We start from the raw sequence: 72,089 nt of genomic DNA on the forward strand, positions 1-72,089 counted from the left end.
TAAAGAGGAGTTTCAGAACCTATCCACTGTACCAGTCTGGGTACGGTTATGAGATGTGCCATCCTTGTATTGGAACCCCAAGGGTCTGGCTCGAATAACTAGTTTGTTGAGAAGACCTATCATGTTAAACCAACCTACTGAGATGAGGTCTCGAATGGCATATGCCAGAATTTGAGTTATGGTGGGTAAGAACTGTAAGTACCCAAGCACTCTCTTTTTGGTAATTGATGAGGTGAGGATTAATGTTGTGAAAGTTGAGTATGCTTGGAAAACTACCTTATGTATTGGATGTAATGAGTTTGGACACTTCTCTGGGCATTGCCCTTATGATCCCAAGAGTGAGGATGTTCAAAAGCAGCCTAGAAGGCAAGAAAACCAGCAGAGAAAGAACAGAGGGCCACATGTTCGACAGAATGCTTCAGAGAACCATCCCAACTCTGTTAGCTCTAGCTCAAAGGGTGGGGTTCAAGGAAAAGGAAAGGAGGGCACTCCTCCTGGTTTGGTGCAGGGCTCATTGGTTATTCAGAAGCCTAACATTGTGCCAAAAGGACCAAACAAACAGGGGGTGTTGGGAGCCAAGGCTCAAGATTTGGTCCTTTGGATAAAGTGAATGTTGAGCATAGGCTGGGTAGTCCCAGTGCTTTGGGATGCATGAGCAGCACTATCGTAGTCAAGATGAGTGGTTCCAATTCTATGGATGAGGAGGGTTGGACTCTAGTTTTGAAAAGGAAGAATAAACATGGGAGTGAGGGAGCTAAAGCTATTGTGGTTACTTAGGACCTTGGTAGGCAAGCACCTAAGAGGGTCTGCCTTTCTAAGGGGAACCAATTAAAGGGTGTCGGAGCTCAGTCTATAGCGGGGATTGAGAACTCAGGTTTGAAGGCTTTTGTCTCCAAGGAGAGCTTACATAAGGCCGATGTGATTATTGGTGTTGGTGCTGAGCACAGTGACAGTATGGCCAAGGTTATTGCCTTGTTTGCTAATAGAGAGAAGGACTCAGGTAAAGTAGTTGAGGATTCCAAAGTGGTGTCTGTAGCTAGGAAGCTTCACACCTCTTTTAATGGTTAACTTAGGTTGTTGGAATGCTACTCAGGCGTGCGCACGAGAACGGCAGCACGGGACGCACTCACACGCTCGGGTTTTGCTTGTGTTTGCCAGATTTCTCTTGGCTGAACTTGTGTTTCTCTCGACCGGAATTTTATATGGTTTCTGGCCACTCTTTTGGTCGGAAATCATAGGGTTTTCACTCCCCATTTCATTGGCTAGCTTCGTATGTTGTTTAATTTGATTTTGGTGAAAATTTCTAGAGAGAGAAAGCTAGGGTTTGGCTTTAATGGAGGTTGTGTTCTAAATGGAGAAGATGACTCTGTTGTTATGGGGAGATCTAATTTTTACTTGGGGACACCCATTATGCACTGTTAAGGTGAAATCCAGAATTTTGCTAAGGGGAGATCGGTTGCACCTAGTTACTTAAATTTTCCGAGATCTTTGCCTCGAACCACATCGAAAAAGGGGGATTATCTCATCATTTTCTTGTCATTTCTTATTCAATCACCTTATTTGTCTAACTTTTGTATCCGGATACTTTTGAAACATGATTTGAATGCGATAAATAACTTATGATTTGTTTATATGTGAGTTTAATTGACTTCGTCTAGTTTTATAAATTAATAGCCTTGATCTTAATCGTCTATTGATACAAAGTTTGATAATGCGTACTTAGTTTGATGATCGATCATACTTAGTTTGACGTATTATACTTATTAGTGTCATACTTGTTCATTTTCAATTCATTAGATAGTGTGTGTAAGTTTGATAGTCGACGCTTAGTGACGTTTGATCGATTTTCTTAGTTAGACACATGATGCTTAGGATTGTCAATGTGGGTGAAGTTAATTACATTTTCATGCGAGTAGATACTTAGTGTTTGTTACTTTCAATCATATGGATTGAAGTATCCCTCTCGATCGATGTTTGCCCGAATCGAATCTTACCGTCTCCCGACTCTTGTTCCTCCGACACTTCTCTCGCATCTCTCTCGCCCGGTTTACTTATATTGTTTAGTTTCGTTTACTTGTTTGCTTTATTTGTCACTTATTTCATCAAACCCCCATTTCTCTTTGTTTTGTTTCCTTTTTAGTCTTAGTTAGCCTTTAATATCTAGACCCTTGGATAAGACCCCTCGAAATCCAAACTACCTTCCTATCCTTGGATCGATCCCGGCTTTGCCGGATTACTACTTGATACCTCCGCTTGGGTGTGCAACCTTTTCGGGTGCATCAAGTTTTCTGCGCCGCTGCCGGGGATAGGTTTAGTAGTTTGGACATCGTTTGTTTATTTTGTTCATTAGTTTAGTGTTGTTTGCTTACTTAGATGTTGTACTTTCTTTTATTTTCGTAGTTTCTTACTTATCTTATTTTTGTAGGTACTTTTGTTTTTTCGAAAATAGCCAAAAAGAGACATAAACGCGAAGGAAAGGAAGGAATCGATGAGCTAAGCGGAAAGACTAACGAAACGAGAGGAACACTCGATAGTAGCGCGTTCAATCTCTTCCTTTTTTTTACTTGTGTGTGATTGTTAAGTTTATAAGTGTTAGTTCCCATTTTGGGATTGTGTGTCTGCATCCTTGAATATTGTGATATCATGGCAAGTTGGTCATTTGATGATGATGAGGATGACGTCATTTTAACGATTTCCCACACTAGTGGACCACCTAGAAGTCATCAGGACTACTCAAACTTATATAGGAATGGTCCAACTAGTGAGAGGAATAGGCGAGTTGAGCTGACCGACCTAGGATGACCATGGTTGAATATCGACAAATGTATGGAGTCGGTCAGACTAGTGATGAATATGGTGTTAGGGATTATGAGCATGTGGGTAACCAACCCCGTAGGAGTCTTCGAAACTATCGACAAGAATTTGGGATGACCACACCTTGATGTATGAATTTGTCATTTGATGATAATTGTAGTTCTATTAGTATTGATCGACCACGTCGAAGTCTTCATGACTATCGACAAACATATATAGACGGTTTATTTAGTGATGACAATTCCGGACTCGATGATTCCACTCAAAGAGTCGAGTTTATGTACCTAAATGAAGGTAGTGAAGAAATGACCATGGAGACCATTAATCCGGTTTGTGCTATTTGTGCGAGCTTAGACCATTTGACCGAATATTGTCCCATGACCCGTGTTCCGCAACAGTCTTTATCTAGTTATACTCATGTACCTCATTTTGAGGATACGATAGTCTCCGAGCATTTTTGGAGTATCAGACTAGATTTAATCGAGATGTAACGGAGATCACGGAACAGATTGTCAAAATTGTTGATAGACTTGAGTCAGAGCCTATCGTCGACGAGGAAGGGGTTTGCGCACCCCAAACTCAAGAAGAGACTGTGAATGATGGTGAGGGTAATACACCTATCTCTAGTCTTAAGTTAAATGTCAAAGAAGCTCTTGATAGACCCTTTGAGGAAGCCCTGGAACAGTATCTATCAGCTGACCAATAGGGAGGGTGTGGTGCTTTCTGAGAAAGAAGACATTGTGGATGAGTGTGTTAGGCACTATGAAGCTTTCTTTCGGCTTCAGGAGGATGGCAATGGTGAGGACGATGTCTTTGACTCTTTTGTGTTTGCTAACTCTCTTCCTAGTGCTGATATGTAGGTGCATATTGCTCCAGTCACTAGAGATGAGGTGGTGTTTCCTTTATCTACCATTGGATCTGACAAAGCCCTTGGACTTGATGGCAGTTCCTCTTATTTTTTCAAAAGGTGTCGGAAGGTGGTGGGGTATGACTTTACTAAGGCTATTCTTAGCTTCTTTAGGTCAGGGAAACTGCTAGGGGAAGTTAATGCCACCTTATTAACTCTTGTGCCGAAGGTTCCCAATGTGAATGTAATGGGTGATTTCAGACCTATTACTTGTTGTAATGTGGTGTATAAAATCATTACCAAGATCCTAACGATTAGGGCTTAAGAAGGTAGTGAAGGCCTTGTGGGAGAGAGCCAATCTGCTTTTATCTCTGAGAAATTAATTCAAGATAATATCATGCTTGCTCATGAGCTTGTTAGAGGGTATGGGAGGAAGGATGGGCCTCCTAGGTGCACAGTGAAAATTAACCTAAAAAGGGCTTATGATTCTGTCAGGTAATCCTCTTTGCTCAAAATCTTGAAGAAATTCAACTTGCCTGAACAGTTTATTAGGTGGATTGGAGCCTGTGTTACCACTCCAAAGTTCTCTGTGGTGGTACATGGTGCAGTTAATGGCTACTTTGAGGGTAAGAGGGGCCTGAGACAGAATTGTCTCATTTTACTCTATCTTTTTGTGATGGTTATGGAAGTCTTTGTTGCTCTCATCAAAAATGAGAAAGATGCTGGAGACTTTCAGTTGCATCCTAGGTTTAAAGACCCTGTTATCACTCATTTTTGTTTTGCAGATGATCATATGGCTTTATGAAGGGTGATAATCTTTCTACTTTAGCTTTGAGAAGGGTGCTAGATAATTTGTTTACTTGCAGCAGTTTGGAAGCTAATTACAGCAAGAGTTCCATCTTTACTGTTGGTTTAGAGGGGGATAACAAAGAGGAACTTATTCAGTTGCTGGGGTTCCAGGAAGGGGTTCTTACGTATGAGATACTTGGGGTTGCCTTTGTTGTCAACTAGACTCTCTTACACTAACTGTCTGCCTCTAATTCAGAGAATTCAAGGGAGGGTGCAGTCTTGGAAGGCAAGGTTCTTATCTTTTGCTGGGAGGGTGCTCCTCATTAATGTTGTGCTTAATAGTATGTTGATTTTCTGGATGTCTATTTTTGTCTTGCCTAAGAGAGTTTACAAGGAGATCAATAGTGTCTTTAATAGGTTTCTTTGGTCTAGTATAGACTTGGGATCTAAAAGAGTTACTTTCAATTGGAGAACTGTGTGTCTCCCTAAACATGAGGGTGGTCTGGGCATCAGGAATATTGAGCGTTTGAACTTGGCTGCCAATATAAGACATGTGTGGCAGGTGGCCACTAACGAAGACACATTATGGGTCAGATGGGTGCAGCAACATTTGATCAAATCTCAGACTTTTTGGCTGATGCAACCCCTAAAAGATTGCTTCTGGTGTTGGAGAAAGATTATCATGTGTGGGGAAGGAGCTAAAGAAACTCATTTTGCATATTATTAGGGATGGTGAAAACACTTTGTTCTGGGTGGATCCCTGACATCCTATGGGAGTGCTTCATGAGTTGTTCGTATAGCTCTTACTAGAACCTTCAGACCAAGGTAGCTTCCTTTCTAAGGGAAGGAGCTTGGAATGTCCCTAGTCATTTGGATTTTGAGCTGCCTGAGGTCTTTGATAGGCTTTCTGAGGTGTTGGTTCTTGAAGGTAATATTGACAGAATGGTGTGGAAAGTGAACATTAAGGGGGAGTATACCTTAAAGGACACCTATGAAGCTATCAGGCCTAGGACAGAGATGGTTCATTGGCATAAGCTAGTCTGGTTCCCTAATTGTATCCCCAAGTACTGCTTCATCACTTGGCTTGTCTTGAATAAGGGGATGAAGACTAGAGATAGGTTGAGGCATTAGGGTATAAACATTGTAGGAGGCTGTGGTATTTGTTCTTATGGTGTTGAAACTCAATTTCATATGTTATTTGAATGTGGCTTCTCTAAGGAGTTGTGGCAGAGGTTGTTGCATTAGCTAGGCTACCATAGGCCTTGTTTCGCTTCAATGTAAGCAGAATAATGGTGCAGTGATCATTTCAGGGGCAATTGTGTTCTCTCCAGACTAGATTGCCTTGTTCTAAATGCTTTCATCTGCCATGTTTGGAAAGAAAGAAACTCGAGGGTGTTCATGAATAAAGTTGATTATGTTGATAGGTTGTTCAACATTATTATTGATGAAATTGAGCTAAAAGTTGCTGCTTGGAGGGGGAAAATTGAAGCCAATATAGCAGACTTTAGTGTGGTTGATAGATGGAACCTGAGTGTCAACCTCACTAGGACTAGGGTCAAAGGGTATAGTGGGAGCCACCTCCTGAGGGTTTTATCCAAATTAGCACTGATGGGTCTCTTGCAGTGCTTCCGTTGGGTTTGGTGCTCTTCTCATAGATGATCATGGTGTTGTCATTGCCCTTGGTGCAGGCTCAGCTAGCATGTAATTTGTCCTAGCTCACGAACTGCAGGGAGTTGAGTTTGGGCTGAAGCTTGCTAGGAAATGCCATGGTGATAGGGTCATGGTTTCTACTGACTCCATGGTGGCATTTTCCTTGCTTTCTGACTTCAGTAACCTTCCCCCACGGAGTGTATGGAAGATATGGGTAAAAATCAATAGGCTCTGGGGTGAATTTTTGGATTGTAGGGTGCATCATGTTGTTAGAGGGCTCAACCAAGCTGCTGATTTCTTAGCCAAGATGCGGCCAGATGGGATCATAGAGCTGGATCTTGGGTGCTTACCTGTGGACCTTACTCAAGTCATCAAAGGGGATAAAAATGGTAGACTGTGATTAAGGAAATGTGTGTTGTACTACTCTGAGAGCTTGTATTTTGTTTTTTGTTTTTGTTGTTGCTTCTTAGCTTGTTGTTCTTTTTGGGTAAGGCCCTTTAAACCTATCTCATCAATGCGAAAAAAAAACTATAAATTTTGGAAATAACTATTGAGGATAAATTTTGAACATAAGTTTTCTCTCTTAAAATTTATGGAAAAAACATATTTATTAACTCAACCACAAGATAATAATGAGAAAATAAATAGCGTGAAGCATGGGCCCACAAAAAGTTATACTTTTGATCTTATTTTTCATTTCATGTTTAATTTTGATCTTATAGTGTTTATTGATTTAGGAGTGAATATGTGACTAATTACCTCCCCTTTTATTTGTGGACCTTACACTCAAAAGTTATATTTCTTACTATTTGTTTTTCGTTTTGGACTCCTATCTCATAAACAAAAATTGCAACAGCTCGTAGTTGATGACAGTGCCGGCCCAGGCCCAAAGCCACCAAAGCGGTGGCTTTGGGCCCCGAATTCTCAAGGGTACATTAAGGGCCCCCAAAAGAGTAGACATACAAATAAAGTAGTATAAAAATTTACTTGTGCTCAAAAGTGTTCCAGATCTGTTGGCAGTCTATGAGTCTTATTTAAGACCTCATATAAGAGGTCATGCGTTCAATCCTCTTTGCAAACAAATTTTGGTCTCTTTAATTCGATTTTTTAAATAAGATTTGACATTAATATAAAGACTCTTAGAACTCAATTAGTTCACTATAAGTCTTATTTATTTCTTGCAACAAAAGAAAGTCTTATTTATTTATTTCAGAAAACAATTTTGATCAATCAAGAACATCATAATAAGTTTTTATTGTTCGAGTGATTATATTTTGTTTGTACATATAATTTGCATTGGACTAGGCCTTTATTCGTCATGTGTAATTATGTGATTTTTTTTTTTATGATCATAACATTGAAAATCATCGACGTGCAATTTAAAGTTGTAAATGTAGCAGAAGCATAATGTGAAAAAGACTATTGTATGGCACTAATGTTTCGATCGCCAAAACTATATACACACGAGTAGAAAGTTGCTAACTTGCATCTAACTTGACCAAAAATTGTTATAACGGCGGAATTTCATTAAATTGCTTTTGTTTATTATGAACCTATTTCCTTTTTTAAATTAGGAATGAAAACAGTTAAAACACTATAGTTCTCGAGAGCTTTTAAATTTAGTATGCAACTAAAATTTTTAGATGATAAAAAATTGACAATTGTTTTATAAACAGAAAAATTATTTCAAAGTTAGGTGAATTTAATTTAAGATCAATTGTTCCTTTATACTTATAGTTACTATCGGCCAATTTCATATTAAAAGAACGATTTAACAATAAAAATGCATAACTAATCAATAACTATACTCGCGCAAATTGAGGTGACATAGTTATTAAGTTAATGAAGGGGCCTCTATTTATACGTTTGCTGTAGGCCCACCGCAACCTTAGGCCGGCCCTGGTTGATGATCAGGAATTAAACAATGTGGGGTTAAATATTCTAATCACCAAAGTCAGTGTCTGTTAAGAACTTGTACGTATCTACAAGTTTTATTTGTTGGAAAGTCACATCCTAATTTAACCAACAATTAATTCAAAACGTATTGTATAGTTGATAGTTGGATGTTACTAACCTCCATTTAATGACTCATTAGTGACCGAAAGTTGTTTTCCATTTTTGTATGGACTAGTTTGCTGCATCGTTTCACCTAAACTTAAGACATGTTTGTGCTCTTGATTAATTACTCCCTCCGTCTCATTGAGTTAGTAGTTTTGGGGAATTTAATTTATTAAGGAATGGTACTTATTGTTTGTAAATATGAAGACTTTCCCTCATCTACCCTCATTTAATATAGAGTATTTCATTAAATACAACATTGGTAGAAGCGTAGAACTAATTAGAACCTTTGAATGGTATTCAAACTAAAGGGTAGTCTTGGAAGTTTCGTCATTTTAATAATTAAATGAATGTTATAAAAGGAAAGTGACCAAACATTTTGGGACATACATAAAAGGAATAACAACCAAACAAAATGGGACAGTGGGAGTACTTCACAGTTATTTTTCTATTTTTTCGACCACTAAATTCTTTTTTTTTTTTTTTTTGAGAAACACCAAATTCAAGTAGTGAGTTTAATTTTTATATGTTATCTTCTTTCGACATTAGAAACCAAAAATTACTTTCTCTATTTATAACTTTGCTAAATTAAGGTTTCGTTTCATTTATGTGAAAATATTTGGATGTGAAACAATTTTTCTGATGGGAAAAAAAAATCAAACTTTTCACATGTCAAATTATGTTTAAAGTTGCTAGATAAAGAGTAACAAACTAAGGGGTGCCTTCAGAAAGTAATAAATAAATTGTACTTCTAAGGGGTGCTTTTATCTAAGTAATACATAAATTGGACTTTTGAGGGGTGGTTTGAGAATTTCTTCTTGATGTCTTCTCAACTTTCTTCTTTCCCCATCTTAAAATCAAATTTGAAATTGGTGTTTTATGGTGATGGAGATTCCTGAATAAGAAGAAGATACACAAACTTAAAGAAAATCATGGCGAAATTAGGGTTTAATTAAGGAAGATAGAGATGTCAAGCTCGGCATACATGCTGGCTAAGCTTGGGATGACATCAGCTCGACCTGGACAACAACTCTTGGCCAAGTTGTTGTGTCCTTGGTCTAGTTGAACCAAGGACGACCCTCATCTTCTTACTTGGCATTTTTCCCTCTCTTTCTCTCTGGAAATCTCTAAACCCAAACAAGACGATAAAGAAGATTATAATCCCAACTGCAAGGCCTTGGGCTTCTTTAATGGGGTTGCCTTCAAAGTGTTATTGTCTTATATTTTTTTTTCTTCCTTTATCTTTGTCATGGGCTTAGGCTAAGGTTTTCCTCTGAAAACCTTGGGGGTGCCTTCGTTTAATGTCTCTACATTCTCTAATTTATCAAAGGGACGAAGATTCCCTTTGGCTTATTTTCTTCTCTTATCTTCTCATTTTCTTATCTAAACTTCTCCAAAGATAGTAGTGCTTTTAAGGCTGATTCGACTTTTGATCTCTTTTAGGTGCAAAATTATCAAAATCCCCTTGGTGTTATTTTCTTCTGATTTTTCCCACAGGATTCTATTTTTTCCGTTTACTCTCATTTGATTCCATAATGTCTTGAACCTGATCTTGTTTTACTTCCGGTTGTTGATCTTCATATTAACGTAACAGGAAAAGGTGATGTTTTACTCTGTTTTACTCTAAACTAATCATGCTTAGCTTCATGTATGTCACATATTATGTAAACATACAAACATACGTAAGCTATTAAAAACATAAAATCTCACTAAATTAAGTGATAGAAATGTGACATTTTCACACCACATCACTAGACGAGGGAAAATTTAAGGTTCCGTTAATAAAGTCATAAGAAAGGGTGGGCAATATACGTTGTGATTGTTTTCTATATCTTCACTTCTATATATCCTCTCTTACTCTCTTTTTGCATCGTTTGACTAATTTCTCTCTAGACTTGGTTTTATGTTCTTTTATGTTCGTCATTTCCTAGCAAACCTTCGTATGTAAAACATGGAGGACGGAAAAAGAAAGAAGGATTTGATTTTCAAGACATGGAAAGACGTCGATCACTGGTTGTAGCAAAAAGGATCGCCTTTTGGCATTCCATTTCAGAAAAAAGACCAAATCATGGTCTAGAATGCCACTAAGGAAGAGCAAATCTTGGTCTTTGTCCACTTGATCATTTATCGTCATCAAGTAGAAGTAGTAAATATGGAGTAGCACTAAATGGTCGTGTTAATGTCTATGTTGGTGAATAAATACAAAGATTTGTGATAAAAAAAATGAATATGCAAATCATCAATTGCTCAAGAATTTACTCGAACAAGCAGAAATGGATATGAGAATAAAGGAGTTTAGACAGAAAAAGTGTGAGACTGAAGGAGAGAGAATACTATGTTGAGAGGGTGAGAAATCTATTTGCCCACCTTTATAATGAGAAAAATTATCCAACTTTTTTCGCACTTTTGTTTTATCATGAAAAATCCAATTCCCCACGTTTCTTGTTCGACCAAACAGTGGAGGATCGATTTTTCCATGAAAATCATATTTCTAAAACGATTTTCCCACATTACAAACATACCCCAAATATAAAGTGAGAGATTAAACCTAAAAAAAGTAATTAATTCAATTATAGTAGCATAGGTTAATGCTATTTAAGACTATAAAATCAAGTTTGACCACTGAATAGAATGCGATTACCACAAATCACGTCCCACAATGGCCTTTGGTTTACATGAATTAATAAGGAATCTCATTCCCAGGGAATATGTTATTTCTCCTTCAGCGATAATCCTATATCCGGTGGAGTGGTGTGTCTGTGACTTTTGGTTTACATGAATGCATAAGGAACCTCATTAACCATATGGTCTAAACTTTTACTCAGGTTAGGCATAAGCCGAATATAGGTACTTGGGCTGAAGAAATTAGATGGTGTATCGATACTTTTCGAGGAAACTCGTTATTAAGGCGTATGGGTAGCCTTACTTTTACAACCTATCTTTACAACGTATGGATCGAACGAAACAATCGAGTTTCCAGAGGTGAGTCACGGTCAAGACAGGTGGTTATAAGGGAGGCAGTAAATGAGATTAGGATCAAGGTTATGGCTTGGCAGTGGAGAACTATTGCAACGAGTGAAGGTAGACAATTACTTGACCGGTGGAATATTGTAGTCCCACCAACTATAAAGCAACCGAAGATTGGTAAATGACTAAAACCAAATGCAGGCTACACCCTTGTCGACACTGATGGGTCCTTTGATGCATTAACAGTGGGTTATTGAGCGATCTTACAGGACTATAATGGTTTATTCTTCTGGCGCTAGCAGCCTCAACAACAAGCATATTGGTGTTGATGCATGAAATGCAAGGAGTCGTTGCCTTTAACTACATTGGATGGTTTAGTCTGAAATCATTGTCTTTTATTTAATCATTTGGAACTACATTTGTTATTCGTTTTCTCGTTGTACATACAAAACCTAACCCTATTATATTTATTGTCTTTGTGTATTATTCCTTACTCCAAAGCGTGCGACAAAGGAACAATAAGCTCGTTCATAGTGTAGGTCGAGGTCTTTGGTTATGGAAGCATTTAGTTAGGGCTATAAATCCTTCTTTCCACCATAGTTTTATAGATAAAGAAGGATGTTAGTTATAATAGTTATATACGTCATTAGTACAGGAGTTTTAGGTATCATGTGAAATTGATTTTAAATGATGAATTAAAACATGCTAAAATTGGTTTATTGGGATATGAGAAAGACATTTGAACTTTTTTACTATGATTTTGAACTACTTATGATTTTCTTGTATGTACTCGACTTGGACTGTACCAACCCAACATGCTTTAGCCATTGAGGTTAGGATGGCATAGTGACATGGGTGTAATCTATGTGAGATTAACGAGGCGGTTATGATGATCCTAATGAACATGATCCCAAAGAGAGGCTTCTATGAAATCAATTACAAGATTTGAGGCTTGAAAGTTGTGACACAGAATCATCCAAAGACGAAGGCTTAATACGAAGGCTCAGTTGGAGGAAATTCGATCGAAGATGATGAAAGAACTAGAGCAGAGGCTCCAGAAACAAACAACGACTGCAATGATGGTGGAGGTAGGAAAAAAAGAGAACTGAAAGACTAGGACAAACTTAATATTATAAAATTATGCGATTAACCTTGGTAGGTGGACGACCATAAGTTTTTCTACTCGTTATCTTATATTCTTTCTATTAACGAGTGGGAGAACTCCTGTTGAGGCAGTTAAGAGTGGGAGAACTCCATATGAGCCAATTATTGATAAGTTTCGACCAAGTTAAGAAGTCAACAACTGGACCAAAGTCACACACGCCATTGCATAGGGCCTAACAAACAGGTCTTCTTAGAGTCATTAGAAGGGTGAGCCTGAAAAAAATATCCTTCTAAAGTCCTGAAAACGAGAGCTTGGCACGAATCTCCTGGATTCCTTAAATTCTGCATTGGCTCCAAAACAAGCAAAGAGGTGGATCCGAACCACCTCTGCAAAGACCTCTGCTTTGAATTTTGAGTAGTGGAGGAAGGCTTGTAAATGTCTGCTTGGCACCTTAAGCCCTACTCTGCCTCGAGGCAAGAGGGAAGTAAATCCTTCTGGTCGGAGATCTAAAGTGGAGCGATCAGATATAGTAATCTTTGTTCCTCGGGCTCAAATCTTCCCACAGATAACAACAATGCCGATCAAGGTTTAATAAAGCCAAAGATCAGATTGTCATACACTTACATTATGTGTCAGAAACTCTATCAATGTCAGAAGATACATGCTTAAAATATATTATTTCCTAAACATCAAAGTCAAGAGCGTTAGTACTAAAAGTTCGCGGAAGCTATCGAACCTATCCTAGAAATTGATCCGACTATGAAAATTAATCGAAAAGCTAAGCCAAAATCTAAATATGCAAACAGAATTAACGAGGTTCGGCTTAAAGCCTACGTACTCGGGCGAACAAGAAAACTTTATTGAAGGATAGATGAAGACGACTAACACAACCCGCAAGTTCGTCCCAAGATGGTACCGTATAGAAATTAACCTTCTATACTAAATCTTCGACGACCTTGCGGGTTGTGTTAGTCGTCTTCATCTATCCTTCAATAAAGTTTTCTTCAATAAAAAATAGTTGTTGTGTTTGTTGTTGATATCTATCCTTCAATAAAGTTTTCTTGTTCGCCCGAGGACGTAGGCTTTAAGCCGAACTTCGTTAATTCTGTTTGCATATTAAGTTTTGGCTTAGCTTTTCGATTAATTTTCATAATCGGATCAATTTCTAGGATAGGTTCGATAGCTTCCGCGATCTTTTAGAACTAACAAGAGCTTATCACCACATCATCTCAGTTTTGATCTGGCATAACCATCCAAACCTTTATAAGCATATCAGATTTTCCTTAGCAAGAGATAGGAGGTCGCCTTTTACACTCTCCCTCATTGAATTCTTATTAAAACTGCAAAAATGTCCCACAAACTTGGATGTCACAGTGTTTTCCTCTATTTTTGCAAGTTTACTTTCCATCTAAATTAGGCCCGAATGAAAACCTAATTCATCAGAGAGAACTAAAGGATTAAGCACTTTCTAACATCATCAAGCACAATAGAGAACGATGATCTCAAAGAAAGAGTTCGAAGTCTGAGTTCATTGTTTGCAGTTGTGGCTGAACTCCCCCTTTATTCCTTCTGGATTCTTTTCCTTAAAAAGGATAATATAGTCCTGACACGCGAGATCACAGAGGTGTTTCAAAGTAAAGATGGTGCAAGGATCACGGGTCTTTAAAACCTTAATCAGACTGTTTCGTGTCTTTAAAATCTTTTATTTGAACGTTAAGGGATACGTGAGAGACATCAAGGGTGGTCTAACCAAGGTGGTCCTTCAGAACGGTTAGGAAGTAGCTAAGCTAGGGAGCTGGTTGTGCTCGGACAGGTTCAGACATAAGCTTGTGGTGTGAAGCTTGTTGATTTCATGTGTTAGACCTTTGATGAGCGTTTTCCACGGGATGATCTCTCGCTATTTGGATTAATATTGGTTAGATATTTAACCCTTGTTGCGCAGAGTGTGTGGGTCACATGATTGGGGTACATTGGATAGCTCAATGCATAGATGGGCTTACTGCTATTGAGTTCTAGCTTGAGGTTAGTCGACGTAAAGTTGAGGAGCTCGGTCGGTTTCCCCTAGTTAAACGAAGTATGCGAGCCACATGGATCGTGGTCATCGGATATGCTGCGTTAGCTGGTTTTGGCCCACCATTTGTGGGGTTCTTTAGGCGCTCCTTCTAGTTGGATTAGATACAAGATTTTGCCCATGCGTGGTTTGTACCTCTCCATGATTGATTGCAACTTAAACTTGTTCTCTTTGAGTTTGTGAATGATGATGTAAACATCCACATCCACAAACCTCTTCCGAAGACTTGCTTGTAGGGTTGCTAACACAAGACAGGTGACGGTCCCCGACCTTTTACGAACATATTTTTCATGCTCCTTTTGAATAAAGTGATTCTAAAATCTCATCTTTAAATTAAACTTGACACCAACTAATAGACTTTTATTTAGTTTAACATTGGAAATGCTCATAGGAAGATGAAAATAACCAAAACTCAAATGAAAGTACACATGACTATATGTTTATAGTTTCATATTGCACGTACATATCTATGAAACGGGAAACACAAAAGCTAGATGTGAACTTATAGAAACTCTGCCAAACTCGTCTTCATCAAATGATCAGCAGCTATAAAATTGAATTTTTCAGTTGGGTGGACTGCGTCCCAAAATGCATACTTGGTTGCATCTTTGCATGTTAATGGATGTGATCCATGACACAAGTAGCTCAATTCAAATGTTCCTGATCCACAACATCCCTCTGCTGTGTTCTCGAATCCTAACCAGAATATTCATGCGCCATATTTCAATCGCTTTAAAATTTTCCATTAGTATCATATAACACAACCCGTTTATATTGTGTCCACTGAGATTTATAAAAAGACAGGTACTTTGAAAAACGACTATCATAGAGGAAGTGGTATTCGTAATTGGAACATATTAAAATATAAATCGGAATTTAAGAACGATTAACATTCTACCAGTGTATTAAAAACTTAACATTTCTTTCATAATAGTCGTTTTCAAAATATGGTAAAACTAGAGAACATATAGATGCATAAAGAATATATATATATAAGCACTGCTATTTGGCCCGAAATTGAAGGTCGACCACATGTCGAAGGCTGATGTTGTCGGCTCCCATCGTTCGGATTATTTCTGTTTCCACATAGCCTAACAAATGGTAGCCCGTCACATTAACTTTCGACTCGTGGTTTGCCCCCAATTTCAGGCCGAATAGTATTTCTCAATATATATTATTATATATTACTACAAAAAGTAAAAAAGAAAAAAAAAAAAACTTACCATACAAATAAGGTTTCTCAATGGCTTCAAGAGCAAAGTTATAAACTTGAGAGAACACCAACTTTAGCTCCTTGACTTCATTTTTTAGCTTAACTACCAAGCTCTTCATCTTCCCATCAAAATTTATAGCCAAGTTGTTGAATTCTTCTGAGCATACATGACCAGAAAAAGTTCTTACCAATGGCAAGCACCCTATAGGAGGAAGTCCCCCTAAGGATATTTTACGAGCACCCAATTGATATAGTTCCATAATAAAATTCTCCACTATCTTAATCAAAAAATTCTCGTACCCTTCAATTGTGAATTGCGATGACCGGCCAGGCACTACGAAATAATTTTCTATGAAATCGTTTGTCCCTATACTTATAATGTATAGTGCCTCATGTAGAGTCTCCATTGCCGTCTTTTTCCCCAGATATTTGATTAATTGATTTTTATAGTTCTTGAAGTATTCTAATTCCTTCCATATAGGTATCACATTCTGAAAATAATTACAAAAATATAAATTTGATCTATATTTTGTCTTCGTATAAAAATGAATAAATTGACTAGTACCTACCAAGGTATAATGTTCTGAAGACCATATGCAAGACAATGTTAACAATATAGAACTTAAATAATAAAATTTTGAAAAATATTAATTAAAATTAAGAAAATTACAAATTAATTTGGCAATTTAAATTTTAATAATAATTCTTTGGCTTAAGTGATTATTTAACTTTGATCTCATAATCTGGAGATTCTTGTTCATTCTTCAAATCTCTATGAGAATAGTTTCGCCTAAATATGATCCTCTAGTAACCAAAAATATATTGTATAAGTTTGCTCATTGTCTATTCGTTTTGAGTTGGATACTTGGATAACCACAAATTAGCATGGTAACATAGTTAAGCCCACCTGTACTAAGTTCAATGGCTACACGTGTTCCACCTCATCCACCAAAAGACAAGTGTTAAGTCCAGAAAATGCTAGTGCGTGAGAATAATCTCAAATGAAAAAAAAAATTCCTCTAGTAACTAGTAATATAATGTTTAACCCTTTTCACTCATTGTTAATTAATTTTCAGTTGGATAATATAATAAACCGCTTATACTTTTTTTTTGATGAAATAAAAAAAAAAACACTTATACTTGGGTGTGAATATAATGTCTTTTTATTTTTCCCTTTTAATTTAAAATTAAACCCTAAGTCCTATTTTATCCCCTTTTTCGTCACACGTGGGCAGCAAGTAGAAGAGAGGTTGAGTGGGTGTAGAGAGAAAGTAGAGAGAAAGTGGAGATTTTAGAGAAAGAAAGTGGAGAAGAAAAAGTAGCATAAATGGACTTTGCTAACACTTAATATCTTCTTTGTGCTACAAATCAGGTAGATGTCCACTTCGTCAAGATTTTTAGAACCCTTTTTAATTTCAGACCTAGTTTTGATTTGTCGAATAGCTTCAAAAGTTTAAACTATATACTTGTTTATTACCAATTTGACTTAGGTTGTGCCATAAATAACCTATAATATGATTATGAACTATTCTGAACAACAACCTAGTAACCCTAAAGTAGTGGAGTTATGGTGTAGTATTTTGCATCTCTAGACATACTTATGAAAGTAAGTCCACCGTAACGATTTATAGTGATATTACGATTGATATTTATCGTTTCTTGCTGGTTTGGATGTATGAGATGACATATTTGTGAATTAGAGAATATATATTATGGATGTATGTCTTATTTATGTTGTTCACTAGAAAGCATAACTGAGTCAGAACTAAGAATGGTTGGCTCGACATGAGGGTCGATGCAAACACGAGTTTGTTGATGTGATATTGGACAACCTAGTGGACCCTGCTCTTGAGTTCTAATGATGGATTAAAGTAAGAAAGGTTGGCTCGACATGTGGGTCAATGCAAACACGGATTTTTCGATGTGATCTTAGACAGCCTAGTAGACCGTGGTTTTGAGTTCTAATAGGAATTGACGGTTGTAATTCATTATTAATTGGTGGTTGGCTCGACAATATGATCGATGCAAACACAAGTTCATTCTTGTGAACCACATACTTCTAGTTTGAGAAGTAAGTTAAAAGTAGAGGTTGACTCACTTCTTGCTCATATGTGATGTGTGATGGGCGAGGGGTCGCCTGGTTTATTGGACAGGATTAAGTCGATGCAAACGCAGATGTCAAGTGGGCTATCTCATGGACCTCAAAATTGGTTATAACCCATTAATTAAGAGGGAAATTGAATTGCATAATTCTCTTCTATCGTGTAACATGTTGGATTTGTTGTTGCTGGTTAAAAAGTGGTATATTATTAGACCAAGCTATTGTCTTTCTAATGTTCCATACTTTGATTTGTTGTTGGCATGGTCTAGTAAGACCTTATGTATTAAGAAATCTATTTGTTGGGTTCTAACCAACCTATTATTTTTCAGGACAAGAAAATCAAGAAATGACACCCGTTTGAATCGTAGTTAGCCGTTAGAGGAGTTTCGTAGCAGTTTTCTTTAATTCAGTACGTAGTTGTTTGGAGTTTCATCTCCTGGATAGTTTTTTCATTTATTTTTATTTTTGTCCAACTATGTGTCGATGATATAGAAACATCAATTCAGGTATTGAAAACTTAATAAAATTTTATTTAATTGATTTATTTTTATTTATGAACTTCATATTTGATGTTATTTCTCTCCTTTGATGAGTACATCTACTGTTTTTCTGTTCCGCGAAAAAATGCTTCAAATTTAGGTTTTATGGCGACTGACGGAGAAATCTAAACCTGAGGTATTACCGATAACGACAAATTTAAGAGTTTCTTTTTCTTCAAGGGAAATTCAAACTCCATACATGTGAGTTTAAGAAAAAAATAATAATTTGAACCAACCTTTATCTAAGAAACAGACGATTTTGTTCGGGTGAAATAAGACAAAAGATAGTTGAAGATAAGAAGGAAAAGAAAGAAAGTTTTTTTTTCCATTACTAATAAGAAAAGACAAATTTCCCTTCAACAAAAAAAAAAGGAAAGACAAATTTTAGAAATGGAAAGGATAAAGGACAAGAGAAAGATTGTTTAGAGAGTAGGAGTGAGATATCTTTCACATAAATATCCATCTTAATGAGGCTCTAGATGAGCCGTGTGTAGTATGACATTTTCCTTGTTCATTAAGGTTTGGCCAGTAGTGTCAACAGAGCTCAGTAAGATATTTACATAGCCTAAAAAAACAACTTTTGAGTTTTTCTCTTTAAATAACAAATAGGTATTTAAAGATAAATTAGGGATTTAACATTAAATTTCACAGGGACCAAAAGAGAAATTGCAAAAGCGAAAAAGTAAACTCTAGCTTCTGACCTTATAACATCGCCGGAAAGCCACTGGAAGATATGTCACTCTCCCTTCTCCGGAAAAAGCAGACCCTAGTCATCTTTCTACTTCTGCCTTAGTCACCCTCTCACGTCGTCTCTCCTCCCCCATCACATCCCCTTCGTTAGGGAACTCCCAGTGAAGGGGAAACACCCATCTTCGTCGGAAAACTTTCCGAAAGGGAACCCGCTTCTCTAAACCAAACAAAGAGAGAAACTACCCCTTCGTATGGTTCAGACAAAATGAAAGCACCATTCGTCTGAACTAGACGAAGGGAATACAGAGAGAGAGAGATAGAGACAGAGAGAGAGAGAGAGAGAGAGAGAGAGAGAGAGAGAGAGAGAGAGAGAGAGAGAGAGAGAGAGAGAGAGAGAGAGAGAGACTCACTGGAGAATATAACCAAGGAAAAAAGAGAAGACTCACTGAAGAAGATGACCGGTAATGGCAGCAGGTCACCGAAAATAGTGAAGGATGGTTGGAGAAGATGGATGGTTGAATTTGATTTAGGTTTTGTATTGTAGAAGGGTTGTATTGTTTATTCATTAAACATAAGGCCCTCTACTATAAATAACCAATGACATTAGTAGATCTCTGCTTATATCAAAAGTAAGATCACTAAATAGCCAGCTCTGTAAATAACTCTTAACAGCTCTGTAAATACTAATACTTCCTATTTTTACACTTGACTTGAACCTCACTCTATGTATGATAAACAAGCTTCTAATCTTCTTTTTAAAACAAAAACAGTTTAAAATTCTCATCTTTCCAGTGGATCAACCAGTTAATCTGGGCCAAAGTTCTTGCATTTCTTAGTCGTTTGATAGAGCCTAGCCAACCGGTTTAAAGTTGTGGGACAGAAGACAGATAGTCTACCAATTGAGCTAAATGTCACGAACAGTAAAATGGAAAAATATGGCGAAAAAAAGATTAATATGTCAAATTAGAGTAACTGATAACTTACTGCAATATGTGAAGTTTTATTGTCAAGACCAGATCCAGCAGAAGCAAATGTGACTCCACTAGCAAAATCCTTTATACTAAAACTAGGATCCAAATATGCAGGTATTATTGGTTTTAGTCCAAATGCTTCAGATATGAAATCAGTAGCAATTCTACCATTTGAGAACCTTCCTGTTGCCATTCCACCTTCAAAGTCTCGTCCATACGGTGCAAAATTGCTTTTCAATATCGTCGAAATACCATTATTATTACCCGCATCCACTGTCGAGTCTCCGAACACTATTACTGCTGAAACTTTCGCCTCTACTCCCCCACCGCAAGGGCCACCGCCTATGGCTGTGAGAAGTAAAAGTTGAAGGAAGAGAGAGAACTTTTGTAGAAGCATTTGAGCTTATTTTCAGAACAAAATTTATGATGATGAAGAGGAATATCTAGGTGATAGTCAATTTATATCCATTGTACCAGCATATTCCAGACAGAGTAAATTGTAATTTTGTTGCCAACACTATTTGTCTAACAACTTTGCCTACCCAGAATATGTATATATCTAGGTATGTCTGGCATGTGGAAAATTTTTTTTGTTGAATTAGGGTATAATTAAGGTAGATATAGGAATAAGGGAGCTTCCTGGCCACATTAGATGGTCTTAAGAGTCTGTATATGGCTCTTAGAACCCAAGATATCTCCATGATGTAGCTATAGAGTTTATTCAATTCATGATAATGACTCTTGTGTCCATATCAAAAAATTTATCAGAAACTTCATTTTTACATCGATAGTAATTCGACTATCCTATTTCAGTGTTTTGTTTGACGACAAATAAAAATATTTTGCTTCTTTTATATTAAACTTTTACATGCACAAGAGGAAATCAAAATTTAGATTGTGTTGCGCCATCCATAAGAAGGCAACAAGATAAATCAATTGCTTCATACCATGTTTTACTAGTTCTTTTAATCAAATTACTTATGGACTATGGTATAGTACTTATCAATAGAGATAAACTTGTCACAATTTTTATTACATTTAACGATTATTCGTTTATTGCTCCTCTTTACAAACATGATTATTAATCTAGAAGAAATTTTCGTGAAAACCGTGCAAAAATCAAGTGTCAATTTTTATTACACAATTGTAACATGACTGTTTCATTTACCGCTCCTACCTACACAGGATTCGTATAGAAGAAAATTCCGAGAGCATCTCAATCTTTTTATTCTTTTGTTGCAAACATTATGTTTTTTTGTTGCAAAGAGAGCATGTGAATATGAATAGCTAGAGTAAAAATATTCCATGACACTGAAATAGATGGAAGGGGTAAATGTAGAACGGTGTCCACCCTCGGAGTTGGTATATCATGTGGTGGATAACCTTGTCATAATACACCAAAAACTACAAGGACAGCCACATTTATGAATTTGGTATTATTTTAGATCATTAACAATTTTTGTGGTAATGGTTAAAGTAGGAAATGCATGTAACAAAGACAACAAAGTGGGAGTGAATACATTTTATATATTTTTTTTTTGTTGAAAGTAAATACATTAACTTAAGAGTCTATTACAATATCCAAATTAAAAAACAAAACATAACAATAAACAAAGTAATACAACAAAAAACAGAATTGAGGAATTGCATAAAATAGCTTCTAGTAGTGGAGCTTCCTTCATTCTGTAGGTATACGCCTGACAGCTAGCTCTTCAAAAGGATGATATGAAAGTTGGTCTTGAGATTCCTTTCGATAGATTGAAAGATGAAACTAGTACCTGCCTTCCTGTAACATTGAAGATGGATTAAACACACCCGAAGTTCCAGAACGAAACAAGGGTGTCCATGGGGTGGAACCAAAAGATGGTTCCAAGTTATCCCGTCAGTATTCTCCATATGCAGAGACCATATCCGTTCGAGTTCCACAAAGTAGAAACTGATCAGATACCTGGAAATTGGGATCGCCGTCATAGCCCGAGTATAAATACTCTGCTAATCCGACAAAAGATCGCAATTGAATTTGAATCAATTAAAATAAAGTCTTCATATATGTATTACATTGGAAATGCTCTAATTATGCTTTAATAATCCATTCTGTTAATTAGAGCATCTCTAATTAAAATTCATAACCACTCTAATTTTCCTATATGTCAAGTCTTAATTGAGATTCTCTTCCTGAGATGGCACTATTGGGATTCTCCATTCAAAAGGCATTTCTAAGAGTATCTCCAATGCCAAGACTCAGTTTGAAAAAAATCTAAGTGTCCCTATGATTTAAGTGTTTTTTTAAAAAATAAAAATCTCTAATACGAAATTCATTTTAGGTCTTAAGGTGATGTAACAACGTTTAACTCTCAGATGTCTCAAGAAAAAACTCAATATCTGGGATTCTTCTTAAGGGGCTCAATTAGCCACTAATATTAAAAAAAAATTACCCATTTATAGGAAATGACAGTTAATTGAGATTCTCTTCCCTAGATGGCACTATTGAGATTGTTTATTCAAAAGGCATCTCTAAGAGTGTCTCCAATGCAAGACTTTGTTTGAAAAAATCCTAAATGTCCGTGGGATTTTTAGAGCTTTTTTTTTAGAAGAAATTCTCTAACACGAAACTCAATTTAGGTCTTAAGGTGATGTAGCAGCATTTAATTCTCAGATGTTTCGAGAAGAAACTCAACTTTTGGGATTCTTCTCAAAGACCTCAATTGGCCACTATTATTAAAAGAGATTACCCATTTAGGAAATAACTATTAAGAAATTTTGAAGTTTTTAGAGTGTTGCATTAGAGATGCTTTATCAATAAAGATCTCAGTAATGTCATCTAGGAAAAGGAATCTCAGTTGAGACCTAAAAAATAGGACAATCAAAATTTTCTTCAGTTTTGCATTGGAGATGCTCTAATGAAACACTCTAAAAACTTAAAAATTACGGAGGTGTCATTTCCTATATACAGGTAGTTTTGTTTTTAATATTTAGTGGACAAATGAGGTCGTCAAGAGATTTATCAAATATTTATTTTCTTTTTAAGACATCTTAAAATTAAATGTTGCCACATAATCTTAACACCCTAATTAAAAAAAAAATGTAAAAGTAGGTTATGCCTAAATTTATGGATTAATTTCAGAGGTTACAAGGTTGAGTTTAACTAACTCAAAATCAGTTACAATGCTCGGATTTGAGAAATTGTCTATCCACCTCTAATTTAATATAATTTGAATGCAAAATCTCCAAGATTATGAGCCACTTGATTAGCTTGTCTTGACAATGTTGGAAAAAGATAGTCTATAGCATTTTTGCTTCTTCTTGCACTAGTGATATCACATTTCCGATCTTCCACGATAGTTGGTCTAAATCTTATACACAAACTTTAATCATTGTGATCGAATTTCTTTCAATAATCAAACTATCTATATGAGTAGTTACTGCCAATCGAATCCCAGGGAGCATTGCTTCTGCCTCAACATCAAGAGGTTCATTCAAATCTTGGCTTTCGTGCTTTGGTGGATCGTCAATCCTTTTGATTACCTATGTGGAGTTGAAGGGATATCTCTATGATATGATCTGATCGATTAAGCAAGGCCCGCGGTAGCGACGGAACCGGAAAAAGTATACAGAAAAAAAGAAATTCTATTCTTTTACTATTAGTTAGCAAGGGCGGAACTACTTGTAGACTATCCCAGGCTATAACCTGGGTTAGATCTTATAGCGTCCGGACCATTATGTAACCATCTAAGGAGCTAGCCTGGTTGGTTGTAGCTCCATCTTGCGGCCATTAGGTCACGGGTTTGATCCCACCCCATGGCATAATTTTACCATGAATAATTTTTTGGCCCCTCCTTAACCGGGTGCCAACTATTTTTTTTGAATAAAACTGGTTGCCATCTTGACGTTCAGTTGTGCCTGGATTTCATTTTTGGTACCCATTTCTTTTGAGCGTGTTTTGCTTAATTTTTTGTTGTGTTGACATTTTTATTTTCTTTCGTCTCTCTTTCACTTCAGTTCTCTCTCTCTCTCTCTCTCTCTCTCTCTCTCTCTCTCTCTCTCTCTCTCTCTCTCTCTCTTTCTCTCTCTCTCTCTCTCTATCTCTCTCCTATACTTTATCTTTCTCTTTTCCTCCTCGTCTTTATATACTTCACTCTTTTATCATAGTTGTATCAAAGAGGAGGGTCCCCTTTGTCGGAACTTTTCGTCTTCATAGACCGCCAGCTTAGTATTTTTGTCATGTTTTATTATTTCATTCACCTGGTTAGAAAGAGCTTATCTTATTTTTGTGTTTTATCTCGAATTTAATTTCAAAAAATTTCTTCTCTTCTCAAATCTTAGGCATGTCAATTAGTAGAAAAAAAGAAAAAAAAATTGTCATAAAAATCAAATGATTAAACATATAAAGCAACTGTAATTGAATAAAAAATATCTTTATCTTTTGCAAGCACTGATGCCTTCTCAATAAGAATTTAATACGAAAAATTTACTTAAGCCAGCCCTGCCTAGTACAAAATCCTGGCTCCGCCCCTGTTAGTTAGTGATCCTGGCTCGATGAGTCCTTTCTTCTGTGATAAACTGTTGGCACCAGTCGTACATGGGTAAATCGGAGTGCCTGCATTTTGAAACAATCACCAAATAAAGTAGTGAACCCTATGCTTTAAATGCAATCTCTTCCAAAATCTACCTCAATTGACCAATTCTAGGTCCTCATTAGTAGCCATTCTGATAGACTATTTACGCTAAAGACTGATACAGTGATTTCGAAGCAAATTTTCCTTTCTCTGAATGGATCCATACAATTGTATCCTTCATGTGAGGTCTTCCTAATTGGATTTTGAGTATCTCTCTTGTTGAAATATCATCAAATATGGATCGAATTAAGCTACATCTCCACCGATTTCCATTTTTTATCAATTCACATTCCATTTTAACATTTGTTCTGTTACATGGATTTTCATATTTACAAGGTTTAAAACCTCTTAATGTTGTATCCATGGGCCTTCCCATATATTAATTGATATGCCATCACCAACTGTATAACACAACCAACTTGCCAAAAATCTCTTGCTTCTAACATACTCCTCCAAATACCTGTGACAGAAGTATTATTAATATGGGTCTAAAAGTTGTAAAGTTTTAGAGTTTTAGATATTTCGCTTTTAGAAGTTTTACCCAAAGTGAAGTAGGTTCGATCGGAAACCTCCAGACATGTTTTCTTACGAGAGATTTATTTACTAATTCCGTATTACGAATACCAAATCCACGTAGCTTAACGCTTTTCTGCAACTTTTTCCAACTCAAGTAATGTTGTTTTCTTATACTTTGTCCCCATTAGAAATTTCTTGGATATTTTTCCAAGTGTAGACCCTAATTAAGTTAAGCATTTGAGAGAGTGTTTTCTAAAGGTCAGCGCTTTGGGGAAATCTAAATAGTTTTTGGGGTGTGAAATTTTAAAGAGAATATGTAAAATTTTGAAAATTTTCTGGAGAAATATATTTTATAGGGAAATTTTCCACCTCACCTCTCTCTCTTCTCCGACAAGGTCGCCGGCCGGAAATTTTCTGACCGGCGACCATGAAAAAAACAAAACTTTTTTTTTTATTTCATCTCTCCTCTCTCTCTATAAAAAAAAAAAAAAAAATTTCATCTCCTCTCTCTCACTCTAAACTCCGACGAAAGGGGTTTCCCTTCGCCGAAGGTCGTCCGGCAGACCTTGAAGGTCTACTCGAAGCAGACCTTGTAGATCTGCTCGAAGCAGATCTGGAGCAGACCTTGAAGGTCTGTTCCGGCAAACCTTGAAGGTCTGTTCCGGCAGACCTTCTAGGTCTGCTGGTTTAGAAAGAGAGAGAGGAGAGATGAAATAAAAAAAAAAAAATTATGTTTTAAGGTCGCCCGCCGGAAAATTGGCCGGCCGGCGACCTTTGCCGGTGAAGATGATGAGGTGGCAGAGAGAATAGATGAGATGGAGGAGAGAGAAGAGGTGAAGTGGAGAGAGAGAGGTGAGGTAGGAGAGAGAGAGAGGTGAGGTAGGAGAGAGAGAGGTGAGGTGGAGAGAGAGTGAGGTGAGGTGGAGGTTTTTATTTCTCCATAACAACTTACAAAATAAAATTATCAAACAAAATTGACTAATTTTTTACCAAGTCTTCACACCCCGGAAACTATTTAGCTTTCCCCAAAGCGCTGGCCTTTCTAAAACTCCCACAAAAAGCTTAGATGGCATTAGGGTTTTTTAATCTTGCATTGAAGATTCTAATGTTTTAATGTTTCCTTCCGTTGATCAGATTGATTCCTAGGCAATTTAAGGTTCTCTAGCTATTTGGAGATGGGTCATGCAAGCTGTTAGTGATGAAATTTCTTCAATCCGGATTTGTTCAATCTGGGCAGTTGAGTTCATTTAACAGCACAGATGACATTTAGGGCAGGTGGGGATAGTGCTTTTTATGAACCTAACTTGAAAAACAAAATTAATAAGCAAACTTTAACTTCTCTTATGCCAGCCAAGCTTAAAATCATATATCATCTTTCAGGTCTAGAATCCTCTCTGTTCGAAATTTTGCAAAACAATGGATTCATAAGCAAAAGCTACCAAATAGAAACCAGACCTCTAATCAAAATAACCATCATTAATTTACTACATAGATCAACTGTTGAATAAAAGTTTTCTTCTTCATAACTATACTTACAATGGAAATAGCTATTTCAACAAGGGCCTTCAGATATTGAAAAAGAAAAAGGGTCCTATCATATCTGTGATTTAGGGTTTCCTACGTTTATAAGTGCTCATTCTTGCCAAAACATCTGCTACATCAACACCATGAGTATTCAAGGAAGATCCAGATTGAGATTCATTCACATTTCCATTGGCGTTAACAGCTTCTCTAGGTGGACCAACGACCAACTCCTCCAACTGTTTTACACGTTCTTGTTGGGCTTGAAGTAATTGATGCTGGGCCTGCACCACAGCTCGAGTACTCTCTAGCTCGGTCTGTTGACACCGTGTCAATACACGTTGCCTCTCGAGTTCAAGCTGCTGACTCTGGGTTAAAGACCGTTGACTCTCGAGTTCAGCCTTCTGAGTTTGGGTAAGTGCACGCCAACTCTCGAGTTCTGCATTCTGGCTCTGGGTTAATGCACGTTGACTTTCAAGTTCAGCTGTTTGAGTCTGGGTTAATGCTCGCCGACTCTCAAGTTCAACCTTCTGGCCTTGTACTAATGCTCGTTCGGCATCAAGTTCGACTTGTAGACTCTTAATCAGTGCAAGTGATTCCCTTGTATCTCTATGGGATGATGTCGTAGATGATAATGACGTACTCCGCTGTTGTATGGTAGTTCTTCCTACCTACAAACACAAAGATATTTCATATCAGGCTGAGGTTCAATAATTGATGTGGTATAAAATATTTATGCATCATGAATATAGCAAATGGTATAATAACAAAAGTCCAAGTAGTTCTGCTACCTCTTGTTCAATATCGGGTTTATCACCATTGTTAGCTTCTCTCTGTAAAGAAGATGTTTGAAACAAAAATAAGTAAATGAAATGTTGTATGTTGAATAACTAAAAATGTATAAACAGATCAGATTATACCTCATCGTCTTCGTTGCCCACTGCCTGTACAACTTCCACTTTTTGCACGAGTTTCCAATTTGATCTGAACTTATGGTCGTCGAGGAAAAACACCTGTTGTGCTTCAGTTGCAAGAGCGAAGGGTTCATTCTCGTACCACTTATTCTCAAGACTCACATTTATGCTGGTAAAGTTACCATCCTTTTGAATTTTATTTTCCTTAGGGTTCGTGTTGAACCATTCACACTTGAATAGCATAACACGGTTTCCAAATTTATAGACCAATTCAACAACGTCGGTTACGAAACCATAAAAGTCAACAACTTCTTTATCGTGTTCCCGAACTACAAGCAATCCGGGATTTGGGGCTTTTAGTCGCTTATCACGTCTAATCCAAAAGCACACTCCTTTAACCACACAACCCGGGTAAGATTTCATAAATTCAGGTCCACAGGCTAATGAGAACATTCCATTAGTCGCTTCCGGCGACTCTTTATGACGCAAGGACTTCATCTGAATCAAAAAATAGTGTACATGACTAAATGTATCAAAATACATACTAATGGAAGACCAATCAGTGTTACTGTGTTACCACAATAAATTCTAGAGAAATACACAAGTAAAACCAAAAATGGAAGACATTATGTTAGACCAACAAACTACGGCATGGTGCTTCCAAATAATTTCCAAGAGACCAAAGTGACCTCAAACGAGCTATAGCATGGTGCTTCCAAATAAATTGTGTGAATGTTTTTTTAACATCAAATAAATTGGTATAGAATGTCTTTTTAACATCAAATAAATTGTGTGTGAATGCTAAATCAGTATCTCGATACGGGATGAGACAGGGAAGTCAAGTGACTTGGTACACAATGATGGAGTTGACTCTAACAAGTTCCCTAATATTACAGACTCACTAAAACTGAGATCCTTAGACACATGTGAGTAAGCACCAGTGAGAACTATCCCAGAGATCTTTTAGGTGATCACCTCTGTCACTTTGACATGAAGAGAGGAAAGGTTACAAATCAAAAAGTATCTCAGACAGAAATAGATTCGTCCCTTTTAGATTTAAACCACCAAAATAACTGATGTAGAACAAGAAGGGGAACTGAAGAAGAAAATAATTGTATTATATGATAGATAAGACTAGTATCACACTAATAAAAGCTAGGAATCACTTCTAGAGTCCGCAAGCATCACACCTATGGGTACGGTTTGCATCACACAAATATAAATAGCTTGAATAGCTGCTAAAAGAACTGTTTGTCCCCACACAGCAGGAATACAACCCTTATACAGGCATAAAACTAACCCTTGACTTCCCATACTACCATTCTAGACGTTTTAAACTTCTAAACTGCTAGGATACTAAAAGACATTAGAAAGAACATTAAAGAAAATGGCCCACATTATTCAAGATTCCAAGTGAGCCCTTCATCTAGGACGTGCCATATCAGAATTTAGGTCTTAGAATCTTTCTTTTGACCTGATACATCTTTAGTGGTTGTTGTTTCCATTCATCTTTATCAACTCTCACTCGCTTGAGAAACTTGACCTTGGTGAGTTAACTGGATGAAACTTCTCACAACGTTCTTGGTCGAGTCTTTGAAACTCATCATCTCTAATCCATGTCAAATCGGAAAGTAGTCGTCCCCTCCATTAATCAAATACTTTTGATCACCACCTTCCCTAGTAGAAACAATTTGATGATTAACGACGCTTTCAATTTCTTGTTTTGAATGTGGGTTGTAGGTGAATGATCGGCTCTTTTTCAACTATTAGCTGTCGTGTTCATTGCACAAAGTAAGATCCTCAATGTTTTTTTTTTTTTTGGAAATGGAAAGATCTTCAATATTGAACACATTACTTGTGCCTATACCTTTGGGTAAGTCGAAAATACCTGTAGGCTATCGTGCGGCGTGCGGGTCTGATTCGTTCCACAACCATAATGCTATCGTGCGGCGGGTAAGCCGAAAGATTGCAATCAGCAATCAAAACTATAAATCATATGCCGATTTAAGGAGAAAGTTTTTCGAGTTTAACGAGGGAGACATGTATGGACTAGCACTTCTAAGTGAAATTTCTTAAAAATACCTGTAGGCTATCGTGCGGCGTGCGGGTCTGACTCGTTCCACAACCATGTCTCCCTCATTAAACTCGAAAAACTTTCTCCTTTAATCGGCATATGATTTATAGTTTTGATTGCTGATTGCAATCTATCTGCTTACCTCATCATGTATGTCCCGAATGTGCTCACTAAAAGCATCTGCTTCAGCACTATGGCGTGCTTCAATTGGTAAACAGGTAAAGAAACCAAATCCATAGGCTTCTTTAGCATTATACCAGTTGCTATTTGTCAATTTCAAAGGGGATGCGACCAGTAGATCTCGTCACTGAACTATTATAAGAAAATCCAGCCATATGAATGACCAGATCCCTGCTAGGGGCAGCATGGCATGTTCACCCACTAGGTAGCGAAGTAAATCACCCAAACTTCAATTAACAACTTCTGTTTGACCATCAGTTTGCAAGTGAAAAGAAGAAGAAAACCTTAGCTTTGTATTAAGCAATTTCCATAATGTTCGCCCAAAATAACTCATGAACCTCACATCACAATCCGAGACAATGGTTTCAGGTAACCCAAGAAGTCGAACAACTTCCCTAAAGAAGAGTTTAGCAATAGAGAATCTGCAGTCTTTATACAAGGAACAAAATGGCCTCAAGGGTTTTTGTAACCTAAAGATAAAGTTCATGTTTAGGTCTTGCCTGGTTCATGAGGGATGGGTAATGACATGTATAACCAGTATTTTTCCGCTTTCCCTTTGATGTTTGACAAGTTCGACACTGAGAAATAACTTCTAAGCAGATCTAATTCATCTTAGCAAATCTAACTCGTCTTAGCAAATCTAACTCGTCGTCATGTCAAACCGATCGAAATACTTTTCGATTTATGTAAGCCAATTAGAAAATAGAGTTAGATCAACCTTTCCTTCAAAATCTGGCACTTTCCTTACTTTCTTTGTGATATCACCAGCTGCATCATGTTCTGGTTCTGTCATATTTCTTGGTGATTCGAAAACACGAGTTCTATGCCTTTGGAGTGTGTTTTTGGGCTGAACTTCTTGACTTCCTCCTCATTATTACCAGCTTCGTCATCTTGTCCCGCAGCTTCAGAATTATTAGCAAGATGGTATGTTCAACTTCCCATCTCTCTTAGTCTAATTTGCATGTCATTGAGTTGGTCTACAGCTCTGAAAAGGATTTCGTCACGCTAGTCATCAGTTATTCTTCCTCTAAAATTTCTTCCAGACCTATTTGCGATACGCAACCTCGCTCTCATACCAAAATGATTTAGGACAGGAAAGAGGAAAGAGAACTGAAGAAGACAATAATTGTATTATAAGATAGACTAGCACTAGTGTCACACTAGTAAAAGCTGGGAATCACTCCTAGAGCCATTAGGCATCACATATATGGGTAGATTTGCATGAATACAAATATAGATAGCTTGAATAGCTGTTGCAAGACACTTTGTTTGTCCTCAAACAACAGGGATACGTCCCTTATAAAGGCATAATCCTAACCCTTATACTACCTTTTCTTCTAGACTTTTGAATTTTTTAACTGTTAGGATACTAAAAAGTAATATAAAGAACGTTAAAGACTTTAAACAAGTGGAACGAATTTGGATTAAGCCCACATTATTTCAAAACCCCAAGTGGGCCCTTCATCTAAGACATGCCAAATCAGAATTTAGGCCTTAGAATCATTTTTTATGTCTCCGACACGCCTTTAGTGGTTGTTGTTGTTGGCTTGTTGCCATTCATCTTTATCAACAACTCAACTTCCTTACGGTCTAGCTGCTCTTCTCTATCCGTTTTCTAACCAGACACTATAACTGTAAGAAAAATTTGTTCTTTTTTCAAAATGATCTTGAATTACTTGCGCGGGTAAAGAGGTTTTAGAACTACATGCAACAAAGGATGGTTCAAGAAGCCAAACAACAAAGGATGGTATAAAGGATTTTTTTGAGATTAGTAGCAGATCAGAAATGAGAGCAGAACTCACCAAACTCATGATCCTTTAGGAGATCAGCTTGAGGCAAAAGTCACGTACTCAATGGCTAAAAGCATGGGACAAAAACTCGGCTTACTTCCATAAAATTATCAACAGTAGAGCCCGCAAAAACAGGATTGGAGTGCCATCATCAAAGAGGATAATCTCATCGCTAAGGAAGCTGAGATCACTGAGGAAGCAGATAATCACTTCAGTACTTTATATAGTGAACCAAACTGGAGGAAACCTGGTATCGACAGTATGCAGTTAAAAAGGATTTCCTCCACAACAGCTTCAAATCTGGAGCAGGAAATACCAGAGGAGATCAAAGGTGCCTTGGACGCTTTAGCCAAAGATAAAGAACCCCAGGTCCTGATGGCTTTCCTTTATCCTTTTTCTAAACGTGCTGGGATATAATCAAAGTGGACATGAGTAACATGATCCAAGACTTTTGGAGTACTGCATATTTACATTGGAGGTTGAACCAGACTTACATTGTTCTCATTCCTAAAAAAGAAGAAAGCTTCAAAGTTCTCTGATTTTCGCCCTATCAGTCTAGTCGGTGGCCCGTATAAAATCATCACTAAATTGCTTTCCATGAGATTTGCTCCAGCTCTAGAAGATATTGTCTCTCCTTTTCAAGGAGCGTTTGTTGAAGGCAGGCTGATTTTAGATGGTGTTCTAATTGCTAATGAACGATTGGAGTCTAGAAAAGAAGGTACCAAGCCTGGTCTCATGGTCAAGGTGGACTTGGAAAAAGCTTATGATAGGGTTAGTTGGGATTTTCTCTACGAAGTTATGAAAAAAAAGGGTTTTGCCTACAAATGGAGGAGTTGGATTTGTGGGTGTATCTCTTCTGCTGCCTTCTCTATTCTAATTAATGGAAGACCTAAAGTCTTCTAGAGTCTCTGAGGCAAGGCGATCCCCATCTCTGCCATGGTGTCTCTCCTGGTAGGAGAAGTATTAAGTAATTGTCTTCAGAAGTCTGAAGAGCTGAACTGGATCAAAGGTTTTAAGGTCAACCACAAAGGTATAGCCATAAATCATTTACAGCTTGCAGATGATACCCTCTTCTTCATAGATGACGACAGAAGCCACCTCAGGAGACTGCGAAATATTTAGTTTCGTACGAGTTGGCCTCAGGTTTAAGGTCAACCTCTCTAAATCCCTCATTTTTCGTGTTAATTACCGAGCAGATGGGTGTCCAAACCCCGCCCATCCTGAGGATTTTGGATGCCAGATAGGAACACTGTCAACCTCCTATCTGAGGCTGCCTTGGATGAAAAGTATAAAGCCAAGAGCCTTTGGGACCCCACTATTGAAAGATTCAACAAGAAGTGTACAAACTTTTAGAACCCAAAATTTGTAGTTTTTATATGGTTGCAGTCCCTGGTCCCATTTTCATTACTTTAATAAAATGTCGTTTCTTTCACTCTTTATTTCCCTTTGAACTGTCTTTGCAACTTGGAAAGGTAAATCTTTATCTCGTGGAAGTAAACTCACCCTTCTGAAATCAGCTCTACAAGCCCTACCGCTGTACTTCATGCCACTTTTCTCCATGCCAGTGGGTACATTAAAGGATTCGGACAAGAAAATGAGCAACTTTCTATAGGATAGGGCTAACGTAGAGAAACGTATGCATTGGATTTCTTGGTTCATCATATGCCACTGCACTAGCAAGGGGGCTAGAGGTAAAGGACCTCGACAAGATAAACCAAGCTCTCCTTTCGAAATGGCTCTGGAATTCGAGAATTAAGAAGGTAAACTTTGGACCACAATTATTTCTGATAAATATGGCTCAAATATGTCAAAGTGAAAACTAAATAAACATAAGAGAAGATATGGTTGTGGAGTTTGGAGGGGGATCCAGAACAAAATCGAGAAGTATTTGAGCCTCACAAAATGGAAGCTGGAAAATGGCCGTAAGATCAGCTTTTGGAATGATATCTGGCTCGGAGATAGCACTCTGAGTGAATCCTTCCAGAGTTATACTTGATCACAGTACACAAAGAGGCCACTGTGACTCAATCCTATAGTGCCCCTCATGAATCTTGGGAGCTCCACTACCACAGGAACTTTAACAACTGGGAAGTCCAAATGGTCAGAGACCTCCTTGCCTCATTGAGCCCATTCACCTCTCAAATGATCCTGACTGTAGAGTATGGAGAGTTAAAGAGGATGATGCCTTGAGCGTAAAAAACTTCTACAACGGGATGTCTAGGAAGGAAGCTCATCTAAGCTCAGGAGCCATCATGAGGATTTGGAAAACCCCAATTCCTCCGAGGATTAGCTTCACCTTATGGGCAGCAGCTTTACAAAGACTCCCAACTATGGATCATCTTAAGAGAAGAGGTATGGTGTTAGTGAACAGATGTGCTTCATGCAAATCAGATGAGGAGACAGTAAACCACCTCTTCCTACACTGCCAGGTAGCCACTGAACTCTGGACGTTTTGCCTTAAATCTTTCAAGATAAAATGCTGCTTCCGAAGATCCTTGGAACACACTCTGGAGCAATGGGCAGAGATGAAAACTAAAACATCAAGAAGACAAATCTGGATGATCATCCCAGCGTCTACAGTTTGGAATCTTTGGAAGGACAGGAACAACAAGATTTTCAAGGAAGCTAACACTAAAAGCAAAGTGGATATAGAAGATGTAAAGGGGACAACTTTAGCTTGGTCTAGGATCATTATAGAATTTTAAGGATGTTTCTTTTTTAGATATGGTAGTTAATTGGGATGCTTGGATGATGTAACAAGTCTCCATAACTACTCTTCCGTTGTTGGTTTTTCTCTATTTTGTATAGTTTACCCCCTTTTTTTCAATATATATTCATTCAAAACTTCAAAAAAAAAAAGGTATAAAGGTTTTAGATCTACATGCTTTAAGATGATTTATCAAGTAAACTTTCGGTAGTCAACTATTGCTTGATGCTTTGGAATTCAGGTATGTAATACATTTTTTCTAACTCTTGATCATATATATTGTAGAAAAATTTCATACTTACTAGATTTTTTAGCCATTCAGCAAATTGTTTTTGTTGTATATCGGATAAGTTGTCACAACTTTCGATTCCCAATTCTTTCATGTATTTTCTGCATAGCTCATACCCCATAGAGCCAATAACAAATGGTCAATTACTACATGTAGGAAATAAATTAAAATGAAACTACATAGTGAGAAAATTCACTCACTCTAAATACGGTTGGACTTCTTGACATCTACTCAACACATACAAATGAGCCTTATCGATCTCTGGCCGAGTTAATCGCTTATACTCATCTCGACCAATTGGGCGTGCATCTTGAGAGAAAACTGATAGTCCTGCCTCTGGTTGAGCAAGATTTACTGCATCTTGCGTTGTGGCTTTCGCCATTTCTACAAGCTACAATTTTCATTATAATTTTAATTGAACCAATTACCCACTCTCACACTTAATCTCATAAATGTTCTTCGTACTATACTTATACTACTGAAAAGAAATAACAAAACAAACCAATTGCTAGCATAACAAATTTGGCATCGCGGGTAATATGACAAGTGATTCATGTCTGAGTGAAGCAGAAAATATTTTTCACAGAACATCAAAAGATCGATGTTTCTAATGTTTAGGTTTGGGTTTTCTTGAATTATACCCAAAAATGAACACTTAGAATTGCATACTACTTGTTTCCAGGCGAAATTGTATCTAGATAAAACCTAACTTCAACATTTCCAAACTCTCATTGAACAAACATCATGCAGACTATAAAATTACTCCAAAAATAAAGATAGGTTAATAATTTACAGAAAGAAAAAAAAAAGACACAGGTTTCACACTTCAACACCACTCGACTCAAGTACACAAGTCTAAACTCAAAGAACCCAACAATGCTTGCAAATATACAAGGAAACCCCTAATTAATAACAGAGAGAATAGCTTACCTGAAATTTGACTCAGAGACCTCTTCAAGGCGATTCTTTCGGTTTCTTTTCCCTAATTTCAAGATCTACTCCGCAACTGAGAAGATCGAGAGAGATGGGTTCGAGAGAGATGGGTTCGAGAGAGAGGAAAACGGGTTTTCAGTTGCCTCACTAGTGAAGAAGCGAAGGAAAGTGCTGGGCCATCTGAGCCGACCTTGCTTCCGATAAGAAAATCAAGAACAGCCCGCACAACCCTAAAGATGCACGCGGGAAATTTCGATCATTTATTGCCACTCTTTTCGTCTTTTGGATGTTATACGTTTTCAAAAAGAAAAATGATAGAGAACAAGAAAATCCAGACATACTCTAGACATACATCTTATGGGGTTTGCCGTAATTCGTTATTTAGTGAATTAAAATCATCGAAAACACGAATCACAGCAAGTCACATAGGATGTATGTCTAGAATATGTCTGGATTTTCTTGAGCTTAGGTCCGAAAATTGACCCACTTGATAAGACTTCAAAGCCGATAGGTGTACCATCCCATTTACCACCTTCTTGACTGTATGAACTAAGACAAGGGTTGATAGTGTTGACATAAACTCCAAAATTCTGGATGTTAGAAGTTCGATTCTCATAAGAGGTGGAATCCATGGTTATTAAAGGTACAAATAGTGTAATAAGTTTGTTGGGCTTTAGGCCTCTTTCATGTTGGTGGGTTTTAGGCCTCTTTCATGTTGGTGCGTTTTAGGGTTCTTTCATTATTAGTTTAACTTAGGCGATTATCGTGTTTATCACATCTTCATGATGTATCAATGCCTCTTTCATTATTAGTTTAACTTAGAGCATTTCCAATGGGACACTCAGACCCTAAAACTTAGAGTGCCACTCAGGATTTATAGATCTTTTGTTAAAAAACCTTCTCCAATGGGACACTCTACTAGACACTCTATGATGATGTGGAACATTTATTAATAGAGACACTCTAAAATTAGAGTCTCCTTAAGAGCATCTCCAATGGGACACTCTAACAAAAAGTTTAAAGTTTAGTTGTCAAGTGTCAAGTAAAGATTCTCTTTCCTAAGTGTCAATATAAAGAAACTCTAAAAAAAATTTGTCTCCAATGGAGATCTCTAAAATCTCTCCATTTAATACGCATGTCACTCTTAAATTGAATAGAGAAAAAGTAGTTGAAAATAAAAGGTTTCTATTGTTTAAATTTTAAAGTGGCACTTAGAGAGTCTCAAAGAGACACTCTAGTTTTAGAGTGTCTTTCTTGAGTGTCTCTATAATAAATGCTTCCACATCATCATGGAGTGTCAAATAGAGTGTTCCATTTTAGGAGAGAGGTCGGTGGACGGGTTTTTTTTTTTAAGAGAGAAGCTCCGCGGTGACGTCAGCTCTCTCCTCTCCTTTCCACCTTCCAGAAACCCTGAATGCGCCGTCATCATCATTCAATTCCTGCATAGAACCCTAGATCAAGCTGCTACAGTCTCTCACGCGTAATTACCATTCAAACTTCTCTCATTTAATTTTGTCGTCTCTCATCCTCCACTCACCCTCAATCGAACCACTACCCAATCATCATTCAATCCTCTCTTCTCCCTTCACCGGCAGTGCATGCATGGTCAGCAACTTCAAGAAGAAAGCGATTCTATTGGGGTACTCATCAGATCAAGGTATAATCAACTGCAAATCTCCTTCTACCGAGGTAACTAAGCGACACTCAACCATTTCATTATAGCCTATTTAACGTTTTCTCTTTCCTCTTTTATTGGTTTAGCGTGAGCTTTATAGTTTTCTGTTTTGTTTGCTTCTCGATTTCTCTTCTTCTCTCTCTCTCTGGTCTTTGCTGTCTTTCATTCTAGTATGTCAACAGTCGCGTCCGACGAGTAGACAAGGCTGGTGGGTGGCACCACCCAATCCCTGGGCATGCATGGTGATTATTTCCTGGTGCTTTATCTTCTACTACCTTCCAGTTTGGGGTTATTTAAACCCTGGTTCAGCTTCTTCTCCGATCACCCTTCTTACCCATCTCCCCATTGTCATACCCTCTTACATAACCTATTTCTGTCTTCTCATGGCTACTCACTTCGCTGTCTCCCCTCGTGGTCATCTCTCTCTAAAATATTCCAAACCCTCCACTAACCCAGAGCTGCAATCCATCACCCAAGGATTTGTGGCAAGATGGTGCTGCCCGAAAGCAGCCACTCTTGCTCAAATCAAAAAAATGCTCTTTCCTCTCACCATCTTTTTCAGAGACTGTCACTATACTTCTTTGGAGGGCCCTGTCAATATTTTCCTTATCAAGCCAAAAAGCCTTTTTATCCTTAACGCTTTGAATTTTGGTCGACCGTGGATACTGAAAGAAATGATGTTAGTGCTGAAACAAGTTGACTTCCCACTCACTGAGGAGATCAATGATCTCTTTTATGAGCCAATGTGGTGTACTTTGTACAAAATCCCTATGGCTATTCAAAACAAAGAAGATTTGGACACTATTTTTGAGAGAAAGGGCAAAATTATTCAGGTGAAGCCTAGGAACTTAGGTTTTGTGGACAACAAGGTGATTAGGGTGCATTTCTTATACGATGTTAGATCTCCTCTGTTGGCTACTATCAATCTCATGTTCGTGGACAAGGAAGTCAATATTAATATTAGTTATCAAAAATTCCTAGGTGCAATCTGTCATTCGTGCAGAATAGTAGATCATCCATTGGGACCTTGCCCACCCCTCATCCCTATTTCCTCTTCTGATGATGAAGAAGATCCCAATTATGATCCGATGGAAGACAATGAAGATGAAGTACCAACTTTGATAGCCCCTCCCCCTTCTCCTGTCCATCGAACAATCCCACCCCACCAACTGTTTACTCCTTCTGGCAAAAGGCACAGGTCTAACTCTTCTCATCATTCTATTAGCTCATCTGATGAGTCTCAAGATCATCACTACTACCCTTCTATGATGCTTGACAACTTGGAAGCTCGAACCTTACTGGAAGAATCAAATGTTCTATCTCGAAGTCTGGAAATTCTCACTAACCAGGGCTCGGAGGGTGCCGTAATTCCACCAGCTTAGTCTATCTCGTCTCTGTTGTTGTTTAGGTTGTCTTTCTTTTAGTTGGTTGCTTTAGTCTGTTTTATCTTGTCTGGTCTTTTGTTGGAGATCTTGTCTAGTCTTGGTCCTTGTTTTGGTTACTCAGGTACAATCGCAAGAAGTTGCTCCCTCCTTCGGATTCAGTAGGTAGAAGGAGGGATTATTTTGTTGCCTCTTGCTCAGTGTACCTGAGTCTTTTGGATCTTTGTTTTGTGGTTTGTTTAAGTTAGTGTTATGTAATCGGTTATTAGTGTTATGTAATTTCAGTGCTTATGATCTTATTTTCTTTCTTTTGGTTTCTGTTGGATTAGTTGTGTTCGGTTATTCTAAGGTTTGTTTAGCTCCAGTTCTTCTTGGGTGTGCTTCGGTTTAGTGAGGACCTTTGTGGTTGCTCTTTTCCTTTTTAGAGGCGCGCCCAGGGTGGACCTGTTTTGGGCTTGTTAGGTTCCTGTTTTGTTCTTTTGGTGGACTGGTGCCCCTAGTTTTTTGCGATTAGGGTGGGCCTCCCTGTTTGGCCTTTTTCGGTCTTTCGACCCATGAATAGGCCCCCCAATGAAACCCTCTCCATTCTTGCTTGGAATGTGAGGGGTTGTGGAAACTTCCTCAATAGAAAGCACCTCTGGTCGCTTATCAAGGAGCACAAGCCGGACTTCATTTTTCTATCCGAGACTAAATGTATGAATACGAACTTAGGTAGACTTCTCAACCTCCATTCGGACTATAAACTCTTCTCGGTAGAGCCCACTAACAAAGCGGGGGCCTTGCTTTCTTTTGGAATCACAATTATGATTTAGATATTCAGTTCCCTGATAAAAATATTATTCATATTAAAAGTGCTCCTAACAGTTATCAGTCTGAATTCTACATCTCGTGCTTTTATGGTTGCCCCTACAATAAGGATAGAATGAAACCTTGGGATATGCTTCACACCATTGCCCCGAACCCCAAAAACCCTTGGTTAATCATTGGTGACCTCAATACTATTCTGCATCCATCGGAAAAAAGTGGATCCCACAACTCTCTTCCCCCTCATGCTAAACATATTCGCTCTCATATTAATAATCTTGGTCTTCAGGATCTAGGTTTCAATGGTGCTCCATTCACTTGGTCTAATAGACAATTTTCTGGAAATCTTATTCAAGAAAGATTAGATAGAGCTCTCTCAAACATGCAATGGCTTTCGGAATTCCCGGATTCCTCTGTTCACCATCTGCCTGGAGTAGGATCTGATCACCTCCCCATTCTCTTCACTAATAAATCCAGAAATCTCAGAGGGCGCAGACCCTTCAAATTCATCAGAACTTGGATGGCCCACCCGGAATGTGGGCATTTCATCCGGGATAATTGGTCTTTGTCTGCTAACCTCATCCAGAACAAGCTGAACTCCCTTGCCATTAATTTGGCTCACTGGAATAAAACCGTTTTTGGGCATATTGACAGGAAAATAAAACGGCTTGTCGATGCCATTCAGTCAACTCATAATGAAGACCTACTTCGTTCGCTCAATACCCAATTGGAGGAAGCTTATAATCTTCAAGAAAGCATATGGAAGGAAAAATCGAGAGTGATGAATATTCAGTTGGGAGATAGGAATACCAAATTTTTTCATGCTAAAGCTATCACTCGTAACCGGAAAAATCATATCACCGCAGTCCTTAAGAATGATAAACTTGGAGTGATGATCCCCTAGAAATAGCTCAGCTCTTCTCCGACCACCTCCTCAATATTTCGTCCACCACGAATCCCGCGGGCTCGAGTCAAATCTCTAAAATTCTAGCCAATCGTCTGAAATTGACGCTTCCTGATATTATTTCCCCTTTACAAGCAGCTTATGTTCCTGGCAGACAAATCACTGATAATATCATCATTAGTCAAGAATTGTTCCATATCTACCGTACTAAACGTGGTTCGAAAAGCTTCTTTGGTCTTAAACTAGATATGTCTAAAGCTTTTGACCGGATTGAATGGTCCTTCCTGGAATCCATTATGGTCAAGCTTGGCTTTGATGAGCATTGGATTCGGCTTATACATTCGTGTATAGCCACCTCTACCATGGCGGTCCTTATAAATGGTCGTCCGGGACCCACTTTTAATGTTACTAGAGGTATTAGGCAAGGAGACCCGCTATCCCCTTTCCTCTTCACTTTGGCTATGGAAGGGTTGAGTCGCTTATTGACTGCTCAAGATAGCCCTCATAAATTCATTGGGATTAATATCCCCCGTTCTGAGTTCATGATAAATCACCTCCTTTTTGCTGACGACTGTCTCATCTTCGGGCTGAACTCTCTAGATAATATCAGTAATCTTCTCCACATCCTAAAGATATTTAGCGAAGCCTCGGGTCAAGTCATTAACTATAAAAAATCCACCATCTTCTTCACCAAGAACACCCACCACAAATTCAAGAGAATGATTATCAAGTCTCTCAAAGTTCAGCAAGCTTCTTCTCTCGATAAATATCTGGGCACCAATCTCTTTATTGGAGCCAAGAAAAAACAAGCTTTCTCCTCTCTTATTGACCAAGTTCAGAATAAGCTATCCAAGTGGCAGACCAACCTTCTTTCTCAAGCTGGTCGCTCCATAGTCATCTCGACTATTACGGCGGTCGTTCCCCGATACCAGATGCAATGCTTTGCCCTCTGATGGGCCTAAAATAGGTCTATTCCCGCAAGTATACGGGGTCAAGTTATAGTATTTATAATAAGATCGAGTATCGTCCCAAGAGATAGGTAGGTAACTTCAGATATTGACGGCGAGTTTAGCCTAATAATTAAAATGTCAATAGCTAACTTAGACTAACACACTCACACACCCCATTTCATAGATTTGATGATTGATATGTAAGAAATAAGAAAACGAATAAAACTAAATAAACTAACTAAGAGAGAGATAAGAAGATATCTAAGGTTATAAAATCCACCGCATAACTTCACTTTATAAAACAAGCACTTAATTACTTAAATCTCTTTTGTATTTACTCGGGATCCAATATAATGAACTATTTGGATTCCGGATGACATTCTAGATAAAGCAATTTTATAATTACTAATTCTAATTGTCTACCTTATAGAGATTCGGATTGCTAAACTATTATTCATCATCTAAAAAGCATACTCCATCTAACAACTTAACGAAAGTATGAAATATCTAATTATGAGACATGAGTAATGGAAAGAAAATCCAATCCATATAGATAAACAATCAATAGACATTAAAGCACATCAAGGGATTTAATTAATCAAGAACAAGTATTATAAAGATCCAAAATGGGTTTCATTCACAACCTTAGATTGCTAAATTAACTATACATGGAATCTAGAATAACATTCATTGACATTGTAAAATAAATGAAAATACTAAGAAATTAATGGAAAGAAATCACCAAGAATGCTCAAATTCCATATCCCCGTGTATCTCCAATTTGTCCAAGATTTGCTCCATTTATGCTCAAGAATGTTACTCCAAGAAATCCAAGTAATAGCTATTTTATTGCCACCCAAATAAGAAAAAGAAGGAAAAGAAGGAAGAAATTAGATGTAGAAAGAAGTTAGCAAGAAGAGATGAAAGGGGATAAAGATGATGGAAGAATATGGAAGAAAGAAGGAGATGACTATTAATGGTAGAAAGAATAGTGGTAGAGAAGAAAGTAGTAGTATTAGTAGAGAAGATAGAAAAAGAATGGGAAAAATGGATTAGGTTGAAGAAAGAAATAGGTAAGAAGAAGTAGAAGAAAAGAAGTGGCTTAGAAATTAGATAAGGAAGCCATTTGAGAGGGTTGTTGAAGTCTAGGTTTTAATGGAGGAGAAAGGGATTTATTTATAGGTGGGTTTTGGTTTTGGTTGGGTTAAATGGTAAAAAGTGGGAAAATGAGGGCTAAAAGGGTTTAAAAAGGGCAAAACCCTAGTTAGGCTGGCGGCTAGGGTTTAAAGTTGGGAATTCGGATTATTGGATATAGCCGGATGTAAGATAATAGGTCGCGGTTGGGACAGCAGCCGTCTGATCTTGGCGGGCTCGAATCTGGACGGACAGGAGACAACCACGCGTCCCGGAAGCATAAAAGTTAAGCTGCTTCGGCTGCACGGAATAAGTATAAAACACGGGATGCACAGAAGCCGTCGGATCTCAAAAACGCGGTAGCGGACGACCAAGATTAAAACGTGGGCTCGGGATGCACGGAGTTAAGTTGCAACGGGCTACACAGAAGCATCAACCGTCGATCCGGGACATGCGGAGAAGAACGGTCAAGATTAAAACGTGTGATTGGGGCTACCGGGTTAAGTTGCAACGCGCTTCACTGGATCAAGCTTATAAGGGCCACTTCGCTGCTGAGCGCTAACACGGGAACCGCGTATACCAACCTCCATACATCGACACGTGTCCCTAAGCATACCGCGGGCCAGAAACTTGCCCGAACTTGTACCGAATGCTAACCAAATGTTGACCTGACTTTGACCTTGGTTTATTCCTTCGTCCGGACTCCGATTTGACTTCCGTTTTCTCCTACGGACTCGTCTCGACCTCTACTTTTCAACCACGCACTGACCTTGGCCAAATTTCCAGAATGTCCTTGACTCCAAATGACCAAAATACCCTTTATGCATCTTTTTCTCATTTTTAACCGTTTTTCACACCTAACTCTGCAAAAGACACCTAATCAAGAAAACCAACCATTTTATTACAATAAAGACTCGAAACAGACTAACTCGGCCAATTTAAACGACTCTGATGGGACATTTTCATGACCCATCACCCTCCCGAAGGGGATTAGTAACCGCATGAAGACCATCCAACGGTCTTTTTGGTGGGGAAAAACCAAAACTATTTATACCATTAAGTGGGCTTCTATCTGCCGGCCCCGCAAATTCGGTGGTCTGGGATTCCGAGACCCGAACATAGATAATCAAGCTTTCCTCTGCAAACTTTCGTGGCGTCTACTCAAATTCCCGAATTCTCCGTGGGCTCAACTACTCAAAGCTCAGTATTTTCCGAAGAATTCGAAACCTTTACCAGCTAAACAGTCTAACTCTTGGATCTGGAAATCTATAGTGGCGAGCATGCCAAAGGTCACTAATCTCATTTTTTGGGATATCAATAGAGGTACTCATATAAATATTTGGGAGGATTATTGGATCCCAAATCATAAACCACCAATTCAGAATAGGCACAATTGCCCGTTTGACAAAGTGGCGGACCTCATTTTAGACAATCAATGGAATATGAACTTGTTAAATCTTTATTTTGATAATGATGTAGGTAAAGCGATCCTCAGTATCAATATCCAATCTAATGCTTAGGACACGATGATCTGGACTCTCACCAAATCAGGTAATTTTACGATCAAATCTATGTATTATCATTTAAGGAATGGTTCCCAAGACTATACTCCTACGGAATGGAATTTTATATGGAAAATCCCCACCATTCCGAAAATTAAACTATTCTTATGGAAATGTTGCACTAACAGTTTACCAGTTCGAGGAAAAATTGGCAGATATATTGGAAATATTTATACGTGTCTGTTCTGCGACGAGACGGAAACGATTGCTCATATTCTAATACATTGCCACTTTGCCCGCGCGATTTGGCTGAACTTTGGTTTCAGACCAGATAACTTTACCAACATCCTAGACTGGATAATTTACTGGAAATCTATGAATATAGATAGAATGACGATGATGCCTAAAATAATGTGGTTTATATGAAAGGTGAGATGCGAAAAATGTTTTTCTTCGAAAGAAACTAATCCAATGCAGGTTATCAAAATGATCCAAAATTATACTACATCTATCAAATTACCAACAGAAGGAGAGAAGGAGAAAAATAACAACAACTGGCTTCCACCAGAACCTCCTTTTCTCAAATTTAATGTGGATGCATCATTCATAGCATGCACGGAACCAGCAGGAATTGGATGGATCCTACATGATGAAAATGGAGACTTTGTTGCAGCAAAGACGGATATAACCAGAGGACAAACAACAGAGGAATGTGAATGCCTAGCCATTCTAAATGCAGTACAATGGGCTTCAAATTACAAAATCTCACATCTCCATATCGAAAGCGACAATCTCAACTTAATAAACTACCTCAATGACAATACACGGGAAATCGAATGGCAAACAAAAAAGCTTCTGGTCAACTTCGGAGCATTTTTATCAAACTTCACGGAAACGAGATTCACACATGTGACAAGAACTTTGAATATGAAGGCAGACAAATTGGCGAAATGGGGAAGACAACAGCGGACTCACCGACAATGGCACTCGAAGATCTCGATGAATATTGATATTGCTAGTTAATCTTGTACTTTTCAACAAAAAAACAAAATCTCTAAAAATCCTAAGTGACACTCTAAGTGTTAGAGTTTGAGTGACCCATTGGAGATGCTCTAAGACTCTTTAAGTGTCACTTTAAAATTCTAACCAATAGATTTTTAACTACTTTTTATCTATTGAATTGAAGAGTGACATGTGTATTAAGTAGATGTATTTTAGAGATCTCCATTGGAGACAAAAAAAAAATTAGTGTGTCTCTATATTGACACATAGGAAAGAGAATCTTCATTGACACTTGACAACTAGACTTCTAGAGTGTTTGTTAGAGTGTCACATTGGAAATGCTCTTAGGCGGTTATCGTGTTTATCACATCTTCATGATATATCAGTGCTTTGTAATGACTAACGTAGATCGTAGTCGATTTCACAAAAAAAAAAAACTATTGGTGTGTTTGGTTGCAGGATTCCTAAGTAGGATTTCTATGGGAGTGAAAATTTGTGTCAACGATCTCTAATGGAAAAGAGAGAAGGATTGGGCCGATGTCATGGGGATTTGGGATTTCTCTTGCTTCTTCCAAACCATCTTTAGGGTTCCAATTACTTATGCCTTCAAGAACTTACTAATCTGGTCAGTTTCCTTCTATTCTAACCTAATCCTTGTCCTTTTCTTATGATTTAACGGTTACCTACTCCTTCAGTCATTCACTTTGCTCGTCTCCAAAATCTATTTAAAGGGTTGTTAGTAGTCAAAAATCGGTGCCTTTCAAATCCCCGCTTCTTAGTTTACCAGCATATCATTTCCTTCTTGTACATCCTATCCTCTGGTTGCTTAACTTAGATTCTCAATCTTATAAACTTTTTGCCTCTCATTCCTATTTTCTTTACTGTGAAATCTAAACTTCTCGCTAATACGTTGTTTCCTTATTTCTTGTCTTGACTTTTTGGGCACATAATGGAACAACCCTATTTCCTTCATCTGTTTTATTTACGACAATGGATTGATGATCGCCGAACTTAGCAATTTCGAGGACCGATACAATCTTTGGTCGACTGAAGAAGAAAAGGTACGTGTCACTTGTATAGAAGCTGCTATTTTGGGAGGTAACACGTGTTTTCCTTCTAGTCGGGTTGATGGGTGGGAGTTTTATGGGCCATGAGGGGTATTGCTTATCCAAAACTACTTGCCATAGTTGGGCTTGTTATTATTACTTCTTGGGTCATCCGTTTGATCCTAAATTACTCAAATGGGTTTGGGTTTTATTTCTGCTGGGTAAGCTTCCTGACCCGATTACATTGTTCTGGTTTGGCTCCCAAATCGATTATGGAATATCCTCCATCTTTTTTTTTTAATGAAAATAGACCATTGTTTGCTTTATTAGCTACTAGAGCAATAATGAATGTTGACTAAATCTGCCGGCAACGGACTAACAATGCAACTGGGAGTCTCATAGATCTCTAAAGTTAGATTCAAGTTTAAATTAAAGAACTTTGCTAACATATGCGTAACATTATTCGCCTCACGTGGACCGTAAGATAACTCAGTCTTCTCAAGCTTTGCAATATCTGGCTGGATATCCATCACAACCGGTCTTATTCTCCACGATACCTCATTCAAGTCCTTCGAGCATGCATTTATGACAGTCATAGCATTTCCCTCAGTACCACACTCATACTTGGGGAGTAGTAGTGCAATGGAAAGTGCTAGCTTTCTTGCCCTTGTTTCTACTTCCAAAGGCGAGGAGGATCGGCAATTAGCTGTTAGAGCCATCACAAACTCTCCTCTTTTATTTCTACAAACAGCAGCAAGTGTGGCATTACCATTCAAGTATGCAGCATCGAAATTTACCATTAACTGTCCGGATTTTGGTGGAACCTAGATTTGAGACTAGGCGTGAGACTTGCTTCAACGTTTTCATGACTCAATATCGGATCTAAGAATTCTTTATACATATTTTGTGCTTCTTGGATGATTCTATAATTGTTCAGTGCTATATTCTCAAATGTACACTTGTTCCTTGCTTTCCATAAGAACCATGTAACGTAGATACGCAGGGTTATCACCTCTTCCTACTCCTCATCATCAATCATTTACATAAAAGAAGTCTGAGGTCATCATTTCCCATCAACCCTGAGATTTAGTGGGTAGCTCATCCTAGTCTCCCTTGCCAGACAACATGTTCGAAAGACATGATCAATATCTTCCTCTTCTTTCTTGCAATATGCACATAATGTTGAGGCTTCTGAATCGAACCTCAGTGCCTGTTTTTTGGTAGGCAAAGCATCGTGTAATAAACGTCACACAAACATTCGAACTCTTGGTGCCAACTTTAACTTCTTCCTAACCTTGCTCCATGTTAACCCAACCGATAGTTCCGTTGACTTTGAGGAACTCGGCTTCTCCTTGGCAATAGTCGTATATAGTGATTTCGTAGAGAATTCACCTTTCTGAGTATGCACCCATATAAGTTTTTCTTATAACCCTCTTTTGTGTAACGGTATTTCGAGAATTGCATGCTTTGACCGATAAGTCATCAAACAACTTGCCTATAAGTTCTTCGTTCCACTTTCCCTTGGTGATTCATGAAATCTTTAACTAAAAAGATATTCGTCTCCTCCCTATTATTTAATTTGTTGTTTGGTTTAAACCCCCTTCATTTCGGCTCCCATGGGTCATCCCAAACACAAATATTATCTCTATTCCAAACCATAAAGCAAACTCCATCTTTTAGAAATTCTCTCATGTCTAAAATACTCTTCCAAGTAGTCGTCAATTTGGTTCCAAAATGAAGAAATAAAGACATTTCTCCAAGTTTCCATGAGAATTGGGAAGCTGAAGTAAGTGGTAAAATAGGAAGAGGAGGGGGTTTTGGGAAAGGAGGAGATGATTGTTTAGAGAGAGTAAGAGAGGATAAAAGTAAAATGAAGAGAAGGGTATGGGTGAATTGAGAAATGGGTTGTTGTTTGAATCTTCTTATGTTCTTTACGGTTTGTTGATGAGAATTCATCTCCTTCCTTGAGTTTTGAGTTGCAGAAGATAGAGAGAGTCTATAGTTGTTGTCACCGTATCTGAACGGGCAGACTTTTGAGCCACACAGAGCCAAATAATTTTGGAAAAAGACAAGGAGAGAGACAAATTCAGCTTGAACTTGTGGTGAAGTTCGATCCAGACGAGCTTCGCCTGGATCTTAACTTCAGATCCAGGCGAAGTTGTGTCTGGTTCTACCAGATTCGTCTGGTAGAACCAGACAACCTTGTCTGGTTTTCAGGCGAGGCTCCGACGAAGGGGCATCCCCTTCACCGGAGCATAAAAAAATAGAAAGAGAGAGAAAGAGAGAGAGGGAGGGAGAGAGTCGGTCAGAATAGTTGGAGGGTCGCCGGGATTAATGGTGTATGTCGCCGAAATTCGGTGGTAGTTGTCGGAGTTCTAGATGATAAAGAACAAAAAATGGTGATGTTTGGAGGAAACAGGAAAAATTTGTTTCCACCCATAATTTATTGCCCCGGAAACTTTTCTTATTTCCCCGAAACACCGGCCAAATAGAATTTGACATAGCTCTTCGTTTTGTAGAGAAAAGAATTACTAGTATAAAACAAGCCGGTCCCACGGAATATCAAAACCATAGTGGCGACTTCAACTTATAATTCAAAAAGGGCACCTATTCAAACGTCCCAACTTACCCAATTACCCTTGAAAAAAAAAACTTACCCAATCACCCTAATATCATTCCAAAATCCCACAAAATCTTGTATCTCTCTAACTAACTAAAAAGAGATACAAAAGTGATGAAGAAACTCTGCAGAAAAGGAAAAATCCGTGCTTCACCACCATCAATTGATTCTGATCATCTCATTGCTTTTCTTCCTCCAATCACTCCTTCTCTTCTCCCGCCTAAAGATAGAGATGTTTTAGTTTATCTTATATATTTTTCTGATACTCTAACTGGTTTTTCTGAAACCCTAAAGAGGGGTAGCAATGGTGGTGGTGCTGGTGATGGGTTATGGGGTGGGATGCTTCACCAAACTGTCTAATCATTCACAAAATTATTGATGCTCTTGAGGACAACCTATTATCCCAAGAGAATGATGGGTTGTTTGATAATTTGAAGATGCCTGAGAAAAAGGAAGAGCTTGATGACTGGGAATTGGTGGAGACTGATGGTGATGGTAGTGAGAGAAAAAAAAAGATTTGAAAAAGGGCTCTATTGAGAAATTTAGAAGCTTTTTTCGAAGGAGTTTAGGGTGTTTTATTTCAAGAGACAAAGGAAAGGTAAGTATAGAGAGATATTACTTTCTTTTTTTTCTTTTCCTTAGATATTTTTTTCTGTTCTTTGTCCTGTTCCTTCAGAACATGGTAATTAAAGACATTGATAGACCTTAAACCCTAAGCATTTAGGATTTTGTTTAGGTAAGACAATTTTAGGTAAAATTTTGGGTGTCCACCACCTTATATCATACTTAGCATTTTCTTTAATATGAATATTGGGGCCAAATCTAATGTTTTTCTTGACAACATTTCTTTTATTATGAAAATCCTACCGAAATCAAATGTTTTTATTGATAGCTTTGGTTTACCTAGAAATAGATAACTTCTAAATAAGTAACTTAGTTTATGTTGTTTATTTGCAAATAAAATAGAGTGTAGGTCTTAAACAATTTTATGAAATATACTTTTCTTACCTCACCAATATGATGACTTCATAGAAATTTTGGAAATGAATACATTTTCTTTGATAGTAGATTGGGATATTTCTCAAGTACTATCTTCGTAATTATAGTGGTATGTGTAACACCAAATTCACTATTAGATTGTCACCTCTCAAGTTAAGCCATTCTATGGAAATCCTGCCACAAAGGCAATTACGGAAATGCAATGGTCTTTTACTTGGAAGATCAATACTACTCAGATAAAACCATTTCTATATAAATGATGTACGAACAGTTTACTGGTGAAAAATAAAATAGGCCAATACATAGGTCAACCTCCTAATTGTGATCTATGTCAACAAAATGAAACAATGGAACATGCTCTCCTTCACTGCTCCTACGCTAGACAAGTTTGGTTCCACTACAAAATTAGAACAAACTGCATTCAATCCATTCTAGAATGGATAATGACATAGGAAAATCGGACTCCAGAACAAACCAGACAGTGCGCCAACCTTATGTGGTTTATTTGGAAATCCAGATGTGACTACTGCTTCCGACAACAGAACATGAACCCTCAACAAATCATCCAGCAAATCCATAATATGCCTGACATTAACAATAACAAGGGACCGATCAAGGAAAAAACCTCAAAACAATAGCGAATGGAACCCCCCAGAAGCACTGTACATAAAAATCAACACCGATGCCTCTTTTACTGTAACGCCCCAAGCCTTAGAAGTTGTCGATATTGTCCCCGCTTTAACCACCTATGGATTACAACCATCAATCCATATTAGAACCCAAGCCCCTGGTCCACTAGGTTGTCCAATATCAAATTGACAAACCCGTGTTTGCAATCGACCCACATGTCGAGCCAACCAGTCTTAGTTCAATCCATTAACGAAACTCAAGATCATGGTCCACCAAGTTATCCAATATCGTAATGGTAACTAGTGTTTGCAATCGACCCACATGTCGAGCCAACCATTCTTGGTTCCGACTAGCCTATGCTTTCTAGGTTAACAACCTAAAGCAATATATCACACACAACTATTGATAGCACTTATGCTCCAATATCATACACATCATCTCATACAATCAATTATCAACATAAATAACATAAACACAAACAATTCTTAGTATCTAGGCTGCTGTCCGGGTGTATATATATACCATATTTATATAACCTAAATAACCTAGGTTGCTGTCCGGGTATATGTATACTCCATTAATATAACTATAATGATCTAGGGTTACTATGTTATTGTTGTAATTAGTTTCTAATCATAATATATATCTATGGTATCACTAATTAGTTCTAAGTTGATGATAACCTAGTAAACAACAATGGTTCAAAGCTATTATAGTACTACTATCCAAAACTAGGTTAAAAATTAAAGAGGGCTATATAAACCCTAGGGAAGAAGAAACCTACTTGATTTTTGTAGCACCAAGAAGAAGAAACCAAACCCTTTAGTAACCCTTTGAAGCTCCCTCACTTTCCCACACTTCTTCTCTCTAGAAATCACTTTCTCTCTCTAGGTTATATTACCTTCTTTCAATTCCCAGCTAATGAGAAGAAAAGAAATAAAAAGGGTGAAAGAAATTAAAGGGTCGGGAAGGGTTAAAGGGTTTTCAAGCTTTATAGGGGTGTTGCTATTTGCACCCTCGTTTTTGCTAATAGCACCCCTATAAAGTGAGGGTGTTACAATCTCCTCTCCTAAAAGGAAATTTCGTCCTCGAAATTGAACGTACCTAATGAGGGGAAAAGATGAGGATAACGAAGTTGCATATCATCCTCACGCTCCCAAGTAACTTCCTTGTCATTGTGGTGATGCCATTGAACCTTGACCATGGGAATCGTCTTTCGGCGAAGAACATGCTCTCTACGATCAATGATACGAACTGGTTCCTCTTCATATGACACATTTGGCTGGAGCTCCAAATCATGGTAATCTATCACTGAATGTTGATCTCCATCTCTCACATGTTTTCGAAGCATCGAAATGTGAAAGACATTGTGGACTCCTCTGAAGCTTGCAGGCAAGTCAAGACGATAGGCTACTTTTCCCACCTTCTCAACTATTCTGAAAGGTCCAATATATCTAGGAGCCAACTTTCCTTTCTTACCAAATCGCAAAATACCTTTCATAGGTGACACCTTCAACAAAACCTCATCTCCAACAATAAACTCCAAATCCCTTCGTCGGTTGTCGGCATAACTCTTTTGACGACTTTGAGCTGCTTGGAGCCTACTTCGAATCAAAGCAATTTTCTCAGAAGTGTCCCGAATCACCTCTGGTCCTTCTAGTTTAGCGTCACCTGCCTCTGTCCAACACAATGGTGACCGACAAGGTCTCCCGTATAATGCCTCGAAAGGTGCCATGCCAATACTAGATTGGTAACTATTATTGTATGCGAATTCCACCAAAGGCAAATGATCTTGCCAACTCCCTCCAAGATCTAGTATTGAGCATCGCAACATATCTTCAAGTACTCTGTTAACTCGCTCTGTCTGCCCATCAGTCTGAGGGTGAAAAGCTGTACTGAAATGTAAAGATGTCCCCATAGAGGTTTGGAAACTCTTCCAAAACCGTGAAGTAAAGGACGAATCTCTGTCTGAAACAATAGACACCGGGACTCCGTGTAACCTGACAATCTCCTTAATGTAAAACTGTGTCAGTCGGTCCCCACTATCTGTCGTCTTCACTGGTAGGAAGTGAGCCGACTTAGTCAACCTGTCAACTATCACCCAAATAGCGTCAAAGCCTCTACTAGATCGCGCTAAACCTGTGATGAAGTCCATCGATATATTTTCCCATTTCCACTCCGGAATGGGCAACGGTTCCAGGAGTCCGGATGGATGTCGATTTTCCGCTTTCACCATCTGACACACATTACACTTCCTCACATACTCCGCAACATCTTTCTTCATCCTTGACCACCAGTACTGCCTCTTCAAGTCTTTGTACATCTTGTTACCCCCGGGGTGAACTGTGTACTTACTTCGGTGTGCTTCATCTAATATATCCCGTCTCAAGACCGGATCTGCCGGTACATATAATCTCCCTCGAAATCTCAATACGCCGTCCTGCCCGGTACTGAACTCAGTCTCAGTCTCTTGCATTAACGAAACCTGTTTCTGGCACCACTCATCATCAATTTGGGCATCCACAATACGATTCAACAAAGATGGTCTAACAACCATACTACCCAGAAATAACGAGTCAATTCCTGACCCAACCACGTCAATGTCGTATGTTGCTACATCCTCCAACATCTTCCACTGGTTCATCATCAATGTTGCCACGATACCCCTCGGTTGTCGGCTTAGTGCATCGGCTACCACATTTGCCTTACCTGGGTGGTATTGCAACGTGAAGTTATAATCCTTCATCAACTCCAACCACCTGCGCTGACGCATGTTCAACTCCTTTTGTGAGAAGAGATACTTGAGGCTCTTATGATCGGTAAAGAGATCGAACTTCTCACCATACAGATAGTGCCTCCAAATCTTCAAAGCAAACACTATAGCTGCCAACTCTAAGTCATGAGTTAGATAGTTTTGCTCATGTGGCCTCAACTGCCTAGAAGCATAAGCAACCACTTTATCTTTTTGCATCAATACACACCCTAAACCCTGAATAGAAGCATCTGTATAAATCACAAATCTGGTGCCACTCTCTGGAATGACCAACACCGGTGCCGTAGTCAACTTCGTTTTAAGTTCTTTGAAAGCCTCATCACACTTCGTATCCCATGAGAATGTCACTCCCTTCTTTGTAAGATTCGTCAAAGGTCCTGCAATACTTGAGAACCCCTTGATGAACCGTCGATAATACCCAGCCAATCCCAGAAAACTGCGAATCTCAGTAACCGAGGTAAGCTGCTTCCAATTAAGCATAGCTTCAACCTTAGAAGGATCAACCAATACTCCGTCCTTAGAAATAACATGGCCTAGGAATTTTACTTCCTCTTGCCAAAAATCACATTTCTCGAACTTCGCATATAACTGATGTTCCATCAGTCTCTCTAACACCAATCTCAAGTGATCTTCATGATCCTCCTTAGTCTTGGAGTAGATAAGAATGTCATCAATAAAGACAATGACAAATTTATCCAAGAAGTCCCTGAACACCCGATTCATGAGGTCCATAAACACTGCAGGAGCGTTAGTCAAACCGAAAGGCATAACAAGAAACTCATACGAACCATAACGTGTCACAAATGCCGTCTTAGGAATGTCCTCCTCTCGGACTCGTAACTGATGGTACTCTGACCTCAAGTCAATCTTAGAGAACCACTTGGTCCCTCTCAGTTGATCGAACAGATCGTCAATCCTTGGTAAAGGATATTTATTCTTCACAGTAACCTTGTTGAGCTCTCTATAATCAATACACAACCTCATTGACCCATATTTCTTTTTAACAAAAAGAACGGGTGCACCCCAAGGAGAACTACTCTGACGTATGAACCCCTGATCTAGTAATTTCTGAATCTGGTCCTTAAGCTCTCGCAGTTCTATCGGAGCCATTCGATAAGGAGTTCGGGCTATAGGTTTAGTACTCGGTTCCAACTGAATGCAGAAGTCAACCTCTATGCGTGGTGGTAACCCTGGTACATCTCTGAACACATCGTGGTACTCACTAACCACATCAATACTATCAAGCCCCTCACTCATTACCGGATGCTCTTCTAGCTCTACGTGACTCAGGTGAACCTCTTTCATCTGACAAGTCAACGCTGACACTGTAAACACTTCTTCCCCTGGAAGAGAAAATGTGACTGTCTTGGCATAACAGTCCACAAGTGCATGGTATGAGGCAAGCCAATCCATGCCTAAAATCACATCACACCGCACCAACTCAAGCACAAAAAGGTCTGCAGCGAAGTCTCGCTCACCCAATCTAATGATACACCCCTTACAGATGTGGTCTATCACAATCAAACCACCCCAAGCAGAAGACACCGAAAAAGATCTCCCACATCGATCTAACTCTATGGGTAACTTACGAACAAAAGAAACAAAGATAAATGTGCCCATGGCACCATGATCAAATAAAATTTTACCCATTCTAGTATGAATAAGGAATGTACCTTCCACCACATCAGTAGGTGCGCGGTCATCTCTAGGAAGGATGGCATTCAACTGTGGTTGTTGCCCACGTCCCTGTGGTCTGCCCTGCGGGTTACGCTCATGATGACGCCCCTGATTTCCTGTCTGAGCTCTAGTCCTCCTCGGACAATCAAAAGACCTGTGTCCTACTTCCTGACAATTAAAACAAACCCCTCTAAAGGGTCTCTGTCCCACATCATCAACATTAGCCACTGGCGGTTGCCTATCTGTAGTCATCACTGCCATATCCCGGTTGCCTCCCTCGACCCGAGGCCTCTTACCGTCCCGCTGACCATTATAGTCGTTGCGCTGATTCCAACCAACCTTCCCATAATTTCTACTGTTCCCCTTCTGTTCACCCTTGCTTTGCACATTGATTCCTCTCTGCTTCTTTGCCTCCTGTATCCGAGCATCGTGAACCTTAGCACAAGAAACCACCTTCTGATAGGTGTCGAAACTAGGTTGCCCTGCAATGTACCTAGCAATGTTGTCACGCAACCCATTTACAAACCTCTCTATCTTTTCCTCCTCTGTGGGAATCAGTTGAGTAGCGAAGAGGGAGAGTCTGTGAAACTCATTCTCATATTCCAAAATTGATTGATTCTCCCCTTGCTTCAATTCCTGAAATTCCCTCTTAAGTGTTTGTTGTGCCGAGAAAGGAATAAAGTTTTCCATGAAAACCTTCTTAAATTCTTCCCAGGTGAACCTCAACGGATCCACTAGCCTAGACTGAGTGTCCCACCAAGTAGCTGCATTCTTCTTCAACTGGAACACTGCCATCCGTTGCTTATATTCCTCGGAGCAGTCAAATGCCACGAACATCCTCTCTATCTCCTTACACCATTCATATGCCTCTACCGGTCCTCTAGTCCCATCAAATATTGGCGGTTTCATTTTCATAAACTCATGGTAGTACTTCAACCAGGTCATCTCAGTCGGTGGCCTCAGATTCACAGCAGGATCTCCCGTCTCTAGTGTCGTATTCTGCGTCCGAGCTTGTTCCCTTCTTTGAGCCTCTGCTGCAATGTTAATCAAATTTTGCAATGCGGCTGCATCAATTGTCACTGTATTTCCTCCGTTCAGATTAGGATTTGTGGTCTCATGACCCCCTGACTGTTCATGTGTACCCTCTGGTGCTGTAGAACCCCTTTCCTCAGGTAGGACACCTCGACCTCGACCTCTACCACCCCCTCGGGTGCGAGCACTGCGACGACCTCTGCCACGACCAGTAGCTCCTTCGCTAACCATAACTCTATTCAAATCCAAGAGGGAAATCAAGTCAAAACTTAGACAGTCAAGAGCCCCGTACAAAATTAACTACGTACTATGCGCTTAGAGGGGTTGAACCCTACACACTGATCCTAGGATTTATTAACCTAGAGCTCTGATACCACTTTGTAACGCCCCAAGCCTTAGCAGTTGTCGATATTGTCCCCGCTTTAACCACCTCACACAGGTACGGGGTTTTGTCCTTGGCGAAGGCACCACAAGCCTACCCAAAAGGCCTCGATACTTACTAAGCTTGAGCTTACACATATAGCCCAGTCTCTGGACACTCTTGTGAGCAATGTGGGACTATTACAATCCCCCACCCTCAGCGAAGAGCCGTCCTCGGCTCTGATACCACTTTGTAACGCCCCAAGCCTTAGCAGTTGTCGATATTGTCCCCGCTTTAACCACCTATGGATTACAACCGTCAATCCATATTAGAACCCAAGCCCCTGGTCCACTAGGTTGTCCAATATCAAATTGACAAACCCGTGTTTGCAATCGACCCACATGTCGAGCCAACCAGTCTTAGTTCAATCCATTAACGAAACTCAAGATCATGGTCCACCAAGTTATCCAATATCGTAATGGTAACTAGTGTTTGCAATCGACCCACATGTCGAGCCACCCATTCTTGGTTCCGACTAGCCTATGCTTTCTAGGTTAACAACCTAAAGCAATATATCACACACAACTATTGATAGCACTTATGCTCCAATATCATACACATCATCTCATACAATCAATTATCAACATAAATAACATAAACACAAACAATTCTTAGTATCTAGGCTGCTGTCCGGGTGTATATATATACCATATTTATATAACCTAAATAACCTAGGTTGCTGTCCGGGTATATGTATACTCCATTAATATAACTATAATGATCTAGGGTTACTATGTTATTGTTGTAATTAGTTTCTAATCATAATATATATCTATGGTATCACTAATTAGTTCTAAGTTGATGATAACCTAGTAAACAACAATGGTTCAAAGCTATTATAGTACTACTATCCAAAACTAGGTTAAAAATTAAAGAGGGCTATATAAACCCTAGGGAAGAAGAAACCTACTTGATTTTTGTAGCACCAAGAAGAAGAAACCAAACCCTTTAGTAACCCTTTGAAGCTCCCTCACTTTCCCACACTTCTTCTCTCTAGAAATCACTTTCTCTCTCTAGGTTATATTACCTTCTTTCAATTCCCAGCTAATGAGAAGAAAAGAAATAAAAAGGGTGAAAGAAATTAAAGGGCCGGGAAGGGTTAAAGGGTTTTCAAGCTTTATAGGGGTGTTGCTATTTGCACCCTCGTTTTTGCTAATAGCACCCCTATAAAGTGAGGGTGTTACATTTACTAATCTGACAAACATAGCAGGGATATGATGTATAACTCATAATTGTCATAGTCAGTTCATCAAAGCTATAGCCGAACTGATTAGAGGAAGAAATGCGTAATAATGTGAAGCAAAAGTAATCCTACGGGGTCTCACATGGGCATCGGAGCTACAGACAGTATATTCACATCGAAAGCGATAATAAGAACCTTATCGAATATCTCAAGAACCCAAACAAAATTATCCAATGGCAAGCGAAGGCTCACAGGAAAAAAGCTCTAGACCAGATCGCGATTTTCAGAAAGATCACCCTCTCTTTACCCCTAGGAAAGCAAATGACAAAGCTGATAAATTAGTCAAATGGGCTAAACGATGGAAAATATGTCAGGTCTGGGATGCCGAGCCTTCTTTTTTGCAATCTCTTTGCAGTTGTTTTCTTTTCTTTTCTGGTTTGTTAGCAAAAAAAAGTCAGGCCATTCTTCTTTTAACAAAAAAAAAAAGTTAGTCCATTCTTGTGTAAATTTAAATTATGTCGATAAATGGAAAATGGGTTGAATCCCTCTTTAGGTGTTTGAGGCACACTTTTTTTATGAATTTTTGGGCTTATAGTCCAAAAAACGGGTCCTTATAGTAGATATAATCCTCTCTAATCCTATAAAGGGTTTTAAAACCAAAAAAATAATATAAATGGATATCTAGTCCATTTGGTCTCATCTAGAGAGAAAACACAAATCTCTAGAACAAATATTATTTCATAATCCCTAATCTAACCTTTCCATATTTTATAACTGATTTATCTTCGAAATCTATGCATATCTTTTTCCATATTTATCTCCAATCATGTTTCTATTCAAAGTAAGGATATCTTCATTATTATCTTCCATATTTCTCTCCAATCATGTTTCTATTCAAAGTAAGGATATCTTCATTATTTTCAGTAACGGAAACTCTTTATTTGATCTCTCTAAAACCGATTTAGTTGACAAACCTCCATTAAACTCAGAAAATCTTCTTCTTCTACATTATATTGCTGTCCAAATTCATCATTTATCAGGTTTAATACTTTCGAAATCTTTATAAACACCATTGTTAATATCTAATATTTCTTCTTATAACTAAAACCCTAATTATTTCGCTCTATTATAAAACGTATCAGATTTATGATACATATCTATAAGATCTGTTTACTAATTCATTAACTTCGAATGTATGATGTTTATTTTTTCTCTCTAAAATTTTCATAACTGTTTAAGATCTTTATGTTTATTCCTTATTCAATGATTCCTTCAAAGTTAGTATGTTATGTTTGCATCCAGTGATAATATCATATTTCTTTAGATCTATGTTTAATCTTCTATTGTTTCTTATATTTCGTGAGATCATATTATCAATCATCTATCAAATGTTTGATGTTTATTTTCTTTCTCTCTCTTAAAATTTTATTTATGTTTTTTATTTTGATGTTTAATCCTTCAACTCGAGTTTGACATTATTGCAATCAATTATCATAGCAGATATCTTTAGATTTGTAGTTTAAGCATAATGATATTCTCATTTTTTTCTTCAGATCTGGTTTTCAATCCGTACGGATTTATGAAACATTTGTTCTTTCATACGGTTACTCATAACAGAATTTACAGTACATGTACTTTATCGTAAATTACCACAATTTATAGTAAATTATGTGTAATTTATAGAACATTACCCGTGCTTTAACACCAAAACAGTACTCATTTTATTAGTAGAAATACTTCGCTTTACTATCAAATCTCATGTACTTTGCAATAGAGTATATATAATTTACTTATATCTTCATGTTCTTACCATTGTGTATATAATTTACGTATAAGTGCACATAAATTGTGTATTATTTATTTACCATTACGTGTACTTTTCAACCAAAACAGTAGCCTTGATAAGTTTACCAAACTCCTCAAAACCTTCAAATGTTGTCAAAATTTGACAAACATTATATATAATTTACGAAACTGTACATGTAGTTTATAATACAATATATGATTTTTTTTCTTTAATGTATGTGTATTTATGTGTGTAGATTTGATATACCAGATGAAATTTCAAAGAGAATCGTCAAATCAAAGTGAGTCAAACTAATGGAGAGTACATGGATGGGCACCATTTTTGAACCAAAGAAGATTTTGTACTTTTTTTTTGTAACAGAATGTAAAGGATGTGTAATGTAAAACAAATTATGTGTAATTTATTGAACAAGACCCACATACATTTGATAAATTATGTTGTATACTTGACAAATGATGGTTTCCTCGTCATAAATAATACATAATTTACGTATATGTTTCATAATTTGTATTCTATGTGTATTTATGTATGAGTAAAAACGAAAACACATGTTGCTTTAATGTTCCTAGAAAAAATACTATTTCCAAAACTGAAAGTTAAGTGAGAGAAAGTGATATATATATGTTTTGTATATTAACCCCCAAATCACGCTAAATTGATCCTTGAAAATATACTATTTCCAAATCTGAAAGTTAAGTGAGAGAAAATTGATTTGAGTCGAAAAAAAATTACATAGTAAGAGAGAGAAAATTGATTTGATTTCCAAATCTGTAAAGAGAGAGAAAATTGATTTGGTTACGATTTTTGTTTTGAATTGATTTGGAAATAGATTTGCTTTCCAAAACGGTTAGAAGATAGAGAAAAATCAATTTCGGATTTATACGTTAGTTGCTTTAAATCCCCTAAATCATGCCCACATTAGAAACATTCCAAATTCACACTGGAAAATTAAAAATCCCATGATTTTTGTAGGAGGGACATGGACGGTAGTTCTCTCATAAAGAATGGGTTATTATGTCCATAATGTAAAAGGACTAAATATCCATGTTTTGAGAAGATTGGATCATAAACCTTTTTCGAATATTATTTTGGTCTATATACCCACGAACTCTAAATATTATTTCATAATCCCTAATCTAACCTTTCCATATTTTATAACTGATTTATCTTCGAAATCTATGCATATCTTTTTCCATATTTATCTCTCATATTTCTCTCCAATCATGTTTCTATTCAAAGTAAAGATATCTTCATTATTATCTCCCATATTTCTCTCCAATCATGTTTCTATTCAAAGTAAGGATATCTTCATTATTTTCAGTAAAGGAAACTCTTTATTTGATCTCTCTAAAACCGATTTAGTTGACAAACCTCCATTAAACTCAGAAAATCTTCTTCTTCTACATTATATTGTTGTTCAAATTCATCATTTATCAGGTTTAATACTTTCGAAATCTTTATAAACACCATTGTTAATATCTAATATTTCTTCTTATAACTAAAACCCTAATTATTTCGCTCTATTATAAAACGTATTAGATTTATGATACATATCTTTAAGATCTGTTTACTAATTCATTAACTTCAAATGTATGATGTTTATTTTCTCTCTCTAAAATTTTCATAACTGTTTAAGATCTTTATGTTTATTCCTTATTCAATGATTCATAACTAAATCCCTAAAATTTTCATAACTGTTTAAGATCTTTATGTTTATTCCTTATTCTATGATTCCTTCAAAGTTAGTATGTTATGTTTGCATTCCGTGATAATATCATATTTCTTTAGATCTATGTTTAATCTTCTGTTGTTTGTGATATTTCGTGAGATCAGATTATCAATCATCAATCGAATGTTTGATGTTTATTTTCTTTTTCTCTCTTAAAATTTCATTTATGTTTTTGATCTTGATGTTTAATCCTTCAACTCGAGTTTGACATTATTGCCATCATAGCAGATATCTTTAGATTTGTAATTTAAGCTTAATGATATTCTCATTTTTTTCTTCAGATCTGGTTTTCAATCCGTACGGATTTATGAAACATTTGTTCTTTCGTACGGTTACTCGTAACATAATTTACAGTACATGTACTTTATCGTAAATTACCACAATTTATAGTAAATTATGGGTAATTTATAGAACATTACCCGTGCTTTAACACCAAAACAGTACTCATTTCATTAGTAGAAATACTTCGCTTTACTATCAAATCTCGTGTACTTTGCAATAAAGTATATATAATTTACGTATATCTTCATGTTCTTACCATTATGTATATAATTTACGTATAAGTGCACATAAATTGTGTATTATTTATTTACCATTACGTGTACTTTTCACCCAAAACAGTAGCCTTGATAAGTTTACCAAACTACTCAAAACCTTCAAATGTTGTCAAAATTTGACAAACATTATATATAATTTACGAAACTGTACATGTAGTTTATAATACAATATATGATTTTTTTTTCTTTAATGTATGTGTATTTATGTGTGTAGATTTTATATACCAGATGAAATTTCAAAGAGAATCATCAAATCAAAGTGAGTCAAAGAAACTAATGAAGAATACATGGATGGGCACCATTTTTGAACCAAAGAAGATTTTGTACTTTTTTTTTGTAACAGAATGTAAAGGATGTGTAATGTAAAAGAAATTATGTGTAAGTTATTGAACAAGACCCACATACATTTGATAAATGATGTTGTATACTTGACAAATGATGGTTTCCTCGTCATAAATAATACATAATTTACGTATTTGTTTCATAATTTGTATTCTATGTGTATTTATGTATGAGTAAAAACGAAAACATATGTTGCTTTAATGTTCCCAGAAAAATATACTATTTTCGAAACTGAAAGTTAAATGAGAGAAAGTGATATATATGTTTTGTATATTAACCCCCATATCACGCTAAATTGATCCTAGAAAATATACTATTTTTTACATAGTAAGAGAGAGAAAATTGATTTGGTTTTCAAATCTGTAAAGAGAGAGAAAATTGATTTGGTTTCCAAATCTGTAAAGAGAAAGAAAATTGATTTGGTTACGATTTTTGTTTTGAATTGATTAGGAAATAGATTTGCTTTCCAAAACGGTTAGAAGATAGAGAAAAATCAATTTCGGATTTATACGTTAGTTGCTTTAAATTCCCTAAATCACGCCCACATTAGAAACATTCTAAATTCACCCGGGAAAAATAAAAATCCCGTGATTTTTGTGGGAGGGACATGGACGGTAGTTCTCTCATAAAGAATGGGTTATTATGTCCATAATGTAAAAGGACTAAATATCCATGTTTTGGGAAGATTGGATCATAAACCTTTTTTGAATATTATTTTGGTCTATATACCCACGGACCTTTTTTTTATGTTATGAGTTCCAAGATTTAGATATATTTTGAGGTCGATTGGTATACCTCATTGTTTACAAAGAAGTAAATGTGGTGAAACGCTTCAATTGAACTAAGAGAGTCATGTATCTTCTTTAATTATCTATCTATATAAAATTACTTCAATTGAAGTAAGAGAGAGAGTTACGTATCTTCTATATTTATCTATCTATTTGAAGAAGGCCGCGACTTTGGGGAATAAAGTATAAATCTCCAGGGCATAAAGACCTAGCCAATCAATATTGACTTAGGGAGCATATTTATATCTTAGCCCAAAAATATACTTAATTGAAAATTGCTCCCTAATCTTCATCTTCTCTCTCCACCTCCAAAACTTCCGACCACCATTTCCGGCCGACCATCTCACACACAGTCTCTCTTTCTCTGAATCTCTCTCTCCCTCCCTCTCTTGCTCTGAAAATCTCTCTCTAGCTGCATCTCTCTTTTGTTGATTATCGATCTCATTATCCTCATCTCCTGTACAAGTGGGTCCATATGATAGTGCATTCTGCTCCTAATTTGACACCCTGAATTTTTGATGCAACAAATTTCTTGTAAAACGCTTCAAGATCTTCTTCTCTTGAAACAAAAACCTATTAAGAGTAAAATCTTTGTATCCAATATCTGTATGGACACGAATATTACTCAGATCTGAAGAAATCTGTAATCCTGAAATGGGTTTTTCTTTTTGATATGGTTAATCACAAATTTTACCAATAACTTCAACTAGATGTTCTGTGTGTGGGGTTTTTTGGCTGATGAATGTGGGTGCAAAGATGGGTTGATTTCTCTTGCAGAGCTTGTTGGTGTTTAATTGTGGGGTTTTGATTGGGTTGTGTGCTTTGAAATGGATTTGAATGAGGGTGTATGAGGAGCCATTGAAGGAACCCAATCAATAGTTTCTGCAAGTTTCTTAGGGTTTCTTGTGGAATCAAGACTACACTTGGAGATTGCCGAAAAAGTGTTCGGGAAGATAAATATCTGACCTTTAGTTGAGAAATAAGGAGTTTAGAGAGAGAAAAGGGGAGACTGAGAACGGGAGAGAGGGAGAAGATGAAGATTAGGGATCACATTTCAATCAAGTAAATTTTTAAAGAAAGAAGTAAATATGCCCCTTAAGTCAGTGTTAGTTCACAAAACCTTTTTGCCCTAGAGATTTTTCTTTATACCGCAAACCCCCCACTTTGAAATTTACATACGATAATTTGTTTAGGGAAAAGCCCCCCCCCCCCTCTCATTTTCCTTTAATTATGTGACGAAATGGAAATTATGTTTGTATATTTCAAATACAAACACCTTCTCCTCTTTTTCTTTATAAATGGTCAATGATGTTTACCCTAAGGTGGGTGATTTGGAGAAATAAAAAAAATTATCCGGGGTAGAAATTTAAAAGAGAAGATGTGAATTTTGACGAATTTTCTGGAGTGCAAATTTTAAAGGGAAACAAGTCATCTTTTTCTTCCTCATCTCTTACCACCAACTCCGGCTACCACCACCAACTCCGATCACCACCTCTAACTCCAGGCACCACCATTTTTTGCTTCTCAAGAAATCTAGCTAATCCTTTGTGGAATCTTTTTCTTTCTCTATTCCAATCACAACTTGTTGTTGTTTAGAATCTTTATCAATCAATTCTTTTTTCTTCTCCATCTCTTTAACGACTTCATTATTGACATCTTTCTCTGCCCTAAGAATTGGTTCATAATAATCTGAATGAGCATCCATACATTTTTTTAACATTGAAGTAACTTTAAAACACTTATCAACAATGTCTTCTTTGTTATTCTCTGGTTCTTGAATGCAATTTTCTGAAGCTGTAAAACTATCTTTATATCCACCACCTTTCATGAACAAACAAAACCCACATTCTCCCTCTTCTTCTGCACCTTCTTCTACCCCCTTTGCTTCTACTTCTTCTTCTCCATCTGGACTTTTATCTTTTAGGGTCTCTTTCTCTGGAGAAGTAATTGTGTCTTCCGGGGTTTGGGTTTCTAAGGTTTTGCTTTCATCAATTGGGGAAGGGTTTACGACTAAAGGTGATCCCTTCTCTAGGGTTTCTGAGGTAGGGATTTCATTATTTAGGGTATTAGTTGCACAAGGCATGATTAAGGTTTCCCTCTAATAATTAGGAAAAAAAAATGAGTCAATTAAAGTTGACCAATTGTTTAGGCAGTCTCCGGTTGCTTGTTTCCAAATATCTTGTTTTCTCTTTCGAATATCACTGTAATTCGTCTAACATTGAATTAAGATCTATTTATTATTTTTTCAGATGGATTCTAAAAGTCGTTACGTTCAATATGACATTGATACATCATGAATAATACAAAACCACATCATGAATAATTTTTGAGATGTTGAACAAGAGAGAGATAGAGAGAGACGAAGGACCAATAAAAAGACATATGATGAATGATTTCCTAGATGGGAAGATATTTTAAAATATTATGAATTTTAGCTTTCTAAATGTCCTTTGGCTTTTAAAAAATATTAAAATTTTTGTTTGAAAATATTAAAATTTTTGTTTGAAAATTAACATATATAATTAAACAATTGTATTCATACTAGAAATTACCTTAATCAAAAGTGATCATGAAGCAATTATTTTCTTTCATACAGTTTTAATTTATAGTCAGCTATGCGTAACGTGAAATTTTGCATCCATCCTTGTAATATACATCCATAAAACTCTTTACTTTGTAATGTATTTGTGTTGATAATGTTTTTCGTTAACTAATGAATTTTTTTTTTGTTTTAACATATGGTCAACTTTTGACCAAGTCAAGAAGTCAACATATTGACTGAGACATACAACGGTCGACCAGTATCCAAATCACCAGGAGGAGGATCCAAAAGAGCCCTGCCACCTGACCTCTGATATGGGAGGTCAACACGAGTTTCTTAGGCGCCTTGAGCCCTACTTCTGCTTCGAGATAAACCGAGTTAGCCCCGGTGAGAGTTCTGCTTTAGATCTTAAAACAACAAGGAAGGTCGAGGGAAATTAGCTCTACACCTTGAACCTCTTCTTGCCTCGAGGCACGGGAAGGGGACTCGAGCTTAGATTTACTCAATCTGAGGCTAGACCTGATCTAAAATCTGAAGTAGATAGGTTAACTATATGAGCTCAGTTTGCACGAGCTCCAAGAATAACCTGAACACGAATAACATGACGTGGATGAATAAAACACGCCAAAAATCTACTTTCTAAGCACAAACCGTTAACTGTCAGAAGATCTGTCAGTCCCAGAAGATATGCAATCATGGTATTATCCTCCTAAAGGCCATTGACCCGTGACTCTCATTAAGTCGGTGTCTTACTACCACACCATCTCGGTCAATTATCACGACCGATTAACTGAACCTATATAGGTATGTCACATTTGCCATACCAAAAGGAAGAAGGTTCAATTTCTTCACTCCAAATTTTGAATTCATTTTTTTTAAGCGAAAACACCATACTGACTTGTGCATCGGGGTGATTTCTATGTTTCTTGCAAAACTCTGTTTCATCAAGTCACACAAAGAAAATTCATCATGTGATCGTTTATCCTAAATAGCAGAGTGATAACTAGAAACCACTTCTCGACATCATCAGAATTGAAATACAAAAGTGCAAATTTGGAAACCGAAAAATATATCGAGGACAAAATGAAATTCATGTCGCTTATGGGTCCAAAAGGTTGACTTAGCCACCAATTTAGGGCAAAAACTGAATCAAACAAAACACAAAAGGGCAAATCGAGAATCATAAAAAAAAAAACAGGACAAACTAGAAAAACTGACACGTATGAGGGCCCGAAACAGAAACTCTGACATAATGGACATAATGGACACAATGGCCAGGGCCGAAAAAAGGGATTAACCCATTAAATTAGGTAAATAGTTGACCACTTTTGAAGGCTGGTTTTTGGGTTACCCACTTCTCGTTTAGGAGCCTAAAGATTTTGAGTCAATTTAATTGGACCCAATCAAGGTAGAGGACCCTTTGATTTAGGTGGCCAATACGTGGACAACCGTTTTTCTTATATGGACAACTATCTTATGTGGACAACTAAAATAATTATTTTTTATATGGACACCAGTTTCTAAGGGGGGCAACTCTCTATTATTTTCACTCAAGTCCTCTTAGAATTAGATGTAGTATTTGAACACCTCCCTCTTTTCTCCATAGACCCTAAGTAAGTTTGGTCTTCTTCTACTACTTCATCTTCATCATCAACCCAAAATTCTAGAGAGAGAATTTTTTGGAGAAGATTATGACATCAAACAAAGGGAAGGGAATTGTTGAAGGATATTTCTAACCAGAAAGATCAGATCTAAAAACCTTAAAACCCGTTAAACTTTTGAAACCTAGAAATCAAAAATTTCAAAGCCCTAAATTTTTTTTACAAACAAGTGGGGATTGATGAGTTTTATCTTCTTCATTCATCTAGGGTTTGATGAAAAACAAAAGGAAGTGGCAGAAACTATAGTTTACTTTTAGTAGCAGTAAAAGAATAAGAATAAGACTAAGAAGAAGGAAGAAGAAGAAGATGATGAAGAAGAAGACAACTTAGGTTTTCAATTTTGAACTATTATTTTGTTAATGGTCCACAAACTAGTAACTGTTAGTATTTAAGACTTTATGGGGTTGTCCCCTTATTAAATCAAAGTCAACTAAGTCAAGCATAATTGACTTGCACCGGACCCGTAAATAGTTGTCCATATAAAAAAACAGTTGTCCACGTATTGGTCACCTTGATTTAAGGCTCAAAATTAGCATATTTGTTTTTTTATCCCTCCCCTTCATTTCCATCTCCACCAACACGACCACCTCCAACTATCACCACAACTTCGACCATTTTTTATCTCTCTATCTTTTTCCTCTCAAATTCTTTTCTCAAAAACATTTTATGTCTTCTCATTGTTTCACCTATAGATTGATTTTGTTTTCCCTCTATTCAAATAAGATGGAAAATCCTTTCGTTAAAGAAGGAAATCCTGCAAAGGGCACCTTTTCCTTAGCTAGATAAATGAGAGAAAGAGAAAGAGAGGAGAGAAAGAGAAATAGTTCTGGCGGAGGTAAAATGAAGATGAGGGTTAACAAAATAAACATGTTTATTTTTGGGTCTCAAAAACAACTTGCCTCAGTTCAACAAAAAAAAAAAAAACAAGTTGCCTCTAACCTATTTTGGTTAAATTTAACCGATCCAAAGTCTTTATGCAACCCCTTCCCCGAACCAGAATGGTAAGCCCTAAGCACCTAACTAATTGGTGATTCTTTTACCTTCCCATTATGAGTGGACGATAGTAACTCTGTTGTAACCAGTAATATTCTATACATTTATATATTTCTAAGCTACGTTACATTAATGTTATGCTAAAAATAAATATCAATTATGACAAGATAATATATACCTTCTCATCAAAAAAAAAGATAATATATACCTAACATGATTATGTGAGATCTATAAATTACTAAAGGACGGATTTTGACACAAGAACCTTCCATTGTAATCAAGCGTGAACAAGAATTGAAGAGTTCATGGAGATACAACCCTTCAAACGCTCTAGAATAACATTGCGACTAACCAGTGTTAAATGTGAAGGAAGAGGGTGTCCATCTTTGACACATTCTTCATAATTTTCCAAAACAGACACAATGTAGCTGAAATCAGGTCGCTTTGATGGATTTGAGGACCAACAACGTTTTATAAGATTTGCAAGCGCTGGTTGACAGTTAGCTGGTAACGGTGGTCGCTCATTCTGCACATGAAACAAAATATATGAGAAACTTTCTATACGCGAAAAAAATATAAACAGGAAACTTAATCATCATTGATGTATAAATATGACAATTAGATTATTGTTCCCTAAGTTAGGGATTTAAGATATGTTATAATCTAGCTAGGAACATAAAACCAACTTTTTGTTGGAGTAGATATCAAGTTGGTTTCCACCCTTTAAAAATTGCGTTCGAGATACGAATACATACGCTGACACAAAAGTGTATCTTTTTTCTTGTTGCAAGAAAAACGTATATGGAAGATGAGAAGAATCTTAATATGGACGTCAAATGGATGCATTTCAGTGGTACACTGGTACTCGAGGACACCAAGTAGTTAAGTAAGAATACATCAAGGTTTAAATTCAACAAAGGGTTCTATGGTGTAGTGGTTAGCACTCTGGACTTTGAATCCAGCGACCTGGGTTCGACTCCCGGTAGGACCTCCTTTTTCTCTCTTTTTGGAATAGTGACACATGATACCCTAGTGAATGGACGGATAAGCCGAGTGTGCGAGCCTATGCTGATTTCTCCAAGACCATTCTGAGAGCCAAAAGTTGTCTAGCAACATCCACCGTCGATGACTACTCCCTTACGAGTGGTCACAGATTCCACTTGTCTTCATCGTATTCCTTGAACAGGTTGCGAAGTCCCCAAGCAATGAAGTTTGTCGGGTTTACTAGCACGTTTTCTTGAAGATCGTTACGAGAGGTTTTCAAAAAGCATTGTGATTTACAATTGAGAACCAACGACCAAGATTTATAGATACAACTTACGACATGACACTAAAACCATTCCCATTCTGATTTATTATATTGATGATAGTTGATAAGCACCGGGAGTTGGGTTTACTTTCAGGCACAATATCCAACCAAACTTGGAAATCAATAATGGCAAACCAAAGCCCTTGTAACAAAACAGAGATCAAATCATACATGGGAAACAAAAGATGGAAATAGAACAAACTTTAGCTGAAGAGGAATGAGGATTAAGGACATTTAGGTAGATGTAATGGGCATTCAGGCCCATTAGCTGGAAATCATAATCTGCCATATCAGTTCTCACTAAAATGGCGTTGATGCTAAAAGGAAAAGAAATGCGATGATTCTGCATAAGCCTCGGAAAGAAGTCGTGGCAAATATATTTTTCAAACTCTCCTATTTCAACCAAATGTCCGAAATAAAGAGTCTGATTCGTAGAGGAAGAAAACGAAGACTTGATACATACAAGAAACATGAGTGTTTCTAGCCCAAACAAGCATTTAAAATAACAAAGGATACCTCAACAAAAAATCATCTAAAGAAATCACATTCCAAATCATCAATCAAACAAGAAGGATAAATAGATTTACCTTCTCGGAGACAGCAAATGCAGCTTGGACAGGAGTCATCCCTTGAAATGGAAGCAAAGCTGTCGTGAGCTCCCAGAGCACAATACCAAAGCTATAAACATCGACCTTTTTAGTATATGGTTTATCCTTGATCATTTCTGGAGCCATCCAACGATAAGTTCCCATATTACCTTTAGAAGCTCGACATTGTGTTTCAAGACATGAGGTACCAAAATCCGCCACTTTAACTCGCATTTCATCATTGAGTAACAAGTTATTTGATTTAAGATCTCTATGAATTACTCCTTGTGAGTGAAGATACTGCATTCCTCTTGAAATATCAAGTGCTAACCTTAAAATCGTTTCGGTTGAGAGTGAGTATGGTTGTTTCTTGTTTAGATACATCCTTAAAGTTCCTTGTGACATGTATTCTGTGATGATACAATATACAGGAGGCTTTTTACAAGCTGCAATAAACTGTTAAAAAATGGTGTTATCTTTGAATGTACAAACTAAGAAAGACTATCAATTATGAAAGATAAAATGATAACAGTCTTGAAGTAAAACACCACACAATTTCTTTCAATTGAGAGAAACGGACTAGAAACTTTTAACTAATATAACTCAAGTCGTGGTGTACTTCAAATATTCCCGAAGTCAGCTTCAAGTCCAGATGGCCAAGCATTCTATTAGACATCATGGCTAGGGACCTTGTTCACCGATACCTTATAGGCTATAGCTTCACACTAACAAGTTATTTTCTCATTAGTTTGGGTCTCTATATGTGAAAAGACCCTAAATGTTTCATATTGGCTTCTCGAAACCTTGTTTTTAGGAGTGAGCTTTATCTATCGAGGGCGGAACCAGTAAGCTAGCTTGGGCTACCCTAGTAATAGTCCTTCTAGCTAGACGGGCGTACATGTACACCTTGTTTCCGGTTTTATACTAATTGGTCATGGACTCTTGGGCATTTATTCACTAAGTAGCCTATATACACCAAACATCTTGTAGAAGCCTAGAACTAGATTTAGTAAGGTGTGTTTTAGGGGCAATTCTAATACATTAGTAGTGCTACGATCACTTTGAGCACAGTCGGTACCCTAACTCTTATTCATGCATTGACAACATAGTTTGTACACTTCCCCAAAAATAGTTTACGGAAATATATGTTCGAAGATGTCACATCAAACTCTGAGTCAGAATATAAGTACCACTCTATGCGTGTATATATGTATATATATAGTTGTTCCAACCTGAACTATATTTGGATGAAAAAGACGAGAAAGCAGGGCAACTTCACAGTTAAATTGCTTCTCAAGCAACTCTCTTGTCTCCTCATGTTGGTTTGGAATCCTCACCATTTTAACAGCTACTGCTCTCTGTTTGTAAATCCCACGATAAATCCGACTATGAGCTCCTGAAGCAAATTTATTTCCAATAAAAAGTTGTGAAAGATCAGCCGTCCATTCCTCTTTATCCTCATTGGTATCTTCCAAATTATCCAAATTATCAGAATCCAATAACATTGACCATGATTCTAAACTGTCGAATCTTCTCTTTTCCATATTTTCCATTTCAGATGTTAGATTCCTAGATGATGAGGGAAGTGAAAGAGAGTTTCTCTTCTTTTTCCGGAGCCGAAGGGCTCGGAGAAACGAAAGCGCCATTTATATAATTCTGTGCAGCCTCCTTCAGGTAGAGAGAGAAAGAAAGTTTTTCAACTAAAAACACCCAAATGGGTGTTCTTGAAAAACTAATGACTGCATTATTTCTAGAAAGAGAAAGAACTGATTTGAAAACATGGGTTTTGAAGGAGGAGAACAAAGGAAAGTTGGGTTTTCTCAGATTTTAAAATAGCAGTGGAATCAAAGAGAATTTCAAGAAGAAAGCAGAGATGAAGTGAAGATAAGGATGAAGAGCAAAGAGAGAATATGATCAATAATTCTTTTACTATTTTAAATTGTAGGTTTTGATGTGAAATTTGGAAACTAAATTGGGTTTATGGAGACATCAAAGTTGGATTAAAACGAAAGAAGAATCCATTAATAGAGAGAGAGAGAGAGAGAGAGAGACGAAGAGACAGAGTTCTTACTTGTTTGGGCTTCAATTTAAGAAGCTCTGGTTTTGTAGGCCGCGTGATAACTGAGCTGAACCAATTTATTTCAGAAAAGTTGATCAAGTGGAAGAGTTCAGAGACGTCTCGTGATTGCTTGGTTCGAAAGTTGAAGAGAGAGAGAGAGAGAGAGAGAGAGAGAGAGAGAGAGAGGAGAGAGAGAGAGAGCTTTTTCCGACCAAATCCATGCTTTCGATTGGGTTGCTCTTGTTAGTTATTAAAACAGGAAGAAGAATGCTACACAAGGAGAAGGATTTGGGCATACGGCAGGCAGGCCTACTAAGGTGTTGTTTGTTTTTTGCCAAGTGAGAATCTGAAATCTAAACCAAAGGCTGTGTAATTCACAAGTACAATTTGAGTATTTGCATGTGTTTACTTCTCTAATAAATTCAGACCTTAAAACAACTTTCTTGATCAAATTCAGACTTCTTTTATAATTTGAAATTACATTTAGTGGATACAAATATTTGTTTCAAAATGTTAATAAAAACATTCAAAACAATTACAATTACACGTAAAACTAATACAGATTTCAAATTCTTGAAACAAAACAAACGACACCTAAATCAAATTTTGACACGTGGAAAGGATGT

At 37.4% G+C, this 72,089-nt stretch overlaps 4 protein-coding genes, 1 long non-coding RNA gene and 1 other non-coding gene across 8 annotated transcripts; 3 read left to right on the forward strand and 3 right to left on the reverse strand.

The window, feature by feature from the left end:
• Positions 1-14,640: 14,640 nt before the first annotated feature.
• On the reverse strand, positions 14,641-20,391 carry LOC147549488 (GDSL esterase/lipase At2g42990-like). Its single transcript, XM_086671592.1, has 3 exons — positions 19,829-20,391; positions 15,525-16,005; positions 14,641-14,997 (listed from the first exon to the last, which is right to left on the reverse strand). Exons 1-3 carry the CDS (start codon positions 20,210-20,212, stop codon positions 14,804-14,806), a joined length of 1,059 nt encoding a protein of 352 aa, XP_086527718.1. The 5' UTR covers positions 20,213-20,391; the 3' UTR covers positions 14,641-14,803.
• On the forward strand, positions 16,734-18,469 carry LOC147549489 (uncharacterized). The gene is made up of 2 exons (XR_015238530.1): positions 16,734-16,886; positions 17,945-18,469. It is a non-coding gene; the product is annotated as an uncharacterized LOC147549489 (long non-coding RNA).
• A 6,014-nt stretch (positions 20,392-26,405) lies between the features above and the next one.
• LOC147549490 (uncharacterized) lies at positions 26,406-35,721 on the reverse strand. Of its 3 annotated transcripts, none has more exons than XM_086669169.1 (6): positions 35,353-35,721; positions 34,623-34,813; positions 34,436-34,523; positions 27,389-27,880; positions 27,260-27,301; positions 26,406-27,139 (listed from the first exon to the last, which is right to left on the reverse strand). In XM_086669169.1, the coding sequence occupies exons 2-6, from the start codon at positions 34,802-34,804 to the stop codon at positions 26,555-26,557; spliced, it is 1,389 nt and encodes a 462-aa protein (XP_086525295.1). In that variant the 5' UTR covers positions 34,805-34,813; positions 35,353-35,721; the 3' UTR covers positions 26,406-26,554. The 3 variants fall into 3 exon arrangements, with proteins under 3 accessions (XP_086525295.1, XP_086525297.1, XP_086525296.1); XM_086669171.1 differs by having other exon boundaries at positions 34,623-34,806; positions 35,353-35,696; XM_086669170.1 differs by lacking the exon at positions 35,353-35,721 and having other exon boundaries at positions 34,623-35,294.
• A 3,613-nt stretch (positions 35,722-39,334) lies between these two features.
• LOC147549491 (uncharacterized) lies at positions 39,335-40,120 on the forward strand. Its single transcript, XM_086668309.1, has one exon. The coding sequence runs from the start codon at positions 39,335-39,337 to the stop codon at positions 40,118-40,120; it is 786 nt and encodes a 261-aa protein (XP_086524435.1).
• A 27,465-nt stretch (positions 40,121-67,585) lies between these two features.
• On the reverse strand, positions 67,586-71,816 carry HT1 (Protein kinase superfamily protein). Its single transcript, XM_086671436.1, has 3 exons — positions 70,637-71,816; positions 69,405-69,860; positions 67,586-68,034 (listed from the first exon to the last, which is right to left on the reverse strand). Exons 1-3 carry the CDS (start codon positions 71,048-71,050, stop codon positions 67,786-67,788), a joined length of 1,119 nt encoding a protein of 372 aa, XP_086527562.1. The 5' UTR covers positions 71,051-71,816; the 3' UTR covers positions 67,586-67,785.
• TRNAQ-UUG (transfer RNA glutamine (anticodon UUG)) lies at positions 68,428-68,499 on the forward strand. Its single transcript has one exon. It is a non-coding gene; the product is annotated as a tRNA-Gln (tRNA).
• Positions 71,817-72,089: the final 273 nt, after the last annotated feature.

The sequence above is a fragment of the Eschscholzia californica genome, unplaced genomic scaffold (assembly GCF_041429995.1).
Source record: "Eschscholzia californica isolate CP2 unplaced genomic scaffold, dmEscCali1.0.p SCAF_3, whole genome shotgun sequence".
NCBI classification, from domain to species: Eukaryota; Viridiplantae; Streptophyta; class Magnoliopsida; order Ranunculales; family Papaveraceae; genus Eschscholzia; species Eschscholzia californica.

Excerpts from the sequence above, each read along its gene's own strand:
- LOC147549488 (XM_086671592.1), bottom strand. The coding sequence starts at position 20,212 with ATGCTTCTACAAAAGTTCTCTCTCTTCCTTCAACTTTTACTTCTCACA. Across the intron at positions 16,006-19,828 it reads ATAAAACTTCACATATTGCA|AATGTGATACCTATATGGAA; the intron begins GTAAGTTATCAG and ends AATTATTTTCAG. Across the intron at positions 14,998-15,524 it reads TGAGAAACCTTATTTGTATG|GATTCGAGAACACAGCAGAG; the intron begins GTAAGTTTTTTT and ends TATTCTGGTTAG.
- LOC147549490 (XM_086669169.1), bottom strand. The coding sequence starts at position 34,804 with ATGGCGAAAGCCACAACGCAAGATGCAGTAAATCTTGCTCAACCAGAG. Across the intron at positions 34,524-34,622 it reads GAAGTCCAACCGTATTTAGA|AAAATACATGAAAGAATTGG; the intron begins GTGAGTGAATTT and ends TGAGCTATGCAG. Across the intron at positions 27,302-27,388 it reads TGGGCAACGAAGACGATGAG|AGAGAAGCTAACAATGGTGA; the intron begins GTATAATCTGAT and ends TCTTCTTTACAG.
- LOC147549491 (XM_086668309.1), top strand. The coding sequence starts at position 39,335 with ATGAAACCTTGGGATATGCTTCACACCATTGCCCCGAACCCCAAAAAC.
- HT1 (XM_086671436.1), bottom strand. The coding sequence starts at position 71,050 with ATGGCGCTTTCGTTTCTCCGAGCCCTTCGGCTCCGGAAAAAGAAGAGA. Across the intron at positions 69,861-70,636 it reads TTCATCCAAATATAGTTCAG|TTTATTGCAGCTTGTAAAAA; the intron begins GTTGGAACAACT and ends ATTTTTTAACAG. Across the intron at positions 68,035-69,404 it reads CATTTGCTGTCTCCGAGAAG|AATGAGCGACCACCGTTACC; the intron begins GTAAATCTATTT and ends TTTCATGTGCAG.